This window comes from Cuculus canorus, chromosome 2 (assembly GCF_017976375.1).
Source record: "Cuculus canorus isolate bCucCan1 chromosome 2, bCucCan1.pri, whole genome shotgun sequence".
NCBI classification, from domain to species: Eukaryota; Metazoa; Chordata; class Aves; order Cuculiformes; family Cuculidae; genus Cuculus; species Cuculus canorus.
The window spans coordinates 126882928-126954238 of NC_071402.1; the positions used below are offsets into that span (position 1 = coordinate 126882928).

At 41.6% G+C, this 71311-nt stretch overlaps 2 protein-coding genes across 8 annotated transcripts in view; both read left to right on the top strand.

The window, feature by feature from the left end:
• The first annotated feature begins 674 nt into the window (after positions 1-674).
• TRA2A (transformer 2 alpha homolog) lies at positions 675-25435 on the top strand. 6 transcript variants are annotated; one of them, XM_054057810.1, is made up of 8 exons: positions 675-922; positions 9618-9751; positions 11327-11498; positions 14485-14673; positions 22740-22855; positions 23375-23479; positions 24197-24264; positions 24439-25435. In XM_054057810.1, the coding sequence occupies exons 1-8, from the start codon at positions 887-889 to the stop codon at positions 24447-24449; spliced, it is 831 nt and encodes a 276-aa protein (XP_053913785.1). In that variant the 5' UTR covers positions 675-886; the 3' UTR covers positions 24450-25435. The 6 variants fall into 6 exon arrangements, with proteins under 6 accessions (XP_053913785.1, XP_053913787.1, XP_053913788.1 ...); XM_054057812.1 differs by having other exon boundaries at positions 11399-11498; positions 23372-23479; XM_054057813.1 differs by having other exon boundaries at positions 677-922; positions 9027-9751; positions 11399-11498; positions 23372-23479.
• A 25406-nt stretch (positions 25436-50841) lies between these two features.
• The window catches only part of IGF2BP3 (insulin like growth factor 2 mRNA binding protein 3), a 111242-nt gene continuing 90772 nt past the window's right edge, over positions 50842-71311 (top strand). Inside the window, exons 1-3 of one of the 2 annotated variants that reach the window (XM_009570854.2) lie at positions 50842-50992; positions 51459-51680; positions 52744-52804. In XM_009570854.2, the coding sequence (XP_009569149.1) occupies positions 51506-51680; positions 52744-52804 (236 nt within the window). In that variant the 5' untranslated portion in view covers positions 50842-50992; positions 51459-51505. Of the gene's footprint in view, positions 50993-51386; positions 51681-52743; positions 52805-71311 lie in introns of those variants that run through there. The other variant, XM_009570853.2, reaches the window with a different exon arrangement.

Genomic DNA, 71311 nt, shown 5'->3' on the forward strand with positions numbered 1-71311 from the left:
CTGTAGGCCCCCTTCAGGTACTGGAAGGTCACTATAAGATCTCTGAGCCTTCTCTTCTCCAGGTTGAACAAGCCCAACTCTCTCAGCCTGTCCTCATAGGGAAGGTTCTCCAGCCCTCCAATCATCTTTGTAGCCCTCCTGTGGACCCATTCCAACAGCTCTATATCCTTTTTGCATTGAGGATTCCAGAACTGGAGACAGTACTCCATGTAGGGTTTCACAAGAGAGGAACGGAATCACATCCCTCGCCCTGCTGGCCACGCTTCTACTGATGCGGCCCAGGATACGGTTGGCCTTCTGAGCCATGAGCACACATTGCCGGCTCATGTCGACCTTCTCAAGGATCAACACCCCGAGCCTTTCTCTGCAGGGCCGCTCTCAATCACCTCATCCCCCATCCTGTGGTGAAACCACGAATACGTTCCACTTCGGAGCAGCAGCCGCCCGGCAGCCGCTTTTGTACGGCGGATTGGTTCCCGCGAGCACATGGTGGCGGAGGCACGCATGCGCAGTGCCCGCCCCTCCCGCGAAGCAGGGGCTCAGCCTCGCGCGCGCGGGGAAGGGTGGGGAAGGTGGGGAAGGTGCCGCACATGCGCCGTCCCTATCCCCCCCCACACACTCCCCCTGCACCACCTCCTCCTTGGGGGCGGGGCCGCGTCGCGCACTGCCCCCCGCGCGGTGCCGGGCGCAGCCGGAGCGGAGGCGCCATTTTGCGGTGCAGCGGGAGCCGGGGCCGGGAGGCTGTGGCGGGAGGGAGGCAGGGCAGGCGGCGCCCGTGACGGTAGCGATAACGACAACCAGGCACGGTAGTTGCGGTCGCGGGCGCAGCTGCAGCTCGGGACGAGCGTCCCCGTTCGCCCAGCCCCGTGGCCAGGACCCCGCCGACATGAGCGACGTGGAGGAGAACAACTTCGAGGGGAGGGTGAGTGGCCGGCCCTGCCCGTGCCGAGGGGCCGCCGCGGGGCGCGGCCGGCTCTAAGATGGCTCCCTGAGGCGCCCCGGGCCCGGTCGGGCCCTGGCGAGCCGCCGCCGACCCCCCCGGCGCTGGGAGCGGGGCCCCGGCACAGGCGGGGGCGCCCCGATCCGTGGGGGCGCCTCGGTCACGGAGCTGGAGGCTTTATCTCGGCGAGATGCTGCGGTCTGTAACCTTGCCGGGCCCCTTCTGCTCTCCTGACTCTGGCGGCCGCAGGGTTTTGTGTACGCCTGTGACCGGACCCTTCCTTTTTCAGTGTGGTTTTTTTTCCTTAGGCCAGGTTGGATGGGGCCTTGGGCACCCTGATCCAGTGGGAGGCGTCCCTGCCTGTCGCAGGGGGTTGCAACTGGATGAGCTTTAAGGTCCTTTCCAACCCGAATCGTCCTGTGATCAGAGCAAGCAGGAAGTAGAAGCTCGTTGAGGGAGGAATGAAATGAGTGCTTTGTCCTCACTCCATCACTATTTGCTGTTTTAATTTTGCAGAGATTTTTTGTTGTTGTTTTTAGAGGAACACCTGAGCATCCTTTTGGTGACTTCTCTGATGAACCAGCTTTGCAGTTCTGTAGGATTGCTACCTTGGGAAGCAAGCAGTGAAATTTTGGAAGAGCTTGGAAGAGCGGTTTCGTATTCCAGTGATTAGTTTTACACGAATAGCGTTACCTTTTGTAGTGTTAGTTAAACAAAACAAAACGTTCCCTAGGCTGAGTCCTCTACCTGGCTGTGCAGTGACTGCTGCTGGTTCTTCAGCTGAGGTAAACAAAACTGTTCTTGTGTTGGTTGTTTGTACAGAGATGGCCATATAGCTCAGCTCTTTTCAGCTAAATAAACCGATCTCTGAACTAAATCTGAGACAATGGAGCAACAAGTATGCTTTCTTGTTATTCTTTTTAAATTTTTACTAAAATCTTGCATTTTACAGTAAGGAGTATGTTTTTAAAAAATTATTATATTGGCTGTATTCCCACTGCTTTTTATTGTTAGGAAATACTTATCTCAGATTCATCTACAGAACATTTGTATTAGGTTCCTCAGTGGATCCGTTGTTCCTTTTACAAAGCTGATATAGCTGTGTGGTTTTAGTATTTCTGCAGGCATTCTTCAGCCCGGTGTAGAAGTACAACATTTCGAGAGTATGAGAAGTCCTATGTAGCAACTTCTGTGACTTCTACTTCTTAGTTGGCCTGTTTGGTTGTGGTTTTTTGTGGTGGACAATTTACCTGTTGGAATCAGCTGCTTGGAGATGATGGGGCTTCATTTGGAAAAATACTCTTTTCCTAGCACTGGACTTTCTCAGTCAATCTGGCTTGTGGCAGTGTCTTATCCACTATTTTGGGGTTTTTTTTTGTGACAGAGCATAGTGGCAGGTACTTGATTCATCTATAGTTTTGGGTTTTTTTGTTCTACTAATGAAGAACATTTGTAAGCAGGGTTTTTTTTTCTGCAGTAATACTCTTTTTTGTTCATACTACTAACGTACTTGAAATTAAGAAATTACATTTCAGACTCTAACATTTTATATTTTATGTTCACTGAAAGCACTCACTGGCATGAAATTAAGCATATGTAATTTAAGGACTTTAGTGTTTAGTCTGCTATTCCCAATTGGATTGAATTCCATCGCACACTGAATGCCCTGGTGTTTCAGCTTTCTCTGTGCAGGCATGTGGAACTGAGAGAGTATGGCATAAGTTTTAAATGGGAGTAAGAACTGCAGAAACTGGAAACAAATTTGCGAAGAACCTGCTTTCCTGGAAATAAAAATCCTCAGTAACCTTTCAGTTCTTTCCAGCCCACCTTCAGTTTAAATTCTAGATAGTGTGATATGCTTTTTAAATAACAAATTATGCCAGAGGAGTAAGGGGGTTTAAATTTAGCTTAAGTGCTTTATCTAGTGATGAAGTCTCATACCAAGATGAAGGTGCTTATTGATACATATGAAGTTTTGTCTTAAAGAAACATTAATTAGAAAGTGTTTTCCTGTTGTGCTGTGTACTTTGAGGAAGAAGGTGTTCTTATGTAAATAATGATAATTGAGTTAATTTTTTTTATTTTATCTCATTATGATCAGAGATTTTACTTTTTTTTTTTAAAGAAAAGCTTATCTTTAGCAGCATTGAGATACTATCCATGTGTATGCTTTGCCTGTAACTTATGATTTTAAAATAATCCTAAATTTCCAGTTCAAATTAAAATTACGGTCATGGAAATGATGCATATTATTGCATAATTTGTACTATTTAAAAGCTTTTATTTCTGAAGTGTTGGGTTAAGTCATTGTGGAGATTTTTTGTTGATGTTATTGATCTCACTTCTTTATTGGCTTTTTTTTAATCAGACTGATTTGACATCTGCTCTGTTTTTGTGTTATTTTGTTTCAACTTAAGCAAGTTCTGTATTAAGAATGTGGCTGGTTGAGTGGATGAAATTCCCCCACCCCCCAAGCAAGTGTGGTGATTTAATGGAAATAAACTGGCAGAAGAATTAGAAATATAGTGGATGTGCTAGAGCTAAGTTTATGGACATTAAGAAGAACGAAAGGTTTTTAAGTTCTGCTTCTTATCCAGTGACTTGACTTTTGGGAAAGTAATAGGATTTTATCACCACTGAATGTTCTTTGTGAGCAGGTTAGACAAATGAGGCAGTTTATCTTTTATTGCTGTCAGGTGAGGGGCAACTCATATTTCCTTTTTTATTTATCATTATTTTTAATACCGCATTGTTCATTTGGTGCGCATTCTGTGATGTTTCCCAGAGCAATGAACAAGCGGGAGTCTGAACAAACCTGCACTTCAGAAGCTTTGCTTGAAAATTCCATCAGTTATTTTTTTGAGCTTCTGATAATGTCTGATTTCTGTAATCTTAAAAGTTTATTAGTTTTCTACAAATATTCATGTGCTGTTTGTCTAAACAGATAGAATTTTTTATCAGAACAAAGATAGAACTCCATTGTAGATCGCCATCTTGGTTTTCTTCCTTTATTTGAATGAGACACCTTGTTGTGCTCTGTGCAGAATCAGTGATCTCAGTCTAGTAATGCACTTGAAGAAGTATGTGATCTTGCATGTGAGCCATCTTGTTGAAGAAAGTGTAGCTCATATATATGGAATGGCTTTTGGATTAGTTTGATTGTAACTGTGTCTTGTATTCAATTCATGAGGCTTGTATGTAAAATACTTCATTTCATGTGTATTTTAATGTTCCTTACCTAAATCTGATCACCTTTGAGATAACGTTTTTGCCAAAACAATAATGAGGGAGAAGTCTATTTAGCTATTGGTTGTATTCAGCCTCTCCCATAGTGGCAGTTTGCCACCTCTGGAAAGGAAGGCACGTTGCTTTCTGTACCTTTTGAAATACAGACACGAAAGCCTGCTTATGCTCAGGAGCTCTGCATTCGCTTGGAGAGTGCTGTGATCACCCTGTGGTTTCTAATGACCAGGAAAAGGAGGCGTTTTTTCTGGAAGTCAGTTTTTTGTTGTTGTTTTTAATCAAATGTGATAAATTCTAGATTGTTCTGGACCATGTCAGCTGGGAAGACTGCTCTTTTTGAAAAGAAATTCCATTCCTATTTTCTATATGTGATAAAGCAGTGAGTACAGAACCCTCCCCGAAGGCATATTTTCAGGGCTCAGTGAGAAGATTGACTTGCAGTTTCGAAAAGTTTGTTGCTGGGGCTTCCTCTTCCCTTTTTTTGTTTTACTCAGAACAGCATCATTGAGAAATGCATAAAGTTTGTTGATGTTCATAACAATATAGGTCTTCTAGATAGCACAGCTTGTGAGTTGCTTTTCATACAGAAGGTTATTAGGTATAGTATTGAAATATTTACAGAAGAACAGCTAAGTAAGGGATCAATTTTATTTTTAGTGTTCAGTGACAGAACATGGTCTGAAGCAAAAACTATGTATCTTCTCTTGCAAGTTCCAGGGATGGTTGGTAGATTCCTGTCAAATCAGTGGTTAAAATGTAATCTTGTCCTTTCTCATAAATGAGATGGCACTAAATTGTCAGTTTCATCCGGTGAATGTAGGCTGTTACTACTGAGCTTCCGTTTCTTTTTTGACTGCTTATATTTATCTGTCCCCTTATGAAGTTGGACTTGATTTTTTGAGTTTGGTGGGGGTCACTATTAGATGGATTAAGAAATTATCTTCAGTGCCCTCCAGGAGTCTCCTGGATTGCTTACAGCTGAAATTTGTGTGATTTGATTAATTTTTTTTTCCTGTTTCACTTCCTATGCTTTGCTATAGAAAGCCTAATAAAAGCTTATTCAGTTCTTTTTATTTAACTTCTCTAAATTTTGATAGACTTTCAGTCATACTCTGAAACGATGAGGTGAGAGGTGAGGTAAGGCATGACAGAAGAGTGATGAAAAAGATGGAACAATTTTCTTGGGCCCACCCTGCTTCTTTATCATATTCATAGTAGGTGGAAAATTGGAAGAATACTTCTTAGACTTTTGCAGTTCTGCTTTGCATATGTGTGTTTTGAACACTTTTAAAGTTACAGTTATATTGGAAAGTAGCATTTCTTTTGAAGGATGCAAGAAAGGTGAACGGTAGATGTGACTTGCATCAATTATATCACTTGAAGAGTTGTACCAGTATGGAGGAACTGCATTGACATGACTGACATCTTGCTCAGCCGCGTCATCTGAAGTTGTTGATGGCTGTTTGCTGTCTGGGTTTATGTGATCATGAGGTAATAGGGTGGTGGGGGAGGTACCCTTTCCATACCATTTTGGTTTGTGTTGCTCTTTCTAGAAAGAGAGAAGCTAGAAAGGATGAAAAATACTCTTCAGTTCTCTCTTTTAAGTACTTACAGCTGTGCATCTTCTTATCCAGAGAATCAGTGACTGAAGTTGTAGTCTTTAGATTTTGTGTTAACCTACAATAATTTCTTTGGATCCAAGTTCCACTTCTTGGTGAATCATTAATCCTGTTTGCTGGTTTGTACTTGAGGAAGCCATCACATCTTGTTCTGAGGAAGCACGCTGTTACAATTGAGTGTTTAAAAATTATTATTTTAGGTTGAGGATTTGGTGTAGTTTTTGTTTGGTTTGGCGTTTTTTTGTGGGTTGTTTTTTTTCAGCTTTGCCATGGGAAAAGGGTTATTGCAAGTGTAGCATTTGTTTTGAAATGGAAGGCTGATCTGAAGAATATTAGGAAGTTAGCTGAATGCCCCTTGTACAGGCTGTAGTGATAACTCTAGATAGTTTGACATGGTCACAGTGAGTGTCTGCCTGTAGGTTTGTAAGGGTGAGAGTAGTGACTGAATAGCTGCATAATAAAGCTGAAGACATTAAAGTACATACTGTTTCTTAAGACAGTCAGGGGATTGGAAGCTAAATTTAAGAAATAGTCTTATCTCTGACCCTTAAATGGCTGAGGATCTTTAGGACAGAAACATAAGAAAATGTTGAGGATCCAGAGAGGTTTGTCGTCTCTCTCTTAAGCAGTATTAATATCAGTTTCTTTGATAGTGATGGAGCTAAGATTAGAATGTATAAATTGCATAAACGCCAGTACAGAATTGAGAGATTTTAAGGCCTTGAATAATAGGGATGTCTTATTTTTTTCTCGTTAAACATTACATACTAAGAAATTATGTTACTGTTTGATTTTCTTTTTCGTATTGCAGAGTGGATCTAAATTGTTTACACAGAACAGTTGGGGTGGTCTGTAGTATAGATGAAGATGTAGCTTGCTAATTGTTTCCTTATAGGAGGAAGTAGAGGAGAAATTTTTTTTAAAATCTCCCTTTGTAACTCTTTAAATCTCTGAATCTCTTAATCCCTGCCTGTAGTCCTGCCAATTTAAATCTCATCAGGTACTTTTTTAGCATCATCCTTAAACTCTTGGAGATTATTGTGATTCCCTTGGTCTCTCCTTTTGAAGCACTGTAGGAGATACAGCTAGGGCATCTATGTTGCATCAGAAGATGAGGTGTAATTGCCTGCCAGTGACAGACGTCACGCAGACAGTATGCAACTGCTAACAGGTAATTTCTCTTTAGCTGCAGTTTACATGTACAGTTACTTTGAGGAAGTTTGAAATGTGTCAGAATTTATGCTGTCACCTCTGTCACTCCAATTTCAAAGTTGTGGGTTTGTGAGTGCAGCCCCTGAAGGGCTTAAACAGATAGTTCCAAAAGGACTTGGCCTGTTAACATTTGCTTTTGGCTACTGTTAGGAAGTCTGTGGGTAGTGTGGTGAAATGCTTCAGTTGAATAGATAAGGACACTAAGCTAGCTTTTATATTGTATGTGAGTGATTCGGACCTCGTTATTTTTGCCACCTCACACCACTTTTAGATTGTGCAGTGTCTGTTTTTTTGTGGTTTCTTGCTTTGCTGATGTTGTTCTTGGTTTTCGTTTTGTTCAATTTTCCAAAGTTCTGTTTGAGAATTCATATTTCAAATATATGGAATATACAGCATCCTCATGAAGGAGTGCCTGAGGAGTGTGGATTCTTGGTTTTGGTTTTTTTTCATTGAAAGATGCTTTCTAAATCAGAATGATGTCATGATAAATGTTTTTCTGTATTGCTGATTCCTTTTACTAACATGGGAAATAAAAGTAATTCTCAGAGAAGCTGGTAATTGTTCCGGGGGATGAAATGTGAAGGGAAGAATTAAAGAGACTAGCAAACAACAAGAGTGCAGAAATAGATTAAAAAGGTTGTTAGTGGTTCTAAAAGGAAATGTATCTTTATAGTGAAGAGTGAATTTCAAATGTAAAATAAAAACACCAAAATAAAAGTCAGTAATGTTTAATTGCGCATACATCCTTTTATGTCAGTGAAAGTCATATAGCTTGATCAGCAGATAGCCAGCTTAGGAAGGGTGACTTGTAATGCAGACCTGATTATGCGGTCCACATGTCACAGCCAGGCTTCGAAGTCGGCCTTCATTGATAGCTCGGACAGGCCTATCATCCCAGTAGGTGATATTCTCCATGCATCCTTTGTTCTTTTCATTGAGGTAAAGGGGAAGGGCAGTGTGGCTGTAATAACTGTTAGTAAAGAGTCTCCAGGGTTCTGTTTCGGGGTGGGGGATAATTGTCTTGAAATGTGAGGACAGCATCCTTTGAGATGAACTTCAGGCCAAAGTACTGAAGAATTTAACTGCACAAGAAAATGCAGATCTGGACATATGCAGAGTAAGAAATAATTTGAGAAAAACATTGTGAGGACAGGCAGGAGAAGAAATGATACTACTTTAAAAAAACACTTGTGTGAAGGAACTTGCTATATGTTTTTATCAATAATTTTGCACTTTTTTGTGTGAAGTAGGTAGCATACTATCCTGTAGGGGTTTTTTTATAGCTGAGCTCCCTAGAAATGCTGTACATTACAAACTGTGAGGAAATCCTAACCTGCTCTTTGTTTGCTTGTTTTCCTAGTTTTTCTCTTGTGTGCGTTACCATGCAAGAAAAAAACCCTCCTGTCTTTACTTTTATTGGATGGCTTTGAACTGTACTATTATGCATCTTGTTTTATATGGATTTTGTTGTATGCAAGGAAAACAGGATAACAATGAGGAAGAAAAAGTAGGAAGAAAAACAATTTATGTTGCATATATGTGTGCCTGTATTATGCGAGTAAGTATGTGCATAGATAGGTTTTGACTAGAAATCTGTGGCCATTCTGTTGAACTGAGAGTGTGTTAGTAATGTGTAGGAGTAGGATTTGGGATATTCGATACTGAGAAGTACATAGTTCTTATTTTAGGGGGGAAGTGTCAGTTATGGGTATCAATACTTTAATATATTTGTGCTAATTAGTTCTTAGTGTATTTATGTATCTTAAAATCTGAAAGGGGAGGAGGGTAGCTTTGAAAATGCAGTAAAACACTGAGAACTCAGTAAGATCATTGTTAGAAAGTAGAGACTTATACAGTTATAAAGATATTTTTTTTTAAAAAAAGTTGTTTTGTAAAGTAGTATCTTGCACTTTACCTGCTGGCTTTTCAATTTGGTAGATAACATCTGAACTCCAGCAGAGTTTTATAATCCCCACGTGCTTAAATATACTAAATGTTCTTTTTCCATTAAGGTTAATGTTCGTGAAGAAATTGAAGAGTTTTTTCCAAGAATGTGGAAGATAAATCAAGATAAAAGAAGGCTAATGAAAAGTATTAAAGATCAGAAAATTAAAATTGAATGGGGGAAAAAATTGAACAGAAGATTGGTCAGATAGAAGCACTTGAATATTTTTTTAAGGCTATAATGAATTGTTTGAATTGGGGAAGAATACACGAAGTATGAAAAATGAAAAACTCAATGAAGAATGAAGAAAAGTAGAAAGCAAGAGTGAAGTAGAATTAAAAGAATCTGGAAGAATGAATGGGTCCTAGGTTAAGTAAATGTATGGTTTATGTTCCAGTGTCTGTATGATCAAGTTGTAGATGAATTTGCATGATTACTTAGTTAATAGAGAATTGGTGATCTGGTTCAAGCAGGGTCCTATTTGAGGAAAGCATACAATATTAACAGTGGGTTAGAAAAATGAAATTTGTTTTGGAGGGTGTTGCCTAACCATTTGTTTTTCAGGAGCAATCAATATAATAGAATTACTGTACTTTAAATGTTAGGAGTTAGGCATTTATACAACCAATACCATTTTTAATACTGTCTTTTTTGTTAGGAGTCTCGCTCCCAGTCAAAATCTCCAGCTGGGAGTCCTGCTCGTGTAAAATCGGAGAGCAGGTCAGGATCTCGCAGTCCATCGAGGGCTTCCAAACATTCTGAATCTCACTCTAGATCAAGATCAAAATCAAGGTACGTCCAGGAAATTATTAATGGCAGTTCCATGTTACTGCTTATGCCTATTCTTGTGATTTCTTTTCCCCTTGTAAAAATGATAAACTTTCTGGATTGTATTAACAGGGCTGTATTGATTTGCATGTTAGTGCTTATGTGGGTGGATACAGTTGGTGCAAGATTTCATGAGTAATAAAGCATGGATACAGAAAGTGAAAGTAATATAAATAGAAGAAGTAATGTAGAAATCGCAACTAACAGAAGAGAGAGAAGGAATTGCATCTCAATTCAGACGGGGTTGCACGTGAATTTTTTAAAAGCTCTTGCTTCCTTCTTTCAAAATCTTTTGGATGGGAACTCTTGTGTGGACTTCTCCATTCGGAAATAAAGAAAAGTCAAGTGAGAATTGCAGCAAAGGTAGTCTGAGTTATATGAAAGGAGTAAGCTCTGTAACTCTTGGAAATGTTGGAAAACACTGCTTGGGAAGGTTCTTGACATTCGTTCATTAGAGACTTTAAAAACAAAATCTGAAAACTATAGCTTAAATTGGGTGTGGATAGCTTCTTGATTTATGAGAGCTTTAAGGCTTAAATTCTTTTTTTGGTGCTGCATGTGTCTTCTGTCCTTTTCTACCTGAAGTGTGTGCGTGCAGAGACAAAGTTTTATACTTCTCAGTTCTGAGAGAGCTTGCTTAGAACAGAGGAGAGATATCTGTTGTTTTTTTCTGAGTATGCCATAAATATTACCTGGCATATACTATCTTCTCTCTTCCCTTGTACCATCATACTGATAGAAATAAGAGAGCTACCAAATCATTTCATCAATGGAGAGAAAAGCCAGAAATAAACATTTGTAGCTCTAGAGGGGGAAGAGGAATTGTGTAGTATTATGTTGGTCCTCCTTCCCAGTTCTTGGGAGATATCAGTAATCCATCTTCCCTATTTATACACTGTAAACCAGGACAGCCAAAAAAAGTGTTACTGTGTTCTGAATTGCATGGGTTCAGCCTAATCTTGCAGCGTTTAGCTGGATAACTAACTTCCTCTTATTAGGATATAATGCCTGTATGAATTCATGCAACTTTGATAGAATGATGTCTGTTTAAAATTGAGCTTATCATTGTCTAGAATGCAAAGAAATGCTTGAGGAGTTAAGCAGGTTTGGTTTTTTTTCTTGAATTAAATTCAAGCATAGGTGAATAAAAACTTCATTTGTAGATACTGCAGGACTTGTAGTGCTGCTGTATCTTTCAGTTTTCCAGCCAACACAGTAGTTTGCAGCATGGCATATCTGGTTTCTGTATCATTATGCGAGTGTTAGTTACGTGTGCAGCCAACTTTAAACTTTGAAGGTCCCGAAAACTGTCGTGAATCTAATCCTCATTGTGTGCAGAAGCGTTTTCACAAATGTGAAAAGGATGCTACTGACCAGGTTATTAAGAGATCCATGCAATCTTTAGATCAGTAGAAGAAACGTACCTGTTTTAATAGTAGAGAGCATCTAAAGAAAAGATTTTTCTCCAAGAAATGTAAGGCTTACAATTCAGTAGATTATGTGCATATGACCTAACTAAAAGCTTTCTTTTTGTTGAAGATCCAGGTCCAGAAGACATTCGCACAGACGTTACACTCGTTCCAGATCCCATTCCCATTCTCATTCTCATAGGAGACGTTCTCGAAGCAGATCGTACACACCAGAATACCGTCGTCGAAGGAGCCGTAGTCATTCTCCAATGTCCAACAGGAGAAGGCACACTGGCAGCAGAGTATGTCATGTTCATCAAGGCTGAGTATTAACAAAACAGTTGCTGCTTATATCAGTAGTGCAGGTTACCTGCAGCCTGAATTGGATTTGCTGTCTTGTTGCTGGAGGATACAGAAGATTGAGGGTGGGGAGAGGAACAGCCTCTGTTCTTACAGTCAGGCACTTATTTCTTGGGCCTGCAGCTGGCAGGGCAGTTGTAGAAATCCATTGAAAATTACACCATTGCAAGTCGGTATGTGCAGGTACGCAGTACCTGCTTTTGTCTGCTCTAGAAGTTGAACCCCTCTGATATTTTTTGTTATAGTTCCACATGTATGTACCCTTCACAAAAAAGACTTTTTCTGTGCATGCTTGCAACCTGACAATATCGATAAAATTTACTAGAGAGCCGAAGAAGAAAACTCTCAAGTGTTTATTTGCTTATAACATGCGTCATTGTATGTTGAAGGTTGATTGTGATTTTATACCTCTGAATAATTAATTTGGTTTAACTTGAAGAAATAACTCCTCGTGTTGTTTAGCTAATGTATAAATCTTAATAGACTAGAATAATTTACAGTTATGAAGAGAATCAGTATGCTTCTCAAAAGGTGAATAAGAGGTATCTCAGTATTGACAGGAGGATGTATAGATACTAATCTTGCATTGCTCTGAGAGATTTTTCCCAGTGGCTGCCTTTATAAGCCAGGCTTAGTTTAGCTTCTGGTTCCACATCACTTCTGGCTGATCTAAATGAGTGCTGTTACACACAGGTCTGCCTCTTTCTTGGGGAGGGCTGTTATACTTTTCTAATCCTTTTAGTTTTGATCTCATTTAGTGTTCCTCTCAATTTTTTACTAATCCTGTCAAAAAGAGTATAGTTCTTTTGCGGGCATCTCACCAGAACCAGATGAGACCAATGTGAGAGGGAGACAAGAGTGTGTGGAAAGGGGCAAGACTACAGCACTGCTAATGTACAGTGACTTGAGCTGTTGTGAAGCAACATTCATAGATACACTTTTTGTGGATTGTTGGTAGTGTGTAATCATGATGTAGTAAATTTGTATCTAATGTCTTGAAACAATGGCAGGAGTAACTGACCTTCAACACCATTAGTAGATTTCCTGGTGAAACATGAATGAGTCTGCTTTACTACTTCAGGAATTACTGGAAGTCCTTTTGCCTTGGAAATTACTCTGTGAAACAAAGTTTGTTTTCACAGTGAATTTCACATTATTTGTAAGAAGTAGTTCTAGTAGTGTCAAAATTAAACTCAAATCAAGATTTGAGTCCTCTAAATAGCAGGGTCCTAAAGAAACCAGGAAGATTGGTAGCAATTTTGCCACTTCTGATCTTGAAGAGAGAGCTCGCATACTGTGTTGATGGAAGGCTGTACAAAAACCTAGTATAAAAGCTGTCTTTTAGTTCCTCGGTCAATTTAGTCCTTCCAGTGATGAGATAACTGTCAATTGCTTAGGGTGCATAGACTGATTTTCAGTAGTTTTCTTGCCTCAGAAAAGGTGATGGCATTTAAGTGTTACGGGTGTGTGGAGAAACAAAAAGACAATATTGATACACATATTGATACAATATGTGTGGTGTGTGGAAGGACTTGTCTGAACAATTACTTAAGAGTTCGAGAAATTTCATTAGACTCGGAAGAGTTTCAGTAATAAAAGGAGTATAGCTGTTATTGCCACTGAATTATCAGATGGATAGAAACATGGAATAAAACTGAAACCTAAACCTGGAGAATTACAACTTTCAAATTACAAACTCCCAATTTTTGTTGTGCTTTTTAGCTGTAATAAGGAATTGTAGAAGATTCCTGTCTTTTAGAGTTTAAACTTTGACAAATAAGAAAGAATGAGTAATTTGAGGATCTTAATTTCACCATGAATTCCTGAACAAAAGCTCTGAAAAGAACATGACAGAAGATCTAAACTTGTTCATTCTTCGAATTAGGCTGGAAGGCAAGCTCTGAGGCATGAATTACTGTGAATCGGTGGCTTTGAAAATCTTAAACTGAAACAGAAATTTCAGCTGTGTCAGCTTCCAGTTATTATTTTAAGAGAAACATTAAATCCCTATTCCTGTTGCTGCTGTTTTAAGTTGCTGTGTCTAGTGTAACAGCTGCCAGAAGCTTTGTTGAAAAAATGTTAATTTTGATCAAAATAATTCTTAGAGTGGAATTGGCATTAGATGAACTCTGGCATGTAGAGAAAGTTTAAATCTTTGTACCTTATACAATTTCATATTCGACTTCTTTTAGTTAAAATGCAGTATATTAAGTAGACCTGCGTCTTACATCATGTTAAAGAACCGAGAGACTTACTCTAGAAAAGTGTGCATGCTTTTGGATTAGTTTCATAGAACTGGCATAAGCACTTGTTACTATCTAGATGAAAGAAGCTACCAGTTAGAAATGGAACAGGATAAACTTCCAAATGTAAATATTGACTTTCAGTATAGTTGGATAGGAAGTGGCGGGGGAAGGTTTTGGTAGAAGCTAAATTATAGTTCAACTTTCTGTGCTTAGGAGCTCAAATTCATTTAGTGTGCACAACTGGAGTCAGTGTGCACTCTTCAGTATGGGTGGTGACCGTGCAGGAAAGAATGAAGATGGGAGTTCAGCCTGGCTAAAATGTTCTTAGCACAGATTTGTATGTCACATCTGGAGCTTGTTTGGTGATTCAAGTGTGAAATACTATTAAAATGGGTTTCTGTTATTCTATAGCTTTTCTGTAGTCAGAATACTTAATTTTTGTCAACCAAGTTTTTCACCAACATGAGATCAACTTTGTCTTTTTCCTAAAATAAAAATCACTAAAGTAGTTGCTTTTTGAAAACATCTTAGAATTTGAATTAAAACTGTCACCGTGTTAAGTCTTGTAATAAACTAGTTTTCTTCAGATTAAAAATTTTTAACCATTGAGAAATTTTGATATGCAAATGTATAACTTGTTTTTTATGAAAACTTAATTGGAGTTGAATGTGTGTCTCACCAGGCCAATCCCGATCCTAATACGTGTCTTGGAGTGTTTGGTCTCAGTTTGTATACTACTGAGAGAGACTTGCGTGAAGTCTTTTCCCGTTATGGACCTTTGACTGGTGTCAATGTAGTTTATGATCAACGGACTGGACGATCAAGAGGATTTGCTTTTGTTTATTTTGAGAGAATTGATGATTCTAAAGAGGTGAGTTCATACTTTAACACTTTGAACATGTGTGCTCCTTGTGCATTGTCTTCATGGATATCTCCGTTATTATATCCAAAAACCACAAACCAGAATAGTTTTGTGTGTGTTCACTAGCAAGTTCTCGCAATGAGATTAAATTTTCTTTAGACAGACATGGAAGCCTTCTAGTATTTTTGAAATGTCTTAGAAGTTGACTTTCCAAAATAGCTTTCTGTATCTGTGAAAATCCTGAAGGTTCTCTGTGATTACTGTTTTGTTCTCTAAAAGCATGTCATCACACATTTGAAAAATAGTGGATGTTGCCTTGATTTGTGCCTTGGTTGCTGACTTTGCTACTCATATAGATAGCTTTTTACAGCTGGACTGAGTTGTTAGTATAATTGATCCATGAGGAAATAATCAAAGAGTATGTACAGCAGCCTGTATTACAGTTCACAGGAAGCAGTATTTTTTTTTTCACCTCTGTAAGGATACTGTGGGCTTTACTAGAATTACTGAAATTTGTAGTTGGAACTCGTGTTAAAACTGAAGACGTACTTTTCTCAAAAAATGTTTTCTTTAAGCTTTCATGATGGAGTTAGCTCTTTCTTCTGGGCAAACTGAGTTAGACTTCAAGCATCTTTGTAGATTAGTAGTCTTGGGCAGGTGTTTCAGATTTCCGGTTTGATTGTGTTTACGTTAGGTAAGTATAGGCATAATACTTCACCGTGACTCTTCTCACTTAGCATTGAAGGGAGGGCAACTGTGGAACCTACTGCGAGTAGCTGAAAAAAATGAAAACTCCAGTCGTAGTAGCTATTTTAATGAGGAAAAAAGGTATTTAATGGATGACTTGGTTGGACAAAGTCACTCAGTTCTGATCTTTGATTTCTGGTATGTAGTATAAGAATCAGTTTATCAGAAGAGTAGAATTTGTAGATGTATGTATGTGTGGTTGTTGCAGGTTGTAGGGGGTAAGTACAAGGACACACAACTTCCTTTAGTGTCTCTTCTGTATTTTCCCGCTATCACTTAGGTGGAGAGAGGAGTTAATGGGATGGATAGCTGTATACCCACCTTTAGTGACCTACTCTCTTCTGACTTTTAGCCTTGTATTTCTTTGCGCTCCGAGTTCAGTGGGATTTTGAAAATGTGACTGTTTTCATGGAACGTTTAACATCTAAAATACTTGCACAGTGTTTCTTGTCACATTCATGGGCTAGTCTTGTCTATTTTACAACTTCATCTGTCTTCGAAAGTAGGGTTTTTTTCCTAGTTGCCATGGGCAATGGTCATGCATGACACCATGCATTTCTTAAAATGTTCCGTGTAAGTAGCATGAAGTAATTTGTTTAGTATAAAGCTGTTTTGGCAGTTACTACAAAACTGGAATGCAAACAGAGAGAAAAAAAAAAAAAAAGGGATGTTACTTGCAGTCAGAAATGCAGAAATAAAGATGAGCATCTTGAGCAGGAACTGTGAAGTGATTTGGAATGTAATTAAACCCATTTTTTCTCCCCAACGGGCTGGTGCATGAAGATGGGGAAAGGATGCAAAACCTCCCAACATTTCGAATTTACATAACTGAAGTACTTTGGCAAAGAGGACAGGAGGAAAACCTGTTTATTTGATCTGATTTCATGGGCCTTGAGGAAGATTTGAAGATGACAGTAAGTGGCAGCTTAGTGTAGAAGAATGAGCTAGAGCTATAGGCGTGAAACTCTGTGACAGGCCCTGCAGGAGAACACTGAAGGACATGAAGTAATTCTCTATGTGGAAGATAACTCGACTTTTCAGATTTGATCTATGCGTAGAATAATAGTACTTGATCTACTTTTGTTTTGAGTAAATACCTTTCCTCTTAGAAACCCAAGCCCCAACGTCCTAAGCCTCCAAATAAAGAGAATATAAAACTCTAGATGAGACGCTGAACTAGATGTCAGCTGTATTAAAGCAGTCATAGATGCATGAAATGTGTAGAACTCTACCAAAAAAAAAAAAAAAAAGGATTTCCCATTTTTCCCATTATCTTCACACCATTCTCCTTCCAAGAGGGGTAATGGTGGGAAGCCTCTCGGCTGACATGGTCTCAAACACTGTTAATATTAAAAATTCAATACCAGATGAATCAAGTAGTTGTATCTAAACTTCCCATAGCTTGGTTTAAGATAGGTGGTATCCTATTGTGTGGATTCTGTTGCAGCTGAAATTCTCCAGATCTTTGTAGTTGCTGGTTACCATTGTTACAAATTTGATGGGTTATTGAGCTGGTTAAAATGTTGCTACCTGCCAGGCTTTTGAAACCAAGGCATGCAACTTCTTGCTCCTCATGGTGGTGAAGATATTCAGAATTGTCAGCTGGCTCAGCCTATGGGAATCCATAGGCAGTGTAAGAATTTTTTAAAGGTGATACTTTGTTATTTTTAGGACACTACAAAGAGGCAGCAGTAAAGTTTTTTACTTCATCTGGTTTAGACTTGTAGAACAGACTGATTGTAACACCATAGCATCCTTGTTATTAGCTGTTTATGAGCCTCTTGGTTGTAAAGAGGAGCAGAGTTTTAGCATCTGATAACTACTAATAGAGCAATTGTCAGAACGTCACAGTAGATTCAGCCATTCCACCTTAACAGAACTGGGAAGGACCTTTCGGGCCCACAAGTCCATTCTAGAGGAGATTTCTTATGGAATCTCTTCTGCTCTGTGTTTTCAACCTCTGCTGACATAGAGATGAAACTTTATGATCTGACAGAAGGTACATTTGCTATTGGATGTCTTTTATTGCAATGGTGTAGTGTTTGCAAGATAGCCATATTAAATATACTTGTGGACACTGTCTTTAGTTTAAAACTTGATAGCAGACATGTCCAGAAAACCTGACCATTTCCTGTGCTAATGTTCTTTTTGCTGTTCTTGTTCAAAGCTATTTGAAAAGCTTATGAATTATCTACCCTTTTCTGGAAGGAAGGGTATTTATTCTCTTACAGGTGTTGTTTTCCATTTTTTGTGGTTATATCACTTTTCTTCAAATCAAAAGCTTTCCGAGTAATATTTGGTTTTACTTTCTTACCTCGCACGTTGAAGTTTCTTGTCTTATGTTGGCCACCCTTCTGTTTGGTCTTCAGAACTACATGTGTAACATTATGCAAAGGGCAACATCTGTAAACATCTGTTGAAGACCTGTTTCTCAAAATTGGCTTTCTTTTTTATATACTTCTCGGTCTTTGCAGTGCTGGCACTGAGCCTGTGTTATAATATTGCAGTTTTCAAATATTTTCACTAAATTATAAAGGATATTCACCTGCCCATCACATTGGGATTTTCCTCCTGTGTTTAGAGGGATGCAAACCTTTATGTACTGGGATGAGGAAAAAAAGCTACTTAGAGGGGGGCTGATTTATCTCAGGGCTAACAATAAATTGAAAGGATGATAAGTAAAAAATGCAGGCTATTTTAAGGATCTGGTTTTTACTACGATTGCCAGGGATTTCATGTGCCACTAGCTTTTCAGTAACTTGAAATATGAAGTATTACTTGTCATTTAAACTGAGGCTATTATGAATGTACTGTGTGTTTGTAGCTAGAACTCATCTGAGAAGCATTAGCTACAGCAGCTGTTTGCAATGTGGAGTTTTCTGTTTTCTAATGCTAGTTTTATGCTCTTCATAGTTTTGGCTATCTATCAGAACCATTTTCTGAAGTAATGTTCGTTAGCAGTCAAGACAAACTTTATACAGGCAAACTGGACTATTAGCATAATTCAGTTGGCAAAGACTGGAATAATGACAGGGTATTTCATTTTAATTTGCAAGGCATTTAACCTGTGGTACAAGCAAACCATCTTAGAAGCATCATTATTCACCAAAACTTCTCCCACAGCTTCTTGAAGAAATGCTTTAAGCATTGTTTGTAGTATCAAAAGAGACCCTTGATCTACCAGAAAAGAACACAAGAAGGTCTCAGATGTTTGGAATTACAAGTTTACAGACTTCTGGAGACTCTGAAATACCATGAAATTGCTAATACTTGTGGAAACATATCCAGTTACTCATTCTGTTTCTCTACAACCCTGTATTTTTTTACTCTGAAATTCTTCAAAGTATGCTTTAAAGAGTGCATTTAGCTTAGAAATTTAAATGTAAAAAAATTATCAGTGACATTTCAGTAATATTGTAGAAGAACAAAACCTCAAACTGGAGAATATAAAGTGACTCATTTTCAAAGGTGAAATGGGCACTTGAATTCAGCTTGGGAGACTGCAGTTAAGTGTAGAAAGCTGGGTTTCTTAATTTCTTTTTCATCCCGTGAGGTTTTTATTTTTTTTTTCAGAATGTCTTTTCAGATGTCCTCGTTAAATCCAGACCTGAACTGGTGATACCAGTGTACTGCAGGGTGGAAAGCCTAATCTATTATGTCTGTTCATCCCATGCTGTACCAGTGATACAGTGGAGATTATGGTTTTATTGGAGGCATTAAATACAATATCGGAAGGGCTTCAGGTGAAAAAACAAACCAGATCCCCACAAAAAAAAAAAGACCAAACAGAAAAATTTCAGTGTCTTATAAGTAATGAAAGTACATTTTCAAAATGAAACAAATTGTTCGTATTCAACTACTCAAGCGTGTTCAGTCTGTACTTCACTAACTTTATAGAGATGTCACGATATTGAAGTGCTTCAAAGCAGCCAGGCACAGTTGAAATGAAGGCTTGATGATCTTTTGTACAATGCAAATGGTACCTTGAACTCCATAGTAGAAATGTAAAATGACTGTGACATCATCTCTGCTAAGTTAAGTTCTCTGCTTCCCTTCTCTCCACTTCCCGCCACCCCCCCCTCCCCCCCCCCCCCCGCATGGTTCCCCCAGTGAGCACAGTGCAGGTTGCAGAAATTTCAGTGTTGTTTCGTTATCCAAGCTCTCCTTTGTGGCATTATGCAGACTGAAAAATTATTTGATTTCTTCCAGTGAATTCTTGATTGCTTAACTAATACCAATCACCTGTCCAACTTGTGCATACAATTAAATGTTTAGCGTTTCCAAACTTGTATTAGCATTTAAGTAGAGCACTGCATGCAGAAAATGCCACATACTGTGACAAATATCAAATGAAACTGAAATCTGTTAAATTTAATGCTTTCTTTCTAGCTGTTTTGAACCACTGGAGGCTGTGATCCTATAGTCTAGGAACTAATCATTTTGTCAAACTAACACCCTATAGATAACAATTTGAAGGAGTTTTGTTATTATGGATAGACTGCTGTAGGTTTAAAACTGTCATCTCAGATTGAGTTATTACCTGGGCCATTCCCAATTCTCTTTCTGTTTTCTGACTGCAAAGACATAGATGTGTATGCTGGCCTCAAAGTTAATTTTTCCTTAGAATTTGCAAAAATAACAGTACATATTTATAGGAATCCTGTTCTCCTGCTTGCTTACTGTCATCTTGCAAAAGCCGTGCAAGTCTTTTAACAATATTCAGATATTTGGAAGAAAAAACAGGTTGAAATAAAAATGGATTGTTGACAGTTAAGGGTTCCCAAGAGGGTATTGTGTGTCTTAAACCCCAATGTAATTTGATTTTCCTCTTCAAAAGGTTTCATTTGATTGTGTGGAAAATACAGTTCTATCTTTTAAACACTGTTTGAGGATGTCTTCCGCATTGTTAGAGTGAATGTGCAGGTTTTTTCCCTTTGACACTTAAATATGTTCTTAACACAGCGTTATGCGTATGCAAAACCAACAGGAAAATCAAACTGAAATTTGTTTTGAATATGACACTCTAGTCTAATAAAATTGTAAAATCCAAAATTTGATTATAAACTGTTTTAGGTTTACCCACAAAAATGTCAGTAATCAGAATCACTAATATCTTTTCACAGCCTTTGTACAAAATAAATACTATTTTGTCACTCGTCTGAAAGCAGATTTTCAAGTAGGGCTTTTCATCTTATTGCAGCATTTGTTAGCTAACAATGTAAACTTAAGTACTTTGTTTCAAAGACTTGAGATGTGCACATTAAGAATGATATAGAGAATTTGAAAGCATCTTTGCAAGGAATTCCCCACTTGCTAGCGACTAAATATAAGTGATACTATCAATTATTGTTGGATTTGTAATGGCTTATTGTAGGTTTTGGCTTTTCTGCAGTTGGAGGACGCAATCAGAACTGTAAGAGGCTTTGCTATGTCTGTATATCTATTAAAGATTGTTATTATTGTTTTTTTTAATAGATAGGTATTCCTGACAGCTGTTGAAAGCTAAGAAAAGTAGAGAACTCTTCCTCTTAAGAAGTGTTTATTCTTTTAGCTAAGGCAGACATATGTACCAGGTGTTCTTGATTTGAGGTGGCTTCTTGTCAGCTAAGCTTATTACTTAGCGAGTTTGTGATCGGACAAAAATGCCATGAAGCTGAAAATTTCTTACCTTTCCAGACAAGTTGCATATTTTCATTGCAAAGCTCATTTTTCAGCCAGCTGTTTGCAGCCTTCATTTGTAGGTTTGCGCACATATGCGCTCCTAGTATGTGTGCACAGATTTATTTTAATTTAGATCATCCTTGTGGAATAGGGCTTCAGAAAAAAAGTCTCAAGGCTGGGCAACTAATGCTAATGATCATGTTTTGTTCACAAAACATGCTGTAGTGTGTGTTAAAACTTGAAATGCTGCTCCTCGGTTCTGCCTTGCAGCTAGCTAAATGGAGTTGTATTTTTGCGTGGGAACAGAACTCGCTAGGTGGCGATATAGTACAGCTCTAAACAGCATTCTTAAAACACGAACTAAGTGTAGTGAAATAGGTTAGTGATAATTCGGTCACTTCCAGTTTGGGAACATCACAGTTGAGTCATGTGGGTGTCAGGTTTTTGTCTCCTCCTCTTTAAACCTGTATGTAAAGTTCCTGTTAGAGAACTGCAAAAACTTACATTTCTGAATAATGGTTTGTTTCATTATTTAAAACCAGATTTTTTTTAAAAACGCTCTGCTTAGAGACAGCTTTGTGTTTTGAGGTTGTGTATTGTTCCTCAATGTTTTATAATAGAAAAATGGTGGTGGTTTTAAGTCAATATTGCAGTAGTCTTTTTTCTCCACACGTGAAAAATGAAAATTATATTGGGCTAAGTGTTGTAAGTGGCGTGTGCTGGTATTTCAGAGATCCTGGAGCCACTGATGAGAGGAGCGAAAATATAAATTTGCTTTGCAAATTTCAATAGCTTTTAGGTCCAGCATTAACTGTTTTCTAAATTCTTAAGTTTGTGGGTGTGTGTAGGGTTTGTTGTTTTGGGTTGTTTTTTTTTTTTTGAAGTTACTATTACATTAATATAATTCTTAAAAGTATGCCGTTCTCCTTTGCAAAACTATTTTCATGATTTAGAGTTTGTGAAAGGCCATTGTATTGATTCTCAAAGACTAGAGAAGCGGGGGCTAGAACCCCCAGTGAGCGTGTGCACGGGCTGCAGACGGTTCTGAAGGCACAGCTTCTCCGGCACAGACCCTTCTGCGTATCGCTGTAACGAGCTGCTATTGTGAGAGTGAGTGGGGAGGAAGGTTGTAATTAGGTATCCATGTAGGCTGAACCCGCCATTTTACTAAGCTCTGCTGGAGTAGGTCCTTGTAAGGGAGATGGCAGGAGGCTGGGAGAGCATGAAATGGCAGCCGACTAGCAGTAATCCAGCCATATGCACCCTACAGGAAGCCACTGTTTTGCACAGCTTTTGAATCCGCCCATCCCCACTGAATCGGAGACGGCAGGAGGAAAGATGCAGGTTTCAGAAAAATGTGTTTTGACTTTCAGTTTACCTCTCTGATGGGAAGAAGACAAAGCCTAGGGAAAGTGACTGTTAATGGTTAGCACCGTGCCCTTTTAAGAAGGGATGGCGTGTCAAGTTACTCCCCTGTAACACTGCCGGCGATCAGGCCAGGGGACAGAGATGAGCCACTTGCCACAGTGGGGCACTAGAAACCAGTCAAAAACAAAGCAAGTTCGGGGCTTGTTTTTCTGATGGAAAATAATGTGTTTTGTACGTAGCCCACCATAGTTGCCACTAGGTTGCAGGTTTCATGTCCCTCTTCCTCTTCTCTCCTGCAGGCAATGGAGCATGCGAACGGTATGGAGCTGGATGGCAGGAGGATTCGGGTGGATTACTCAATCACCAAGAGAGCACATACACCCACCCCAGGCATCTACATGGGCAGGCCAACACAGTAAGGAGTTCACTAGTTTCCTGTAATGGGACTGAAATTGATTTAAACTGAATGTTTGGAGTCTGATTGAAGAAATGAATAGAGCTGTCTTTTTTTTTGACATTTTAGAGTTGTGCAGATTTTACTTTATCACAAAGTTATTTGTGTAAAGAATGTGTCACTGTGGTTCATACACTATTAAATCCTACTGTAGTTTATTGTATTGTTATTTTTAAAGAAATGCTGAAGGAATTATTATTTTGAAGATATGTATCCAGCACAGTCAGTTAATGCACACTTAGCTTACTGAAATACTAGGGTGCTTATTTGCCTTCAGTTTTGAATTAGGCTAAAATCCCTGATGGGTTTTCTGGGTTTTTTGAAGGAGTTTTTCTTTAAATGTTTCATCATTAGATTGTTTTGTGGCATAGACCTAAGTGTTTGATGTACGAAAACACTTTAAAAACCCTTTAAAATAGTTTAAATCAAGATGAAGACTAGATGTCTAAAGTAATATTTCTGCTTTTTCTGTAATAGCAGCGGAGGAGGTGGTGGTGGCGGAGCAGGTCGTCGCCGTGACTCATATTATGATAGAGGGTATGACAGAGGATATGACAGATATGAAGAATATGACTACAGATACAGGTACCTAATGCTTATTTTATTTCTGTAGGAGTTGTGGATTTGTTGGAAAAACTGAGAAGTTAGGTTGCAGAAAATGTTATTCACTTTGTAGCAAGATTCTGCATATGTGCTTGCTCAGCGTTAGAGCGTCATTATGTTAGGTTTTGTGGGATTAAAGTAGTTGTAATCTTCAGCGTTTATGTAATTCTATTTTAGAGCAAACAGTTGGGCAAGGGGTTAATTTTGCTACCTGAAGGAGGTAGAGCATGGGCTCTGTGGATATTGTGGACACATAGAAAGGGAACTCATGTTTCCATGCTGTATATAGAACCAGGGACAGCTGACACACGGTGCTGTTTAAAAAGGGGTTATTTGTAGATGAGGTTTTTCATGCTTGACATTTCAGAACCATCTCACTGTTTTGAAAGTTATCTAGTTTCAGAGAATGTTGTTCAACAAGAATTATAGGCATCTGTAAAAGCACTTCATGTGTTTGCCAGGCTAGTGAGACTTTATCAAATTCTGTGTCTGGGAATATCTTACAGTTTTAAACACATCAAATAGAGAAATTAAAGCATTTGGTAAATAACTGTAAGCCCCAGCCAAGTAAAGCTGAAATCATTCATGCAGGCCAAGTCTTTCAGTGCTAAGGAAATGGTTCTGCACTGTAGAAGTGATGTGAATAAGACTTCTTTCATAATGGGTGTTGTCTGGTTTCTTTTTTAATTTCCTTTAAAGGAGACGATCACCATCGCCTTACTATAGTCGATACCGATCACGATCAAGATCGCGTTCCTATAGTCCAAGTAAGTAAATATCAGTGAATAAATAGTCTGGCTGCCTTAAACCTGATTGGTACTAGTATTAATAGATCAATGAAAGTTCTGAATTCGAAATAAAAAAATCTGGGTACATTAAAGCTGAGTTGATGTGTGTGCAGTTAGTTTATGGTAATTGTGTCATTTTTTATTTTCTTCCAGGGCGCTACTGAAGATCAGAAGAGTTATAGTTGCAGACGTGATGACGTAATTTTTAAGTACAAAGTTCGGATCTTAGCTTCCTTACTGCTTTCCCTCCCATCCCTTCCTTCCTTGTCCTCCATCCAGCTCTTCTACGAATCTTTGGTTCATTTAGAATTTACATATTTCAGTTGAAGTATTCCTGTTTTACATCCCTTCTTATTGTAATACTCTTAAATATTGTAATTGTTGTAGTTTTTGTGTAGTAAAACATCTTCAGTAAAAGGAAATAGAGAGCCCAAAGTGCTGATACATTTTGGATGTCATTCCTATTCTGTTTTTAAAACAATTGGACTCCCAACTAGTGACAAGAGAGCATTGATATTTTTAAGGCTTGCATGTCATATGTAATATACACACTCGGATACTTTAATATAAACCTGCATTTCCAAGTAACTCGTTAATCTTTCTGTTAAAATGTTTACCTATTACTTTGATAAACAAGTAACGACTTTGAGCCTTTTCTGTAATGACAAATTTACTTAGATAGTCATGAACCAGAGGATTTTTTTTTTTTAATTTTTTTTTGTCAGGTAGTTGCTTTGAGCGTAGAATATTTGAGCTAGAGCAAAACTTGGTATTTGACTGACTGAGAAAACAGATCCTTGTACATTCAAAATTAAGCTTGTGTTTTATAGATAAATTTTCTGGGTTGCTACACAGTGGATAACATTTGAAGTTCAAAGTGTAAAAGTCCTGGTGCTTTTATTGTACTTGGTTGAATATTTCCCCTTAATCGGTGCAGGAGCAAAAATATTTATTGAACATAGCAATTAGTTCTATAATTTGCTGTTCATTTAAATGACAATAACAAAACCCACCAACTTTTTGGTATTGCAATAATGATTAAGCAAGTTTGGTTTCCAGTCCTTTCTGGAGTTTTGGAAGTATTGGATGGAAAAACCTACAACTATATGTAAACCTTTTTTCCCATCAATAAAAGTTAATTCCACTGAGATGTGATTGCTTTTGTCTTGCTTTTTATATCAACATGTGATATGGGTTAAACAAAGCTTGATATTCTGTATGGATAATAAAGTCAGTATTTATCTGTCTTCTCAGGAGCCTTATCTGCCGTGAGAATCAATGTGCAGTTATATGGGATGGCTCAGCAGAGTGGGTAGTCCAGCTTTCTCTTTTGCCATCTTTGGCAGTTGCTGGAGTCATGGTGAGTTGTTTTGAGGAGAGAAACACTATTGACTTTGTTTGGATTTCTGGCAAGTTTTGCTCTCTGAAATAACTCGCCATGTGGCTGGTTGAATGTTGATGTTGGCAGAGCAAAAGGAATAGGACTACAAAGCCCTCACAGCAAAAATCGTTTCATCCTGATTGTCAGGGAATGCCACCAAAAGAGTTTGTCATAATTTTAAGCGGGTAAGCCTAAGAAACATGATTTTGTTAACTACTTCTGAATGTCAGTGCCAGGAACTATTTACAAGTAATTAAAAGAATCACAAAAACACATCCAACTCTTTTTAGAAGCTTGAATACAGTATGCCAGGAGAAGCTGGTGACAGAACAAGTTCTAACCTAATGGTTATTACTCAGTACTTTTTATCCATTATGTTTTATCCATCAGTTGCAGTTGAAAACTCTTGGCAAGATGAAAGCAAAATGCTTGAAATACTGAAGTTCAACACCACTCGTTTTACTGGTGATCTAGAAAAATTAGGAAATGTTAAGAAGTTGTTCTCTGTAAATAGAAATGCTAAAGTCTAATGGAGAACTGTGGGCATTTCTGTAGTCTGCAGAAATGGTGAGGCAACAGGATGCAAAAGCGCGGGGTATCATCAGAATCATAGAATGAGTTGGAAGAGACCTTAAAGGTCATCCAGTTCCATCCACCCTGCCATTGGCAGGGACACCTCCCACCAGACCAGGCTGCCCAAGGCCCCATCCAACCTGACCTTGAACACCTCCCAGGGGTGGGGCAGCCACAGTTTATCTGGGCAACCTGCGCCAGTGCCTCACCACCCTCAGCATGAAGAATTTCTTCCGAAAGTCTAATAACCCTGGGGCTGGTGGTGGGGAGGCAGTCAGGCTCAGGGAATTGCGCTAATCAAGAGAGAGGTGACCACTTCTTGCCAGGTTATGGTATTTATGACCTGTATTTATCAAGAGTTGCGAAGTTGTGTTAGTCAGCTAGGGAGCAGTAGTTCCACAGATGGGTTGTCTGGGAGCTAAAACCAGAAAGCACCATCTCAATCCTCAGCTTGAGGGTTGTTTTTTCCAGCACTTAGACCTAACAACCCAACAATGCCATTTGTCACTAGTCCATGTAAATCTGTAAGCGGCAGCAGCATTACCAACAGTGTGGTGAGTTCCATACTTCTGTTGACTGATGTGATACCATCTGTTTGAAGAACAGGTGAAAGTGGCAATTCTTCCGGTGTTGGACATGTATGTAATGTATGAATCATTGCTAGAATTAGATGGCCATTTCTAAAACTCTCGATCCTGAAATAATTTGTAACTGTTTCTTCATTATTTTATTCTGTTTGGTTTTTTAACTGAGAGTGGTTGGGCAGAGGTCTCAATGTTGGCAGTTCTTCTGTGGCTTGCGTTCTCCCCAAGGATGGCAGACTTGTCACTGCTTTGATGTGAATGGATTTGAGAACACCATTTCTATAAGCTACCGATACTGGTTGTGAAGTACAATATCCTGGGTGACACTTGTACTGTGTCTCTAAACAACTGGTTAAGCTTATACATACTTTCTCTAGTCACTTTTGTGTTTTCATCAGAGGGCTGGAGCACCTCCCCTATGAGGACAGGCTGAGAGAGTTGGGCTTGTTCAGCCTGGAGAAGAGAAGGCTCTGAGGAGATCTTATAGTGACCTTCCATACCTGAAGGGGCTATGATAAAGCTGGGGAGGGACTGTTTACAAAGGCTTGTAGTGATAGGACGAGGGGCAATGGGTATAAACTGGAGAGGGGCAGATTTAGAGTAGACATAAGAAGGAATTTCTTCACTGTGAGGGTGGTGAGGCACTGGCACAGGTTGCCCAGGGAAGTTGTGGCTGCCCCATCCCTGGAGGCGTTCAAGGCCAGGTTAAATGGGGCCTTGGGCAACCTGGTCTGGTGGGAGGTATCCCTGCCCATGGCAGGGCGGTTGGAACTGGGTGATCTTTAAGGTCTCTTCCCACCTAAACTACCTCATGATTCTAGGCAAGGAATCCTGAGCATGGTCAGATCTCTGTTCATACACTGAAGCTTAGCAACAAGGTTAAAGTAAGTCAACCTAAGTAATAAATGTGGTGTTACCTTATGCTCCTACACATGAGCTTAAGTTCATAATTGAATTACAGGGAATATTTAAATAGTGACTTCAGGCGAAACTGTTAGTTCATTCTGGTTTTCTTATAGCCTTAATTCTAGGCTTTGGAAGATAGAATGCAAGACATAATACTTGCTCGTAAACATATTCTGTTCCCAAATGCTTCAAAGAAGTGGCCACAAGAAGTTCACAACAGCTGCTCTGCGGGCTGAGGCTGTGTGTAATGGAAAATGTGCACCCGCTGACAACAGTCAGAGATGCTCTAGTTTACACATTGGGTCAAAATAACTTCTGAGCATGTGTGTCTGTAGAGATCATGTGCATAAGGTGGAGTTTATTAGGGGTAGTGCTCTGTCGTTTGTCCCATGTAATCATACTTCAGATCTGGAATGACGTTACACCTTCCACTTTGCAGTATTTACCAAAGTGTTTGACTGATGCTTTGGCGATGGGAGAGGAGTCACCCATCCGGCTGCCGAATCAGGATGCTTTTCAGCAAAGCACCTTCTGTTGCATGGCTTCCCAAAGGAAGAGCAGATAGGAGTGCTTACACCACCAGCCGCTCATACCATCGATCTTTGTTTAGCTGCTGCACTCCTCTAGAACTGGTGTGAATTCTCAGGAGCAGAGAAGGAAAACAATCTGGAATAAATCTTTTCTAGTGCTTCCTACAAAAGCAACTTTCTTTGGTTGGGCGGATGATGCAAAAAAACTGTCCTCGTGCACACAGTCAGTGCCTCTGTCTTTTAAACTGGTGTGAAGGACAACATGAAATGCAGTGTCAAGCCCCACCAACTGTAGTACCCGTAGACATCATTCCTTGCCTTGCTTCCACTTTAACCTGTGTAAAGTGTTTCAGGTGGGGCTGCCTCTGCCCATGGACAGCTACGGGCTGTCCGATTCAGCAGAGGAATGTTTTCTGCCATACAGAGGTGTAAACACACCGGTCTGATCAGGTTTAGGTGCAAAGCAGAGCTTCCCTTGCACGGGTCAGTAGTATGTCCAGACAGTGCAAAGAATTCCATCATCGCACTTCCTCAGTTTGAGTTAAACTTGTTATTAAACTGAAGCAAATGAACTTCATTCTTCTCATAGACTCATAGAATAGTTCAGGTTGGAAGGGACCTCAAAGGTCACCCAGTTCCACCGCCCTGCCATGGGCAGGGACACCTCCCACTAGATCAGGCTGCCCAAGACCCCATCCAACCTGGCCTTGAACACCTCCAGGGATTGGGCATCCACAGCTTCCCTGGGCAACCTGTGCCAGTGCCTGGGCACCCTCACAGTGAAGAAATTCTTCCTTATGTCCAACAGCAACCATTTCGTTCTGCTTTAGATACACAAGATTAAACATCCCTTAAAGCTGGCAGATACCCCAGGAAGGGCTATGAGCCACTGACATGGGGCTGTTGTTGAATTTCGTGAGGAAGTGAGAGACCAGCTTGCACAGAGTGGTTACATTTTTGGTGTCTTGTAGCAGATATCTTTCACATTCAAATTAATTACCACATTTATTTGGTAAAACACTAAAGGTCTTTGTTAACCAAGATCCTCAAACCTTTCTTTAAATCAGTTCTCGAAGAACAAGTGGCTACTGTGGAAATAAGTTTCCCACTGTGAAAAAGGCTAATGATGCTTCCTGTATAAGATTGCTTGTTAAACTTTAGAAGTACTTATTTCTCCATTTTCCCTCTTTTTAACATTTTTTTTCTCTTCTTTTTGATGGAGATTTCCAGCTGTGAAGGTGTCTGATATGTTAGGGATCAAGAATGGAGAATTGTGGTCACCAGGAACCAATACTGGTATAGCTGTTCCACCAGCTTGATCTGGTTCAGTTATAGCAATATAGGGTTAACTGTTTTACCGCCCTCGTCCTTCCCCCAGTGCCTCGTTAGGACCAGGATGCATATTCTCAGCATCTCAAATTCAGTAATTTATGACATCCCAAAACTTCCAGACTGGATTTTCTCATACCAACGCAGTCCCAAAATATATGGAATATAATGTCAAAAGTAAGCAGCAGAAGTACCAGATATCCTTACAAATCCTTCAGATTTACCCCAAAATAAAGTACTGACAGAGAAGTCCTCAAATTGCATCAGACATATCACAGGAACTTGCTTAGGTCTTGATATTTGCTTTAAATGAAAAACAACAAAACAACCCCACACAGAGAAACTTATTGAGGTGAAGCAGAGGGTCCGTGTTGTGCAGAGATGGCTTTTGCAGATCTCTAGATGGAGGAACCGTGGGCCGTTTGGACACCTCTTCTTCACTGCTCCATTTTTGCTCCTGTTCTCAGCATGATGATAACTGACCAGTCTTTTACTGGTTTATGGATCCAAAGTTGTGAAAGAGATGCATATTTACGGTACTTCTTCCGTAGCTCTATGTTGGCCCTTTCCGTCTCGTGGTAGAAACCATGTAAATTCATGGAGATAAAAGAGACCTGATGGATGAAGGTAAGCAATGTTTATATACCCTGTATCATGTTAGGCTTTGATAATCTGCAGCAGCTCCACTATCTCTTACAGAGTCTGTGGAAACAGACACCAAAGTCTTGTAGCAGCAGAGGAAAGAGCCGCCATTGAACGCTGATTACTAAATTGCTGTTGATGATATGTCATTCCACTACAACTGGCAAGAGATCTTTACAAATATTGTTTAGTACCTAATCTCACAACAAACACGTGAAATGCCTTCATCAGGGAACATTCAACTGGGTGATGGCTCTCGGGGGGGTTCTGGGATGTCTGGACAGTGCCTGGATGGCACCAGAATGGAGGCTTTGTCAGGAGGTGCTGTCTCCTGCTTGTCAGCTTTCATAGTCTAACGTGTTTCCCTAATGCTCCTGTTTCACTTCTGCTCCTTGCTCTAAATGTCAGTTTTTTCCTTTCTTTAGGCTACAGGATTCAAAGCGGGATCAGGCACAGAGAAGCAACATCTCAGGAACAAAAAAGTGATCTGTTTTACACTGGAAAATCCCAGATGCCAAATCCCATGGTTATTTTATAGCTACATTCCTGCTGGTTCGAGATCCTCTCTCCCATAAAGAGCTGTCAACTTAGATTTCCAGGTCGTGGCTTTCATATCGTACAGTAAATGCTGAGAAACTGGTCTCTTAAAAGAAAAAAAACTAGAAAACAATCCCAACAATGATGACAGAACAAAAACCCCAATCCTCAAGATTTTAATAATGCATCAAATACAACTTCAGTCTGACTGAGTTATTTGTATAGTTCCACAGGGCATGAACACCTCTAACAGTTTTTCTTCCTTCAGAGCAATTAATTCACTTTATAGGAAGGTTAATTACAGGTAGTGGAGCTACCAGGTCAGCAGAACGCTGACTTCCCCAGCTGCTGCCCCGAGCCAGGTACAGGGTTGCTGCTCAGCACCTCCCGTTCTCACTGGCTTTCTTCTTCCCCCAGTGCATGGCAGAACACTCAGGGTAGTGCACTGGGCCCTCTCTTCTTGGCCAGAAAAGAGAGGGAAAAAAAGCAGACATAGAAGGCTCTAACCTGCATTTAATTCTCTGGAGCCTTTCCTCCTCGTGTATTGGTGGACATCTAAACAGCGAAGATGCCAGGCTCACCATGGTGGTCCCGAGGACCATCCAGCAGGTCTGCTGTCCCTTTGACAGCAGGTGAGGAGGAGTTATTTGCCAAGAAGAAGACAAGCTTGTGTCGAGGTGTCCTTGATAAGCTTACACTAAATTTAAGTAACAATTAAAGTGACTGATGCCAAATGTTCTGCTTGAGCAGCGATGGCAGCACGAGTAAATGTGGCTGTCACTGTGCTGCTGGGGTGGCCCTGGTCCTCCCTCTAGTGCAGCTGGGTCTCCCAGGGAGTGTTTGATCCCCCCACATCAGCCACTAGTGCTTGAGGGAAAGGATAGCAAGAGCAAAGCTTCTCTAAAGAAAAAACAAAAATCTGGTGCTGGTCTCACACTCACAGTGAAACATGAAGAGCAGGGATTTCTTCTTGCTTTAACATAAAACATCCTTTCCAAGTCTAGATTTCCATACAGTCTTCTACACCATGTGTTTAATTTGCATCTACTAGAGGTTTGAGAGGAACCCATGCAGCAGCCCACCGGAGGATTTCACAGAAAGGAGACAAGAACAATAGGTCTTCAAAATATAAAAGGATAAAACATTATGGAGGTTAACAACTGGACTAGATGAGAATATTCCCTGGAAAGGGAAGTTAACACTGGGATAAAGTCACCTTTGTGGTGATGTGGTAGGAACGCAGGAGGACTGGATTCAGTTCGCACCTCATCCTGCATGGGTAACCCTAGACAGAGCATTTAATCTTGCTTTTCCATGTATTTTTTCATTTGGTCTGTTCCAGCTTGGGAGGACTGGGTGGTTTGCAAGAGGATCTGTGAAAGATGATTAAACAACTTTATACAAATCTAGAAATAAGTTTATAAAGTCTGTACCAGTACTGGCAGATAGAGAACAAAAGGAGTGCGCGCGCACACACCAGGATATCCATAAGGATTGGTCTATCTGATCCCAACCAGACGTTACAGGAGAGGACATGTTTCCAGAGAGTTCAGTTCTGAAACTAAAACACCAAGAGGTTTCTTCCTTGCGTGGATGCAGACAATGATGGAACAGACAGGTTCCTTCAGGCTGGGGAAGGGACTGAGCCCCACTTCTCAGCCATCTCACCCCACCGCTGCTGTCCCTGCTGCTGGGGAGGACCCCTCCTTGCCGAGCACCTGTGCGGTGCCTGCAAGCTGTGCATTGAAGAGCAGCTGGAAACACGTGCTCAAACACTAACATGTTTTAAGAATGTTACAGAATCCGGGTTTTAATGTTCCTTTAAACCTCAAGGTTTAGTCCATCTTTGATGGTACCACATAGTTCGCTCTCCAGAGCCAGAGAAACCTGGAACCTTTGCTACAGGATTCCGGGTCACTCAAGACAGTGGTTATCCTTGGGTTAATCCAAAAGCAGTTGTACAGCTCGATCCAGAGACTGACCCTACAACCTGTCCCACAAATCTCCCACCCAGAGCACCCACTGGTGGGCTCAGGTTTGCTCTGCTCCCTCCAGCCCAACTCAGTTGCCTGCTGCTGAGCAGGGCTCCCCAGGCTGCAGCTGTCCCCCGTCCCAAACTGGGGCGCTCCTGCTGCTGCTGGGAGCAAAAACTGGGGGCTCCTCTCCTCTGCAGGCCTGGGGAAGACAAAACAGTCTCATATTTTTCTGGTCCTTCAAGCCAAAACCAGAGCTTGAGCATTTCTAAGCACTGAGTGATGCTGGCCTGGAGCACTCCCGGGGACCCCCACCCACCACCCACCACTTGCAGGGGAAGAAGGAGCAAGAGTCCCCACCAGGGACTCAGCAGGTCTTTCCCCAGCTCTAGGGCAGCCACAAAACCCACTGACCTGGTGTGAAACCCACCGAGCATGCCATGCTGCAAGCCCAGCTCTTCCAGTGGCTGCTGGGGCAGGTGGGACTGGGAATAACTGGGATGATGTTTGGGTTGTGAGGAGGGGAAGTGCTTAGCAAGCTTGAACTGTGACCATTGTAATTGATTGTTTGCGTGGGAGGAAGATGCTGCTTGTGCTCCTGGTTTTTATTTCTTTTTAAGTGTGCACTGGAGTCCAGAGAGGAATGATTGAAAAATCGAGTTTGTTCCCTGTGAGAGCCCCCAGTGCCACCTCCGGGAGGGAGCACAGAGGAAAAGCCACCCCAGCATCCACCTCTGCTTCTACCTCCTGCCAGCCAGCTCCCTTCCCTCCATGTTTAACCTCTGCCTTCCCACATGCCACCTATCCATGCCTTCTAGTCTGATACTGCTTCCTTTTCAGTTTGAGAGAGATATTTCTCTATCGTACCGTGAGGAAGAGTCAGGTGAGCCGTTCTCTGAGGCACGGCCGTGCTGCAGCACAGAGCTGGCAGCCCACGGCACAGCGGGCGAGCTCAGGGTGCTCAGACCCCACACCTGGGCGTTCCTCAGGCTTTGCTGCCAGCACCCCTGGGCAGTGTCCCGCTAAAACATCAAGCGGTGGTTTAGCATCTGCTCTACGTTCCTCCAGATGAGCAAGGCATAAACATGGTGTCACTGGCTGATGACGGATGTCCGTGTACATCTCCACTGTCTCCAAAAGCAGAAAAGGGTTTTGTTTTTTTGAGCCTGGAGCAGTGACACAGCCAGGTCAAACTCTGTTCAGCGAGAACACGTGAACCCCCGAGCCCTGGCTGGGGAAGAGACAAGAAGAAGGAAATCAAGAGGCTGATATTCAATTAGGACGTATCAGAGCTTGAAAACCTTTGGATGAAATAATTCCACCGGAGTTCCCAAACTGCAAAAAAAGAAACAACTTCTCCAGGCGCCAGTGGATTTCCAGCTGCTCACAGAGAGGAAATCATCATCTGTTGGAACGGCACAACAAGGCTGGCAACCGCCTGCTTCTTGGTCTTCTTCTTTGGGGATGTTGCAAATTGCCTTTGACTAAGGAATCCTTGATTGATTTAATTAACTAATGGAGGCAGGTAGTGGGGAAATTCCTGGACCTATGAAGGACACGCCTTTTTATTAAATGCACTTCCCATGGCAGGCAGATCCTTGCTTAATTATTTCCTCTTTTCGCTTTTTCAAAATATTTTTCCACTGGGGGCATTGTATGGTTCTTCCTTATTACAGTCGTGGTCACTCCGATCCCACTTTCTGGGGCACTGTAAGATGTGTAGGAAACGGGTAAGTACATGAGGCATCTCGTATGCACAGGAGGATTAAGTATGAACAAATAATGTGAATTAAGTAGATAATAGGGCTGGAGTATCCAGGGTGGGGAAAGTGTAGAAGCAGCAGCTAAATGATGACTTAGATAAAGTTTGCTGCAAAATCACCAGGTCAAAACCGACATAAAAGGAAAAGTTTTGTTTTCTATCCATGCACCTATCCCTCTGTAAGGGATCCTGAGCCCAAACCCCATTGAAGAATGAGCAGAAGAGCTGATGGTTTTGTGCTAACCTGCCTCGGAACATGAAGATTGCCATGCAGAGATGTACCTTTAGGGAGGTGGAGAAGATTGACATCAGCTTAGGAGTTCAGCATGGAAAACCAACAAATGTGAGAGAAAGTTTTTTTAGTGAGATGGGCTCTGCAGAGATCTGGAGGAGAAAGATCTTCAGGTGTCTTTCAGGCATTGTTATGGAGAAGACTCCTGCAGGGAGGAGAAGTAAGTTAATGACAGACAAATAGAAACTGTCATGTCCTGCCCTTAGTGACATATGTCATTTAAACACATTTCTCATTGCTCCACTGTGACATGAGGAGCAAAATTGTGGCTCCTTTCCCCTACCCTGTGGTCAGAAACCCGCTGATGACCACTAGCTATCAGGACTCATCGTTCCAGCAGGAGATAGCAAGAGTGAGTGGGGGAGCATGGCTGTGACGGGAGTTACTGCCCAGCACTCCGTACGTCATCGAGGCAAGACCCCAGCTTTTGCCTATCCAAATAGAACCAAATCTGCTCCAGCCTGGATCCAGTCTCTGACGTTTTAAAAGGTTTGTTGGGCTTTTTCTTGACCCGAGTATCTCTTGATAGCTCTCCTTTAAGGAAACATTAATGCAGATTCTCCTTCTCCTGGAATAGGTGCAGCTTCTGTAGATCCCTGCAACAACCGTTAGTCTGCTGAAACAGGGCTGCTATGAAAAGAGGAGGAGGAGGAGGATGGGAGCAGGACTGTATCCCACCACTCACTTCCTGGAAACAACTGCAGCTTCTTCGGGGTCACTAGCTAGACTGGGAAGCATGGTAAAAGAGCGTAGTATTTATTTGTGTTCTTGTTTTTAAACAAAACCAGTGAGGTTCAGCCATCCTAAGCAGAGGTTATTTATTTATATAAAGTGTAGTAACCTTCTGAATTGCAATGCTCTGTTCCAAGTCTGCATCACCTGGAGTAATCCTTAAAAAGCCTTCTCACATCTGCCTGTCTGCTGACCCCAAGGACTGGATGGTATTTTTAAACCGCAAGCTTCCAAGGTGTTGTAGGAGTTACCCTTTTTACAATAGCAGTCCAAATTATCATATATCCCCTTCGAGACAGTTTCACTCCATCTCTCCACGCAGACAATCTGTGTTACCCCAAGGATGAGCCAGGCTAAGTTAGCAGAGGATGAGCAGAACAGATCTTATGGTTTCCTACCTCTGCACTTTGTCTCCTCAGTTGAGACACTGGTTTGGTCTGTGGCTTCTGCATCAAATTCAGCTGCTGTGTTATGTGATGTTAAGCAAAACTGCTGGCATATCAAGCATTTAAGATATCCCCTTTGACAGGTGTGTATTTTTACATGAATAAAACTCCTTCCCTAATTTTTTTTTTTTTGGCAGAAGGCTGAGGAAGCAGGGAAGATTCTCAGGAGTGCTCCGTGTGTCAGTTGAGTGCTGTGAAGGTGTCATTGCTGCCTTCACAAGTTTGGAAACATGTTTGGTACTTGCAGATGAATTGAGTACAGGAGGTCCCCTTTAGTAACCTCATGGCAAAGTTTGCACAGTCTTTTACAGGAACAGTGTGGTTCCAGTGGTGGAACTGGGATGCCTTGTGAACAAAAAGTTACTCAGGTACCTGATGAACAGGAAAAACTACGCATATACCAAAGACACTATAAAAAAACCTCTCCAGCTTCCGGAAGAGATTGCTCCCTTCTGGGGATTGGTCTGGCTTTTCCTGCAACACCTTCTGTTTTGTAACACTTTCCCCCTTGTTCTCTAAAGCACACAGAGGGAGTGAACTCAGAGAAAGTGGCCCTGGAAGTGCTGCAGATAGCTTGTGCCTCCTGCTCTTCTGGGTTCCCTGTTTGTCTGGGACAGATAAAGTATGGGCACTCCCACGCCTGTTGTGTGTGTCACAGTGATCCTTGTCCCACTCAGGAGGAGCACCTGGCTTTTGCCTCCTGCCCTCCCATCTCATCTGGTTACACAATGCCAAGGGAGGAGTGGTGTTCTCCACCAGCGTGAGTTTGTGAGCCACGTCCTTGTGTCACACTAAGGCTAATATGGGCTACAGGTGACAAAATGATGGCTGTCTCCAACAAACTCTGGGTCCCAGGGATGAAACTCTCTCCCTTTTACAGCTTCTGAAGGAAAAAAGAACTCCTGGCTGCTGCTTCCGTCACAGCACACTGCATGGGAAGGATTAGCAAAACCAGGGGAGAGGGCTGTTACCATCTCTGGTTGAACTGAGAGCAGCTGTTGATGGATCCAGCTCTGGGCTTCACCACAGACCTACCCCACCGGGACTGCTGAAATGGATATGGGGAGGTTACCAGGGTCTAAAAGCAGTGCCTCCACTGATCTCCTGCTGAGTCTGGCGAGTGGCAGAGAGGATTTCCACTCGAATACCTACCCGAATAGCTAAAATCATCCTCTGAGGCATGTGGAAATATAAACCTTCATTTTCCCGCCTGCTAAAGCCACCTGCTGTTGTCTCCTCCTGCTTTCTACTTTTAGCTCATTAGTTCCACTGCAACTACACTGCGCTGTCTCGCTGCCTTTTACTGAAGGCACGCCAGTGGCGACTAAATGCATCCGAGCAGCTGTTTGACTCATTTGCTGCTGAAAAGCTGTGTGGACCAGGGAGCCCTGCTGAATAACAACCCCAGGGACGAAGCAGCCCCAAAACTATGACAGCTCCAAACATTACCGAGGTCATTTTATCACAGTCTCCTCTCTAACTTCTTCTGAGTGAGAAAGACGAGCCTCCATGGCCACAGCGATAATTTTATGAGCTGGCTTCTTAAATATCGTCGTGACAACTGCTCATTGAAGGATGCTGCCAGCTTACTTTTTTAACGGTGATATCCATGGAAAAAATTCCTATAATCTTCTACTAATCACAAGGAATGTGAATGGGACTCTGAAGACCTACCCAAGAATTTCCAAAATCTCACCAGGTGCAATAGATCACCCTTAATCGGGGAAAGATCTGCTTAGATTCCCTTCCTTTGCTGGGAAGGTGGTCATCTTCTCCAACAAGAGAGAGTATCGTCTAAGTCAACATCACCTTTACGTTCCAAACGCAGTTCCTTCTTGACAAAGACGGAAGAGAATAAGTGTCATATGGAAGAGAGAGTTAGACAAGCAGGATTTGCTGGTTGTCTGGGTGTGTGGCAAAAGCTGAACAGCATTCATGAGCTTCAGCAGTAGGAAAATAGCGAATATACCAGAAGTGAAGAGAGAAAGGAGGTGTAAGGAAGGAATTTCTTGCTGCTTTGCTAAACCATACCAGAATATGGGCAAGGAGGGGGGGAAAACAAGCTGCAAAGCTGAAGACGACAGGGTGAACTGGAAAATTCAGAAGTAGCTCAGGAAGTTACTGAAGAAGCAGGAAGGAAAAAGGAAAGGAAAGGTATGCGGCAGACACGGGGAACCGAAGAATCTGGAGAGCAACCATTTGTGGAGAGAGGAAATTCTGGGGCACACCAGGGGACATTCACACTGCGGTGAGAGCAGGTGGCTGCGGAAATCTTGTGACTGCTGGAGGAGAGTAGGACTGAGCAGGATGAAGATACAGAAGACATTATGTTTGTCCAAGAAGCCACCTCCGGCAATGAATGACGCTACCTGGAGCTTTCTGCGCACTTTCTACAACCAGTGCTAAGACATCACCTACCTGCCAAGCCCTCTCTGTGTCCCTTCTTCCCTCTACAGCATTGAAAACTAAGTCACCTCCTCACTTCCAGATACAGCAAAATTTCTTATTACAGAACTTTGTTTTGTGATTAATCTATTTGTACGATATTTTGCTGAGTGCAAAATATTAATATTTGAAAAAAAAAAAACACGGAACTTGTAAAATGTCAAGACAACAGAGAGATTTGCAGGGAGGAGAAGGTGAGTTTACAGCCCTAAAGGGTTAGCACTAATGAAGAAGCAAAACTTCGGTTTCAGAGAGCACTACAGAAATAGTCTCACTTTTCTTCTTGCAACTAATATGTTGTTTTTCTTCTGGAGTCAGACATCTCTTTAGTTACTGAGTGAACGATATAGATTTTCGCTACTGCCCTCCTCCTTTTTTTCCTTTCCTTTACGCTGGCATGAATTTGCGCTTCCTGTCAGACATCAGTTACTGCAAACCCACAAAGATCTCATCTGCTTTTAACTTCCTCCTCTCAGCTCAGGGTCTGCACTGCTTCTTCTCCAGCGTAGTGCCAATGTCTTGCCAGAAAACGGTTCTGGTGTAGCTAGCATCTGCCTGAGCTGGAGAGCATGCTGACCCCAGCTTTTCTGTCCGTGGCCACTCCCTTAGCCCACAGCTGCTTCACCCAAACCTCTGGTGAGTCGTTACCACCACTGGAGTTCAACTCACAAGAGATCAGTCATCAAAACAGAGCTGTAAAACATCTAAGTGCTGTTTTTGAAGAACAATCCCCTAAAGGGACTGTTCAACCATGTTATATTGAGCCGGTCTTTCACCGCCCCTTTGTGCTGCATCTTCTCTGCCCTCCCCAAAACCTGATTTGAACACAGAAGGTTTCCTTAGAGCACCAGTGAGGCTCCAGCAAACCCTGACTTTCACCCAACCTGTTCTCAGAGGCAAGTGAGAGCTCTGCAAACCCACCGAGGCACAAGGAGTGCTTTTCCCTGAATTTCATTGCCTAAAGCACAACATATTTGTGCTGATGGGAACAAGTGTTGTGCCAGCTACCGTGCAGGAAAGTCTAAATGCGGGGCGCAGGTAGAAGGCAGTGCTGTGCACAGGGCTCCCCAGGCACGAATCATCCATAGAAATTCTGATAACAGACTCCACTTTCTGGCTTTAGCTTTGTAGCACGGCTCAGGAGGGCGATAGGATAAAACTCCTGCCACAGGACACGGGAACCCATGCACAACAGGACTGAAATGAACCCCCTTTTGAGAAGGAGTAAAGGGGTGGAGGCGCAAAATACTGTTCAGTAAATGGGAGAGGAGAGGGAGGCAGATAGAAAGAATGGGAGATGGGGATAACAGCTGGAGAAAGAAAATTGGGTGGGAACTTAAGGTCAGTGGTTCAAAAGGGAAACAGAGTGGGTGAACCCAGATGAAACAGGGAGGACACAACTATAAGTTAGGCGAAGGAGAGTAGAGACTGGGTATCAAAATAAGCAGCATCAGAGCTTTGTCACACTTTTTCTGTGTAAATATACATCCAGCTTCACAACTAGCCCCCCATGTTCAACAGCAAGGATACTGTTGCCCTGAAAACTTGAATGTGAAGCCATCAGGGAGGGCAGGACTGTATTTTACAGGAAAAAAAAGAAAAAGAAATAAAATAAAGAAATGCTGAACAGATCTGCAGTGAGTGTGACAGTACCTTGGGTGTGTCGAACCCAGGCTGTTTGTGAGGTAGAGCTCCCACAAAGTGACTTGTATTTGGGTGCTTGCTACCCTTCTCCCTTTGGCTTTTGCTGGAGGAAAAGGAAACAATCTGAAAATCATTGCCTAGGACAGCAGTCTTTCTAAGATCAGATTTACCTGTAGCATTTGGAAAGGATGGTGTGTTTTACCCATGCAGGGATGTAAAATCCACTTGCTCGGGAACCACACGCGTACTATGCACTCTTCCTCTGGCTCTGCTATCTTCTCTTCAAGACCACGGCCAAAGAAAATAAGAGAAGCCAGCACCCCTGCTAGGGGCATATGTCTGAATAGGCACAGGCTTCATAATGTCCCCATTTAAATATGTATGGAGCCGATTGTGAATTGCTAATGTCAAGAGTGAAGAGGCTAAAATATTTTGGGGTGGTTTGGCTTTTCCCTCGGTGCTGAGGTTAAGGCACCTTCCGCGAGGTCACCGCCAAGGAAAATATTGGTGTCTTCCCTCCTCCTAAGGCTTTGAAACCAGCATCTCTGCTGTTTTTATTGCTGGTCTTTTGTGGCTACCGCAAAGAAGGCACCGTGGCTCCTTCTCCAGCGCCCCCCGCCCCCTGCGAGCCCCGGGCAGGCCGGGGGGGCTCGGGGGGGTTCGGGGGCCCGGGAGGGTGGGGGAGCAGCCGGGGGGCTGCGGGGGCTCATCCCGGGGGGCTCCCGGCGTGAGGATGGAGGGATGGAGGGAGGAAGGGAGGGCGCCCCGGGCTTTGTCCGGCCATGTGGGCTCGGAGGCTGCGGGCGAGGCAGAGCCGTCAGGGGGGCTTCCCGGCTCCCTCGGCGATTCCGCCCAGCCATGCCTGCCGGCTGAAGCTCACACGCGATTTCGGTGCGGGAAACCCCACCCCTGCCGCATCGCGGCTCGGCCGCCGTCGGAGGGGCAGCGAGGGGACGCCCGAAGCCCCCCGGGCCCCTCGGCTCTCCATCCCCCGCTCGCCCAGAGCCGCGCCAGCCCTCGGCATCTGCTGGCTCAGCTCTGCCCGAGCAGCAGTGCCCTTCCCCGGGCACTGAGGTGTCCTTCCTCCCCGCGCCCACAGCGCTGAGGCGGCTGCTGCTCACAGAGGGGAGTCACCAGCCTCTATGGATTAGAAACCCTTCCCAACTCGGTTTTTTTTGGGTACCTCGCAGTCGACGCCCCGCTCGCTCAACTGGACGTGGGCGAAGCCAACTCCGTCCCAAGAGTTTTCCGTCCCAACGCCCGGTTGGTGCCTGCACCAAACTGTCCTGCTGCCCTTCCATTGTCTCTTGGACCGACCGTGCGGCCGCGGAATCTGCTTTATGGGCTTGTAAAAGCCATTCCATCTTTGGGGTTGTAGCAGGTAGTGTGCGTTTCTATCCAGGCTCTAATCGAGGACTTCCACAGTAAAATAGGAACATAGAAAGTGTACATTTTGGAGTTCAGATGGTGTAGGTGGAGGCATCCATCACCCACAGCACCAAAGGGCGTTTGACTCCAAGGGTGGCGCATGGCTGCTCTGTCTCAGAAAAATACTGCACCGTGAGTGGAAAAAGGACACTTCCTCCATTTCCAAAGGGCAGTTCTCCATGCCCACAGGCAGGGGCTTGGGGATGCCTCAAAGAAAAGGCAGCGCTTCGTGTGTGATGCTAATGAGCTGCCCTGGCCACTGTTGCTGTTTTTCTGCTGGGAGATGGTGGCTTTCCTCAAAGGCAGCCCCAGCTCATCCATCCAGGGTACTTCTTCCAACATCAGGCTCTTGAGCTTTTTTCCTGAGTAATGAACTTCTTCAAAAAAAAGAAATTTGCTAGAGAGGAACCCGATCTTACTTTTTTTAGGACATCTCCTTACAGTTAAGAGAAGACATTGGCCACAGCTGAAAGGGGTCTAAGATTTTTCTGTTAATATATTATCACTTGGTGCTGTTTTCTGCCTAATTTAATTACATATAGATCTGAGTTTAAATAGCAACAAAGCACAATACAGGTTCTCAACCCAAGGCAAGGAAACGTTTTCATCTGTCACTTTATTGGTCACTGATTGGGATTTCTTATGCAGTCAGGGGTGCAGTGTTTTGCCACATCTAAAACTTATTCCCAATTTATTCCATGGATCATATGAAAAGAGTTATGGAAAAGAAAACTGTGCGCAGTATTTCATCACAAGAAATGCGTCATCTCTCACACAACAAAGCACCTCTTTTGTTTTACTCTATTGTTACTGTATCTTGATTTTTTAGATTATTTCTTAATTTTAGATGTACTTGTTCAGAACTTAAGAATGTTTGTACCCTTAAAGTGTATAAAAAGATGTGACAATAACAATGATATCCTCTGTGAAGTTGGTTTTGAGATTACAAAAATAATAATAAAAATATTAGAAAATGTGTTAGTAAAGAATATTAGGAAGTTAACAACTTAGAAAGAAAAAATGAATACAGGTGAAAAAAAATACACTTAAGGAATGTAATGCAGACCCAAACAAAAATTTCAGCTTTATTAGTTTAGAAATTCAACAGTTTTGAAAATAAGCCCTGGATGGAGTACATGTTTTAAATTTCATGTAGGGGTTCTACATGTATGATGTTTACAACCAGAAACAGACATTTGATAACCAGATCTCAAAGGTGTTCAGAGCTTTCTGCTGCTTGACCTACAACTTCAGAATTGCAAAGCAAGTTCTGGCTTGTTTTGCCTCTTCTCCAGGCTCTGCAGAAGTTTTAAGACAAGACTGTGTGTGCACTAAGACAATGCCTTACGCTGTAGGTTTGCAACAAGATGTCCAACATTAAGAAAAAAACAACAAAAAAAACCCTAGAAACAACCCCCAGCATTTTGTATAAGAATAAAACTAATCAATTGCAACTTTGTTTGAGGTGAATGGAAACTGTTCATGTCTGTACAACAGAGTTCTTGTGGGGATTTCAGGTAGAAAACCTCATATCTTTTTCACTCCTTTTTTCACTCATAATTTATAGAGAAAACAAAATCTTCCCTTAGGCTACAGTTTGTCAAGTTTTTTTTTTTCTCTCTTCCTGCTCAAAACAGTTTCTAAGCTGCCTGGAAGCACATGTGGGGCAAAATGTATTTTTTTTATTGGGAAAGAAAGGATTGGTCTTTTTTTTTCCTAATTATTAAGACAACTGAACTTTGAAACTTGACGTTTTGCTGCTTCTTGTTGGAATACACCCATGAACCACTTCGAAGTTGGTTTTGAACTCCTGCAAGCTACTTACAGGACATGAGGAAAACCATAAATTAGGTTGACAGCACTTGCATCCAGAAAACTTATCTGGTTTGTTCAGTTTCTTCAAAAGCCAGCATTTGAAAATCCCATTTGCAGCTCACAAGCATAACAATTTAGCCAGGCCAGGGAGTGATTTCCTAAGAAACTGAGTGGGCACCTGTTGGCTTTTGAATCAGTGGAGCCAGGAAACACTTTTGTCTTATTTTTTTCCCCACTTCTCAACTCCCTCTGTCCATACTTTCCTCTTTCTCAAAGTAAATAACCACAACTTGTTGAAAACACATGTACATTCGAAACTAGCACTATCTGGGCTAGTTCTGCCTTCCTAAAGCTTAAAGCAGAGTTTAAAACATGCAATTAAAATTTAAAATTCAGGATATTAAAATTAAAAATTCAGGATATTAAAAAAGTTATATTAAATCAAATAATTAGATTGTACTGCTGATATGAAACACCCTCATTTAGTCTTGTCATCTTAGAAATGCAGATTTGATTATTTTGATTTTTTCCTTAACTTTAAGAGAGAAAGGTCTGTATTTTTGCTAACTTGCCAGGGGTGCAGGAAATTTAACTAAAATTTCCTAAATTTTAGGGTTTAATTAAGCAACTTGAATGCTCAATTCAATTAAGTTACTTTATGTCTATGTTTCATTACCATCACAACTGAAGTTTGTATTTTTTTTGTTTAAAAAAAATAAGATAATATTTTTACTAGAACCGTATTTCAGTTCAAAATCAGGATTTCAGCATTGAGTATTAATATTAGAAACCTGCACAAAACTAAGACAAAGGGGTATGAAACACTTTTGATTTTTTTCTGGATCAACCATTTAACATAAGAGAGTGGATTCCAGCATGCAATTAACATTTTTTTTTCACCCAAAGAACAAAAATCAACAAATTTTGGCATTTCTTTGCTAACGAAACTTTGATTACATATTTTCCTTTGTTAATTTATGGCAAATAAGGTAGATATTAGCCTTGCCTCTAGCCCATGAGAATGTTTCACTGGCTGTTTACATATAGGCTGGGGCTTTATCGCAGGTCTGATGCAAGAAAGCTGAATTTTTTCTCTGGCCTCTGTGACCCCATTATGGTACTTTGGTTGTGTGCATTCTGCCAGCTCAGCCTCACTCCTCCAGCGTGACTATACATTTAAACAATGGACTCAAAACAGACTTGCAAAAAAAAAAGAGCTTCAAACTAGACATACAGATTTAGTTTTACCTAAATATATAATTTGTTTCATGCTTTCCTACTTAATTCTTTTAAACTTTGGTTTAAGTAGTGCATTAAAAACATTTAAAAGATCAGATAAACTGTTTACTGTTGCAAAACTTTACAAACCCAAAATATATTTCTTGAAGAAAAACTTGAATTTGAAATTTGTATAAAGTGCTACTTAATCTAAGATATATTTGTGTGTCTTCACTTGTATCAAGGGTTGTTCGATTGAGATGTAAATTGAGCTTTAAAACAGGAATTAATTAGCATGAGTGTAACGCTATATGTATGCACTTTAATTTTGTCAGGCTAAGACTTGTATTTATTTTCACAGGATATGCTTATGGGGATGCAGAGGATTTTTGTTTTACAGATCTCCCTACTCCTACTTAAATACTTACTTTTATAGAAGTTTTAGTTACTTGACTTAGCTACTTTTGGCAATAACTGGGCTGTACATAAAATGTTTTGGAAAAAATAAGGTCAAACTTCGTTGACTAATTAACTGTCAGAGAACCGTAACTTGGGGGAAAAAACATAGGTATTTCCTGATATAAAAAGACTGAGCCAGCCATTTTATACTGACAGTACCTACTCCTAAGATTTTATACCTAAAAATACATACAATACACTAAGTAAACACACTGCAAAGGAAACAGTTATACAGTATGGCTTTCAAGATGAACACAAAAGACTAAGCCTGATTCATTTAAAACCAGATAAAGAATAACTGAAATGACCTAATGAAATTATTCAGATATAAGCACTGATGTCTCCAGGAGGAGCCAACAATCCTACAGCTCAGCCTTCAGCCTCACAGGTATTTAAAGTTGCAATCTATAATTCACAGACTGAACTATTCAGTCTGCTTAAGAAACAGAGGAGAAACAAAAACTCAACTGTATTTAACATCAGGTTGCTTTCTGATCTTGGGAAAAAAATGTAAGCAGCAAATGATAAAAATATATACTGTGTTGGGAAAGCACATTTTAAATGCAAACAGCCATGACCACATTCTTCAAAGAATACATGTGTTAATGGCCAACTTAAACAGCTATTTTCACGAATGTTACATCAAAATTGGAACACCTATTCCTGAAGAAATTGGTAAAAGACAGGTAAAATCTAAACCAAACTGTTGCCTAAACTAAAAGGCAATGAATCCTTATCAACCTCAGGCAACAGAATTAATATATTTTAAGACATTCAACAAAATTAAAACAAAAAAAAAAAAATTGTAAACTATGAAACCTGAGCAACTAGCAGCTCCAATTTTGCTTTAATATAACAAAAAAATTTATACATATATATATGATTTTAAACAAATATTTAAAGCAAAACATTGCAGAGTTTCTTCAAAAGACATCGTTACACCAGAATTTTTATAGAAAAAAGGAGATGGAGGGGTTTTTTTTCTTATTAATAATTAATGGCTACTTGGAAGGACCTCTGGGCATCAAAATCTAACCAGTGCAAGGTTCTGAAAAGCAAATTTAATGCTACTTCTCTATAGCTTTACGAAATGTAATGTTGGGGCTGAATTCACCATGGATCTATGATACTGCTAGCTGAAAACACCACTATCGTACCAGTAAGACAAAACAGATTCTGGAGAGGAGGGTCTCATTGTTCTTACCAAAGGGATTTCATGCTTGGGTTGCTGCCCCATTTTGCTCCCTTACGTGATATTTTTCCCCCCCTTAGCAAAAGACCTCCTTGATCAAAGGAGGAGCAAAAATAAAATAAAAAGAAGAAATATATTCTGATTTATCTAAAATGTAACAAAATAAAACAAAACAAAAACAAAACAAAAGACCATCTGAACCAAGTTGAAATACACTTTAGTTGTGAGAAATGCTTTTACTTCGAAAATAACTCCTTCATTTTCAATTCTCCACCCCCTGAAAAAGCCCCACAAAATATTTTGTGGCCAGAGGAAGCCATATTGGCCATTCTTCCTGTCACTTGATCAAATAAACTTCTGAATTCCTCTAGCTGTATTATATAGGATACATTTATATTTTCTTTACATTCTCTTCCCACCACGACTGCAAAGATCTTGGATATCAAACTGCAACACGTTAAGTTCTATTTTGAAACTCCCATTTTAAATCCAGCTGCGCCAAGCAGAGGGAACACTGATGAAAAGTTTATGTGTATATATATTCAAACAAGACTGGAAGCTGTTTTCACACAATTTAAATGTACGTGATCAGATGTTTGTTCTGCAAGATCTGTTTGCAAATGTTTGCGAGCTGAAAATAAGATAAACGGAGCAATTAGGACTGGAATAGAGAAATCCCTGGACAAAATGGAAAATACTCTCAAATCAGCATGCAGAGGTTCATTCTAAACCACAGACACTGTTATATATACCGGAATATTCACTTAGAAAAAATTATTTGTATTATTTTAGTACAATAATACTGTGATAGCATCGCATTGCTAAGTAAAGAATTCCTGTAACTTTCCCATAAGCAAAAGAGCACACAGAGCTCTCCTCTTTAGAATTCTTGGTTTTTTTGGTTTGGTTTTTTTTTTTTATTGGAGAAAAAAATAACGAAAGCCTCGGACGTTACTGGCTACAATGTTTTACCTCGAGCCCTAAAACTTCCGATGCAACCGTGTGATTTATTTGTTTCCTTTCCCATCCGCACCGCCCGCCGCCGCTCTCCCGGTCACCGGGAGCGCAGGTATTTCTGGGATGAAAACTTCCAAATGGGAGCCGAGTACACCCTGCGGAGCCCGGTCCTCGCCCCGGCGGCCGCGGGAAGCCGAGAGCAGCCCCGGTGTCGGTGCGGGGGAGCGGAGCATCGCCGCCGCCCGGGACGCGGAGCGGGGGGAGCGGAGCGTCGCCGCGCGGGGGGGAGCGGAGCATCACCTCCTCCTGGGATGCGGAGCATCACAGGGGGTGCTGAGCATCGCCTCCTCCCGGGATCCCGTAACCGGAGCCACCGGTGCCCCCCACGCCGCGGCCCCGCGCGGAGCCGGACCCCGCTCTCCGTTCCCCGCCGCTCCTTTGTTCGCCGCCCGGGCCCCCCGGAACGGGCACCTCTGCGTCGTAGCAGCCACTTACCGCCTTACAAAGCCCCGTCCCGCCGGGAGGGAGCGGGGCCGCCTCTCCCGGTCCCCGCCCCGCCGCCCCCGCCGGTTTCGCGCCACGCGCCGCAGGGGCCGGTGCGGCAGCCAATGGGCGGCGGCGGGAGGTGCGCGGCGCAGCCAATGGGAGCGGCCGCCGCGCCACGCCCCGCGCCGCTTTACTACGAGCCCCTATGGCCGCCCGCGGCTCGGGGCGTGCGGCGGCCCCGTCACCCCGGGGGAGGCGGCGGCGGCGGCGGGACCGGCGCTGTCGTCCCGTCCCGTCCCATCGCGGGCTCCGCGCCCGCGGTGCCACTGAGCCGCGCCTTCCCCCCCCCCCCCCCACCGCACACCTCGCCACCGCACCGGGACCGGTGGCCCCCCGCGCCTCCGCCCCACGCGGGAGCCTCCCGGGGGCGGCGGTAACGGAAAAAAAAAGGAAATCCCACCCAAGCCCACCCAATAAAAAAAAAGGGCATAGAACGGCTGGGGCTGCGGGCGGTCCAAGGCGCCTCACCGGAGCTCCTGGAACGCGGGGTGCGGGGGATGCTGCGGGGCTGGGGGCGTCTCAGCCCCGAGGTGGGAAGAAGCACATGGTTGAGTTTTGATTCTAAATGGCAGACTGTCGTAAAAGCCCTCGGCTAATTAAAGGCGGGCTTGGCTCCCTTGTGTAGAGTATTTCTGTAAGTATTTTAACTTCTCGGGTTCTGCGGGAGATAAACACAAACATTTGAAACATAAATAATTAAAAATGTTGATAACGCCTTTTTCTTACAGGGGTGGCTCGAAAAAAAACCACGCGTTGGCTGCGAGAATGCTCCGATGTGTGCTCATGCGTTTGGTTTGTGACTGCCAAAATAAATTACGTCTCAAATTGTAAAACTACGTTCTCAATAACGCTAAGATTTGGGAGTGCCCGATTGATCTGACCCGTGTTCATCTCTACGGGGAAGTGGAGCTTTGTCAGGCAACATGAGCAAGTTTGTTGTTGTTGATTTGCCTTTCTTTTGGCATTCAGGATTTGGATTTACTCTAGAAACCAGTAACTAACCCACACGTCTTGACAAACAAAGCTATACATTATTTAGCTTTACAGAAAATATTCCAGCTTATTAGCAAGATTTTTTTCAGATTATCAAAAAAAAAGGGATTGCTAATAAGCAAGGTTGTGTGTTCCCCCCCCCCCACAATCATCTGATTACAAAGAGGTTTACAATGTTTTTGGAAAACTGATGTGTGTTGTTATCATGAACTCTTATTCTTCATTTCTTAAAAAAAAATAATCTTCCAGCAAAACAGATTACCAAACTAGAATATGAAATGAAATACATGCACCCAGTTCAGCAGTTTTAAGAGGAAATACCAGACAACGCTATAGACCAACCACATAGAAATAAGCACACGCAACTGCCTTATAGATTCAGTACAAATCAAATTTATAAAAAATGCAATTAATCTGCAAGAACAGTGACTAATTCCTTTCATAAGTTTGACTAAGAATTGAGTAGTTTGGAGGGGGCTGTTGTTTAGTTTAGGCAATTGTTTATTTTAGCCAGGCTACACAGGCGGATGGGGTTAGGAAATACAGATTCATTTAGGAAAAATGCCACATTCAGCATCAAAAAGTCATAAACAGGTTAATACTGTAGGGAAAAAAAAAAATATTTCCTCCTATCCCCAAGACGCTTATTTGCTAATTTTCTACAAAATGGAAGTTATGATTAAATTCTGATGAGTGGGACACAAAAAAACCCGCTTTCCTCAATCACAAGCTGACAATTAAAAGTTCATAAAAATGACACTGGGATTAAACAATGGGCTGAAATGACAAATATTAGCTGCTCGCTAAGCCAGGCGCTTGGACGCACACAACAAAAGGGCCGCGTTTCCCACTTACTGCCACATCCCCCCAGCCCCTGCCCGGTCCCCAGCGCTCCGGGGCTCCAGCCCGCATGGCAGGACGTGTCTCCTCGCCCCATGCTCCCACCAGGGAACCCTCCAGCAGCTTTGCTCTCCCTCCCAGCCCCACAGCCCGGCCGCAGCCCCGGGAACAAAAGCCTGTCCCCCCCTCTCCCGGCCGCCGGGGAGGTTTAAATCGCCCCTCGGTGATGCTCTGCGTGGTTCCAGTTAGGCACAAAACTGGGAAGCGTTCCTGTTTACTAGGGATTTCCAAGCGTACTACAGGACATGTGGAAATCCATTCACAGCTCTCTAATAAAAGTATTTTAGCCGTTTTCCATGGATGTACCTATTAAAACGTACCGCAAGGAGCCTACCACGGAATAAATGAAACCTTAGTCTAAAGTGCGTCGAATTATTAAACAAAACCTCCTAGATCGCTATATTAAACACAGTGCTGGCTTTCATTTCCGTATCCTTTCTTCATCTTCAGGCAACATTTTGTTTGCACTGGAAAGGCTCCACACCCCCCGAACCCCTCCCCCACAAGCCCACCATTGTATCCGTACGAATGTGGAGAATTATGAATGGTTCCTTCAAGCGGGCCGGGGAGCGGGGGTGGGGGGAGGGGGGTGGGGGTCGCCGAATCCCTTTGTGTGCCGTTCCCAGTCGAGGGCAACGCTGCCTTCCCCCCGCGCCGTCCACCATTACCCAGCTGGAATGAGAGCGCGGCCCCCAGGACTCTCTTCCTTCTCCATCATCCCCCAACTCTCCTCTACCCCTTTGTCTTTTATTATTATTATTATTTCTTTCCCCCACCACCACCTCCCCTTTTTATCTTCCTTTCCGTAGGGCTCAGCGCAAGGGGCACTGCGAGTGATGCAGAACCATTACCATATGGGGCTCCTCCGAGGCTACAGAGACCCCCGCAGCCCCCCCGCACGCAGCCGCGGGTCCCCGCTCTCCCCCCCTCTCCTTTTTTTCCCCTCCTCCTCCTCCTCCTCCTCCCCCACCGACCCCCGGTGCCGGAGAGCGGGATCGCCCAGGCACGACCCCAGTGCATAATCCGCACAGGCTGGCACGGCGGGGGCGGAGCGGAGCGGGGCGGGCATTGCGGTGCCTTGTCCCCTCCCTCGCTCGGGGGGAGGTGCCCTCCCGGCCGTTTTTGGGCGGTGGGGAGCGCCCAGCGGACTCCCCCGGCGGAAGGGCAGAGGCGGCGCAGACCCGAGCGCAACCGGCGCCCACCCAGCTCCGGTTTCCCCTTCCCCCGCCCTCTCGAAACTTGTCCTGTCCTGCCCAGCCTCCCCCCATCCCTCCTCCCCGTCCTTCACCCCGGCCCTCCTCCTCCTCCTCTGTGAGCGTGTGCGCGCCCCATCCACTCGCTAATTGAAGAGCTGGGATTCCTCACGTGAGAAGTTGATTTGTAGTTTGAACACGTGGCTCATTCAAAAAGCCGGAATATTCAAGTAATTTTTTTTTTTCTCTCTCTCCCTCCTTCCTTCCCTCCCCCTTCCCCTTCTCTGGGTCTTTTTTTTTTTTTTTTTTTTTTTTCATATTGAGAGGCGGCGCCTGCACGCACGTAGTGTGACATTTTCATAGTCCGCCTGCTGCTGCCACAGGGGCTTGGGGGCAAGACAAAAAAAAAAAGTACTTTTCTTTCCCCCCCTCCCCTCCTCCTCTCCCTCTCAGCCCGCCATCCGCGGCGCTGGGTGTTTCCCTGTGCCCGGGCAGCACTTCGGGCTCCCGTTTGGCCACGCTCTTTTTTTTTTTTACCCCTTGAGAGAGAGAGAGAGAGGGAGGGACACAAGCTGCAGATCTGATTTTTTTTTTTTTTTTCTCCCTGTCCTCTCTCTCTCTCTCTCTCTCTCTCTCCTTCCTCCCTCCATCGCATTTTGTTTTATTTCCCCCTTCCTCCCCACCTCCTCTCGCAAGACGAGGGTTGCAGCCCGCCGTGCGCGCCTCCCCGAGCCGCCAGGAAGATGAACAAGCTTTACATCGGCAACCTCGGCGAGAACGTCAGCCCCCTCGACCTGGAAAGTCTCTTTAAGGACTCCAAGATCCCCTTCTCGGGCCAGTTCCTGGTGAAGACGGGGTACGCCTTCGTGGATTGCCCCGACGAGAGCTGGGCCATGAAGGCCATCGAGGCACTTTCAGGTGAGCAGCCCCTTTTCCCACTCCCCGCAGCTCCCGCACGCCGCGCTCCCCTCCGCGCCCGCGGAGCCGCTGCAGCGGGGTTGGGCCGAGCCCCTGGGGGGGGACCTTTGGGAAGGATGGGGAGGGTCCCTACCCCCCCTCTTTCCCCCAGGTGAGATGCAAACTGTTGTTTTTCCAGCGCTGGGCTTGCGCGGCCGAGGCCCCCGGGGTGCGGGGCTGAGGGGGTGTGGGAGCTTGGGCGCCCCGACCCGCTGTTCCCGTGGTTTTTTTTCCGCCCCCCTCGTACCCTGCCGGGGCCCCGATGCGCGGGGGGGGGGGGGGGCGAGGGGGCGGCTCAGCTCCCGCGCTGGGCGCAGCCGCTCCCGCAGGGGCCGCCTCTGCCCGCGAAGGGGATGGGGGCGAGCCGCCCATTGCCCTCAGTTTGGGATGATGGGGAAGGGGGGGGAGCTCTGCCAGCCGCCAGCGTGGGGTGATGGGGGGAAGCCCATTGCTCCTCGATCGGGGTGATGAGGGGGAGCCCTGCCTACCCCCCCCCGCGCTGCCCCGCTATTTATTTCGGTTTCTCTTCGCTGCTCTCACGCACCCATCACCGCCTCCAGCAGCGCGCCGGCTCCTGGCCCTGACATCCTGTTTTTGTGTGCTTTAAAAAAAATAATAAAAAAATTATGCTTTTTTTTTTTTTTTGGTTTTGGTTTTTGTTCTTGTTGGGTTTTGGTTTTTTTTTTTTTTCCCCCTCTTCTCCGCGGGAAGCGGCTTTGCGGAGCTCCGGGAGCGGCTGCCGCGGGAGGGCTGGGCTCGGGCGCTGCGCGGTGCTTCGCTTCGCCTCCTTCCCGCCGGCTTTTGCGCAGGAAAACCTCCCCGAACCGGCGGAGACCCCTTCTGTCCCTGCCCCGAGGCCGGGCCGAGCCCCGCTCCCGCCGTTCGCTCGGGCCCCGCTCCTGTCCCCGCTCCGCCGATGAATGAGGATAACGTGTTGCGCTCCCTTTTCCTGCTTTCCACTCTGGCAAAACCCAATCCGGGAGACGAGGACGACTCGCTCAGATATTTCTCTTTATCCTTGCAGGTAAAGTGGAGCTGCACGGGAAACTCATAGAAGTGGAGCATTCGGTCCCTAAAAGACAAAGGTAATTAATTTTTATTCCCCCCCCCACCCCTCCCGCCTTCAGTTACTCAGTGAGAAGCAATTTGAAAAATGCTTAGGTTTGTGTTTCTTCTCTCCTGTAGATAAATGAACCGCTTTCTTAAACCCATAGTCGTGCACTCTGTGCTGTCCTAGAGGTTTTCTAGCATCACCCCATGTATTTCTAATGTAAGGTCTTGGCCAGGCAACAGTGATAGTATTAATTCCTTAAAAAAGAAAAGCTCCTTTCTGTGGGAGAAGCAAGTTATTTTGGTGTGATGGCGAACGATTGTGAAGATTTCAAAATTTAAAGTTCCACGAGAAGAGTTAAAATCCGGGGTGTTAGCAGGAAATGAGACATGGTGTTGTGAACTGTGTAATGGGCAAACACACCAGCTTTGCTCCAGCAACAAAAAGCATCTTGTAAATATGCTGTTATCTGTATTTTTTTCATCCTGCCATGTTGGAATCTGCAGCATTTTATAGGCACGTAGTAGAAGTCTCATCTGTATTTGAGAGGATTTTTCATCAGAATTTCGAGCTGCTCTGTGGAAGCAGCAGGAGAATGACTCCTCAATAAGGGCAGGATTTATGCATCCTTAATTTCTAAACGTATGTTTAATTTCTGCAAGATTGTAATTTGGGCTCGGTGTAAAGAAGCAATATTTGCAAGAAAGCAGGGTAGTATTTTTATGCTGCCTATAGCAATTCAGCCTGCTCCTTTCACAAATATTTAGACTATAGAAAACCTGGCGTGCACTAGAGAGTAAAAGCAAAATAGATCAAACTTTCCACGTGCTTGTTCCTGTACTCCATTATTCAATCTGGGAAGTATGTCTGTCTGTTTAACTTTGTTAAAAGGGACTTCTACTATTTCAGAGTTATTTTTAAAAGTACAGTTTTTCTGAAAATGTGAATTAGCTCTTCTGGTGGGCATTGTATCTTGGTATTTTGAGAATCAGAAGTTTAATCTCTAGTGTTACAGGGAAGCTTCACTTGAGAAAGTATGGAGGGTTTTTTTCTCTAGTTAAAGGGGGGGAAACCCCTCTTTGGATGAATTTGAAGCATGCTAATCTTTATGGTTGTATTTATGTGATAGTTTTCATTGGAAAATAATGTGTTGCATTTGCTCTTTCTCATTTAATATGCAAGGTATATGGCTGGGATTTATAGTAGCCTATTTCATCTCTTATGTATATAAAAACACTGTTGTAGATGAAATATATTTTTAGATTTAAGGAGAAAATTCCATGGGAAAGATAAGAATTGATAATTTCCTAGTAGTCTCTGTAATAAATAAATAGATTATCACATTTATTAATCTTAAACTTGCACAAGTAGATTTTAGGTATGCTGTTGAAAACAAATTCATTTCACTCATGTAAAAGTAATTGTAAAATCACTGGTGCCTCCCCCCTTTTTTTTAATTGTTATTTAATGTGTTTAAAAGTATTTTCCTGCTCTTTCAGCTGTCAGCTGAAATGGTGTAAAAATCCATTCCTCACATTGGGTAGAGCGTCTTCCTATTTGTCTGTGAATTAGCAACTATCAGAAACATGTATCTGTCTGTAACTTGTTGAAAAGAATTCTGCACTGAACTTAAGCACTTTCCTAGGCATGCGTTGCCTACAGATAGGCATGGTATTGACAAGGATTGCAAATGTAATTGCATCAGCATTACCCCTATTGCTTCTCCCAAAGCCCTTATTTGTTAAAATACTGTTTCATCATGGAGTATCATGTTGGAATGTATCAGATAGAGTTCAAATTTCTACTGCTGTTTTAACAGAAAATCAAATTGCATTTCTTATAACTGCACTTCCTTCCCCTTTGTTTCCGCTCCCCCTCTCCCAAAATCAAATATAGAAAGCCACTTAAAATTAATTCAGTGGCTTCCATATGTAAAAGTGACTCTCTTGTTAGTTTTACAGACAACTAACAATTTTCTCCTTTCTTGGGGGGGGTCAAAAATGGAGATTTTTTTGTCTCTCTAAATATTGCTTACTGGACATGTATTTAGAAGAGTTAGATACGTATAAATACACTGTTTTCAAATGTTGAGTGTTTTGGCGAAACTGGTTATTAAGGTGCTTTTAGAGCAACTTAGTTGAAGTCTTTGTATCTTTTTCCATGAGGGGAAGGTGTCAGATGCAGTTGGTGTGGGGGGGTGTCCCTCTCCAGGCTCACCCACTGTGTTTGGAGGCTGCGAGACTGGGGAGGGTGTTTCAGAGAGCCCTCTGAGCTCCAGTCTGAGGGAGATGGTTAGAGTAGGGATGCCAGTTGGGGGAGGAAAAGAAAAGTGGATGTGTCAAGTCTGTCTTTCAGCGTGAGTGTGCGATTAATAGTTTGGTCAAATGATTACTTCATAAGAGCAAAAGTTGTGTTGGAGTGCACTGAAATTGTTCAATACATTGTATTGACCTCTGCTGCTGTTGAGGCCGCTCCATGGAGAGTCCTAGCGCCCCTCCTTACAAACTCCTTAAATATGATTTTTATTTTTAGCAGAGTGTCTATGCTACCACAAAGGTAGCTTGTGGGTGTCATTTTCTCCAGAGGTGCATGGGAGGAAAGGGTAAGGGTTTGGTAATCCATATCCTCATTGAATAAAGGAAGGTCAAGAGGTGGTGTCAGCCAGGGTTGCCATAAATTGACCTGAATCCAGAAGATGGTGGACTGTTCCTGGCTTGTTATTCAGGGTGAAATTCTTGGGCCCAGTAGTCACTGCGTTCCAACCCTTTCTGGATCTCCAGATTTGAAATGGGCACACCCAGATTTGCAAAATTACCTTCCTACCTGCTGTGGAAGGAAGGCGAGAGCCTGTGTGTGGCTTTTTTCCCTCCCCTCCCCCCCAGAAGCATTTGAAAACAGACAAGGGGATACGCTGTGGTTGAAAGAAGGGGCCTGGTCAAGGTTTCCTTGATGGAAGGGTGGAGAATTATTTTGGGGGAGGTGCAAAGTGTTTAATAAGCTCAGAGTAGATTCCTGACTTACTATTGAAATCTCAAGGGAATGCCAAAGGAATGCAGCATTGCTGCATTCAGACCCCTCAGTGTGGAGGAAGACTATTGCAATATTTAAAGGTTGAGGTCACTTAATGCAAAACTTGGAGAAGGCATTGTAATAATTTTGTCTGCTAGTCACGCTCTGCAAGGGAATGCAGGGCACTGTTAGTCACGATTGTTACTTAGATGGGTTTTCTTCTCACAATGCAGCAATGCGGGAGGAGGATGATGGCAGCCCATAGCCTACGTGCATCCATGCCCATGAAACTTGTGGCGCAAGGCTTTGGGTACTACCTCGCTGCAATCCAAGAGCAGCTGGTATCTCGCAAGGCGATGTACGTTGCAATCTGATTATTCAAATGGCCCTGATGTCACCGTGCGTGATGAGGGGGGAGGGCAGGCGCTAACTCTGGGCACCTGGGATGTGGCTGGTGCAGCCTCCTGGCTCTGGTTTCTAAGACCAGGTGGGCTTCCCACCCTGTCCTGATCTACCATGCCCGCTCTTGGGGCCTCCAGGTGCCTAAAATGCTCACAACACCTCAATTGTCCTAATGATGAGGCATTTTTCCAATTAGGAGATTAATGTTTGTCTTCTCCCACACCTCGAGAGGGCTTTTTGTTGAGAAAATAAACTCGCCGTGTCTCTTCTGATGGGGTTTGTTTCAGGGAGGAGCTGGAGAAGAGTGTAGCGAAGGCACACCTTGTAGGTAATGTTGCCTCCTAACATGCTGTGCTTCACCTCTAATGCTAAAGCATCTGAAGGCTGATTTGAGGAAAACAGGGCCCATATCCCTCATGCAACCACCTCTATCCTGGGGATGAATGTTCCACTGTTGGAATGGTGCGGGATTGTATTGTCAATTTCCAGTATAATGAGAGTTTGTATCTTTGGTGTGGAAAGCTGTTGGAAACAGCTTCAGAAGGCTGAAGTATGTATGTTGGCTACAATGGTCACAGTTATTAACAGAAATAATTAATGGCATTGATTTTTAGTTTTGCTTCTGAAAATATCAAGCAGGGAGTAACATGCCGAATGTAAGAGAACACGGTAGAAAATGTCATTTATTAGCCATATTCATACTCTTTTCTGTGGAAAGAGGTGGATGACCCTGCCTGAGTCCAAACTAGAATGCTTTTGCGAGTCAAGAGCCAAAACTTTGCATAGTGACTTCGGGTTTTTATTCTCTATTTCCACATTTATTTTGCAAATGTGAACACAAGTTTTTTTTTTTTTCCTAAAAAAAATCTTTGAAGTTTTACAGTTAGTGGAAACAAACCTGAAGAGTTGTGGCAATTCCTATGTAGACAATGAGTCATTATGGCAGGAACAGACAATTCTTCACTAATTGTGTTAATTATTACAATGTTCAAGTTTACTATTTCTAACTTTTCATACTGTTTGATTATTTAAAAAAAAAAAAAAACAACCCAAACCCAAGCCCTTCTTGTTGCAGCTTTTAAAAATAAGCTGGTGTATTTGAAACACAGCCATAAATGCACATCCAAAAAGCTTGGTCCTAGTCTGTTTTTGCTACCTTCCTTTACAGGTGCTCTGAGAAAATACTTGTAGTGGACCTTAAATTGTGCATAGATAATAGTGAATTTTGAAGGCATGGAATAAAAAATAACTTTTTGGAAGTGTAATTCAGTAGTAGTAAAATATAATCAGGAAATGTTTTAATTTTTTTTATTTCTCCCTTTTTTCCCCCCTTAAGCATGGGGTAACAGCATTTTCCAATTTTTGAGACCTTGGAGGTGGTATTTTTGTAAAATGGAGCTGTGTTCATTTCCGTTGCTCTTTTAACTGCAGAGCATGGGACTCTGCAGTGCTGGAGTCCTTTTATGGCTTCTGGCTAGCTACTGAGTGGACTTGAAATGCTTAGTTTTGACCTGAAAAATTCTTAACTGGCCTGGGATTTACCTGCCTGGCAGAAAATGTGAGGCTTCCCATAATGGCCATGAGAGGGGGGGGGGGACCCAAGTGGATTTAGAAAATACCTAATACTTAACCACAAACAGGGATAGCACTTCAAGGGACCTTACAGAAAAGATTCTTTGCTCTTTAAATGTGCTTCTCTCCTTAATGTTGTCTTGACTTTTTTAGTGTTTTATCCTCCTGGGGTTTTGGTGGCAAATGCACAGTGCCATGGAGCATGGTTAAAGACACTTTTCTGGTGATTTCATCCTCATACAAGTCCAGTGAGACAAGCACAGAGCAATGTTGATGCGAGTTTTTTTTTTCCTTGTAACTTAAGAGTCAAATTTATTATTGGAATTCAATTATTCAGAATCAGTAAGTAGATGGAGAATATGTGCAAGAATTAAATGCTGTGAAATCTAAGGAGGATAGTTTTTCATGTTTGATAAAGGGATAGAAATAGGTCAAAAAGTTTGAATAGGATTGATGCGTTTAGCAGTATTGAGGTGCTTTATGTTGTTCCAGAGTGCTTCAATATGATTCTCTTTAATGTGTGTTCTCTTATTTTGTTTTCATAAGCAAAATGTTTATCTGAATGTCAGTCCATTCTTAATCTCAAATGATGCAGAATATAGAATTATATGTTATGTGCTAATTACTGTTGAAAGCTAAAATAAAACCATAACTTGTCACATTTCTAGGCGAAATAAGGGAATTGTTACTAAAAATACTTGTGCTTTATCTTATAGTCTGAGGTTTCCATCCTCTTTCCTTTCTTTTTATTTTTCTTTTTTTTGGGTATGTCAAGCATATACACTCGTGTGCCTTCCTGTCCTACATCTTTGCCGTATAAGTCTTACACTTGCTGTCCAAATAAAGAAAATATGTGCCATCCAAAATCTCCCTGTCTCCAGGTTTGGGTTGCGGAGCATTGATCAGGAAGCCTAGTGCTTACTGGTGCTACCCTGCCCCTCTGGGCACGTTCATCCATGTGGGCACCTCAGTGGCAGTTGATCTTTTTCATCACCTGGAAAAAGTAATTGGTAAAAAGCTCCTCTGTGTTTGGGTATATCTCAGGTAGTTAACAAAGAATATATTATTGTATTCTCTCTGGGTTTTGCCTTTTTCCAGATCTGCAGTACTCGTTTAGGAACATGTATGGAAAGATGCATACATTTAATCAAGGAGAAAATCTTGGTGTTTCTAGTTGGATACTTAGCAAATAAAGTAGGTTACTAGGTTCAGTTTAAGGGTAAATGTTATAACACAATAAAAGAAGGGCCAAAAAAGGTGGTGGTTTCAATTTTTTTTTCCTGCAAGTGCATTGAGATTATGAAACGGGAAGCGATATTAAGTTATAATATTAGTTGTTACTTTTGCTGAAGTGTATTATCATGGCAGTTGGCACAAGAGAAACCTGTAGTATAAAAGCTGCCCCTGTGCAATGTAACCTTAGCAGCGATGTGCCTCTCCCTTATTGCCTGCCTCTTCATGGTGCGGTAGAATCAGCATCAACTAAAACTGCCCTTTTGAAAATCTGGGTGGAAAACTGTCTCTAATGGGTAAAATGAGCCATTCTGTATTTGTAATTCGGTTAAAATTTGGCTAAGAGCACAGATAACAATGAATCAAAGAGGGGTGTGACCCTTCCTGCGTATGGGACTAAGCATTGAAATGAAACTGTCTTGAAATGAAAGGCCTTCAGCTGGGAAGGGCCTTACTCCATTTTAATTTTTTTGGTATCTTGGCCATTTTCTGACTGTAATAATAACGCAGAGAAGTATTTCGAAGAGAATGTGTGTGTGTAAGAGCCTGTGTGCGTATATATACACACATGCATTTTGAAAGATTATATTACCATCGAATAATTTGCAGTTTAAGAAGAGGCCAGCTAAAAATATCTGGAAAACTTATAAAAATAGTAAGGTTGTATTTTTTTTGCTAGTACCAGTACACTTGAACACAACTGGAGCTGAATGCTCACTTTTGAAAGATTAACTTTCATGCTCAGCTGAACTTTAGGAACGCTATTTTAAAATAAGTAGTCTACACCATGTGTCTAATACATTTTTCTGCTTTGTGAAAATAGCAGTGTTTTATTGTTTTGGTAAATTGATTTTATTTTTAAATGTTGAATGTACAGGACCTGTAGGTTTTCCCTCAAAAATGGAACTCACTTCACCTTAATGGAGCCTTAAATATTGTCGTGTAGAAATCAAAATTGGGAACGCTGTGTGAACAAAAATTTTCTTTTTTGTTGAAAAAATATGTTGCTACTTGGGTTCACAGTTACTTTTTAAGGAAACTTCGTGTTAAATAGTGGTTAGAGATGAAGTAAAAATCTTATTGCATTTAGATTTGGTATTATCTGTTAAATATCCAGCACGTATGGATCAAGGCAAGTCCCTAATTTTCTAAGAATAAGCAGGACTAGCTATGAGAAGGAGGGGGGAAAAAAGCAACTCAGACCCTCGAGTGAGTTGTACCACGTGGTTGCTTCACACAGTTTTCATCCTGGGGCCTGATCCTGCATGCCCTCTACCCCTTCTTCCCTGCCCTTGGAGAAAGTCCTCAGTGTGCTGCGGGGAGGCTCTTGGGAAACAGTGTTTGCAAAACTGCCCTAGCTTTGACACAGGAAAACACACGTACCGTCTGAAAAAGGCAAAAGATACAAGATTGTTCTTTAATTTTTTAGAAAAAAACCAATAGTTTTCAGACAGTTACAGAACGGATCATCCAGAGATTAAATTTCAGTGATAGAGTGGATTATTTGGTTTATACATGTAGGGGAGATTCTCTGCGTGATGGTGACTTCCTGGTTATAGTGGAAGAATGGTTCAATTTTTCCTCCTACACCTACAGCAAAAATCTCAAAACAGCGTTTCTTTAGGACAGTACTTGAAAAACATAATCCGTAGGATGTTTGAAGAATTTAAGTAATAGTTTAAGACAATAGACTACACATAACGTAAACCATGTCTTGCCTTTTCCTGATGTGAATTAAAGTTCTGGTAAAGGTGCTTTACATGATTTACATGATTTTCCAATCAAAGATTTATGGCAACCTTAAGCAGGTAATGGTTATAAGAAAAAAAAAGTTTATTTGTGTGTATATTGGAATATTGTTACTAATTTTGAAATAATTTTTCTGATGAGTTGGCAGCCTACACAGCTTCTCCTTGCCATCGTGGTGTTGGTCCGTTACAGATGTGTTCTGCTGTGCTTTACAGAGCACACAGGATTTTCTTATCGAGGGAAATGGATCCCTGAATGAAGTACATCTTTCTTTGTGGAAAACCAGCACTCTGGTGTGCAGAGGGAGCTATTCATCAGGGCCAAGTGAGAGGGGTTCAATGCTAAGTGTCTTTTAGGGGTATTGATCACAGCAGGTGCTGGTGCTGATCCACAGCAAGAGTTCATCTATAGCGAGCTTTGCATTAATAGAAGTTTGGTTATTTAAGTATGTTAATAGCTGGTGGTGGGCAGTAGTGTGACTTGGTGACAGAGAGCTAAAACCTGCCATTGCTAATTTCGAGATGCTCGTTTTGACCCTAACAGAAATGCTGAATATATCAATATTTGATTGTTACCTGGTTATGTGAATTTTGCACCTGCACAGAAATTTATAGTGTACATTTTTAAGAAATGTACATTTAAAACTGTCTACAAATTCTGATTCTCTTTCAATTTCAAGTACATACTAGGCGATGGTAAGCACGCAGCTTAACACGTGGTTTTAACACATAGGTTCAGTAACATTTAGTGGAAGAGCTGGAGGATCCTAGGGTACGGCATAGGTATTTATGTTGATTCTATTAATCTGTAAAAAATAGGTGAGAAATGGACAGCTCTTAAATCAGAGCAGATATTTTTTTTTAAATCCTGTGTACTCATCATTGAATTTCTTCTCTGTATTTAATGTTGGCATAATTCTTCTTATACTCCTAATACCAGTTCATTTGAAGGCACATCAGAATGCCTATTCTGTTAACATTTTTCTTAAATATTTGCCCCCTCCAAAAAAAAAAAAACCCTCAGCACCCAAACACCCCATGTTAAGTTACGACAGTCCAAAAGTAGGTGGCCTTTCATTAATTTATGAAATACTAAGTTTGTTTCACAGTGATGGTCTGAGTCCTAATCCAAATGTTCTATTAAATAATTTGTTTTGCGTTGTTGTTTATTTTGTTTGCATTAACAATGTGTTTACTTTTAGAGTGAGCTACATGCCTCTATTTAGAAGTTTTCATTTTTTATGTTATTCAATTGGTAGGGAATTTTTACAAGTGATGTGATTTCAGTCCCATCTATCCTGGCTGCTCTCTTAAACAAGAAGTGACAGTTTACATGTAAAGATCCCCTAAATTCTGCATTTTAAATAGAGAGCTGTAAACTTATTTTACTTCAGGTAGGAGTTGTGGAGTACACACCCTTTGTTCAACTGGGCTTGATGACAGTTGTTCAATTAAATTCAAATAATGAGCGAAATTATCTTTTAAGGTATGTAGCATGTGCTTAATCCACAAAGCTGGAGCTACCCATAGCTCCTTGAAAGTAATCTTGGGAAAAGATTTGGAAGATTTATTATTATAATTTGTCGAGCCCTTCAAGATTTTAGATTGAGTTAAAGATTGCTTTACCTTTGTGTTTGACTGGCTTCAGTAAAATCACAAAATTGCATTTGCTTGCTGTGGTTGGCTTTTGCCTGCCTTTATGGCAAATAAGCTCATGTATTATCCTACATTTATTTCTGGCCTCTTTGCACACGTCACCTGGTCCCTGCAGTTCACTTACTATGACTGTTAACTGGTTTTGCATACGTTGGATTAGGTTCAGCATCTTAACATGAAAATGCTACTTCTGAATGCATAAACAGCAGTACAGACCCAGCACTGCACGTGTGGTTACGTCAGTCTCCTGCTGTATAGCAGTGCTGTGTTTTGTACTGCAGCTCTTCAAAATGGCTTTTCAAATGAAAGTTCACGCTATCTCAACTTCTGAGCTAGAGAGTGTTGGTGGAAATCACTTGTGGTGCTGTGTTTCAGAAAGCCGCATTTTGATGTAGCTCATGTCACTGGATGTGTAATTTTGGGTGGCACCTTTAGAGAAAAAAAAAAAAGAAAAGGGAGAAAAGAAGAGGGGAGGAAATAAAAAGGAAAGGCAAAAAAAAAGTCTCTTCAAAACTTAGTCGTTTTTCACCACGATGGAGCCCTGCAAGATCCCAAGGAAGAAAGGGCATTTTACCAGTGATAGATTTCAGGAGGTGGTTGTGGTGCATGTCTTACCCTACAAGACTTGGGCTACACAAGGAGAACTTTGCCTGGTTCAGCGGGGCTGAGCAGCAGGTGTCCCGACCTGTTTCTTTTCCCTCTAACATTGAGCTCTATGAACTTTCCTTGCACTCTGTGGATAACGTGCATGTGGTTACAAATTATTAAAGCATGTCTTTGAGGTTTGGGGGAGGAGAGGGAGGAGGAGGGAGTGATCGCTTTGTTTTGAGGCTGTTGGTAGCTTCAGTTCTGGTTGTTAATGGTAGTTGCCTCTTACTGTGTAGTCCAGTACTAGGCACAAAGCTGGCACCAGCGTAGTCTGAAATGAGCTGGATTTTGGGGAGGTGATGCTGAGGGAGATATGGGAAGACAGTATTCTTAGCAGAAAATGATCAGCAACTCCTGAAGAAGGATGATTTCTTCCTGTGGTTGAATAGTTAACTTATAACATCATAGTCTTCCTTATGCTGCTGATTCTTTTTGGGAGTGGGAGTGATGATGGTGGTAATTTAATGTTTTTAAGTTTCTCCTGCTCTTTTTCTTTAAAATGTTCTTAAATCCTCAGTTGTTGGGCGTATCTATACGCAGATGGAACGGTTGAATTTCAAAGCTTTGAAAGGCGTATTTAAACCTTGCTAAGCTATACTCTCCAGAAAAGCGACTTGACCTCATAGTGGGGGCAGGTACTGCCTAATTTAGGTATCTCTTGTAACGAATCAGTACTGTAGGATTGTAAAAAAGATGATTGTAATTACTGTCTTGGTGTGATAATAGGTTTGCACATCTATATACAAACTAAATTAGAAGTAATTAACTGCTAAATAATTTATTAATCTTGGTCAAAATTATCATCATCATTCATATGAACTTTGTTCCTAATCTTAATTTAAATATGTAGCAAAATGCTATGCGTTAGAAAACTACAAGTTACTAAATGAAAATAACTGTGATGTTAATGATGATTAACTTGAAAATTATACTTATGGATTAACTAGTTAGCTGTAGCACTACATACGCCTTTTTTCTGCTTTGAAACAAACTGATCCAAATTTACGATTTTGTTCAGGTTAATACAAAGTGAACCAAAACAGTATAAATGTTAACCTATGCCAGGAGTGCAATTTTTGGTGCAGAAATATAAACTATGTTTTGTTCTCTGATCATAACAGTATATTTAAAATCTACAGTGACGGTGGAATAGTCACCACTCACTGTGATCTTCATCCTCAAAAAATGCACTATATTCTGTTTTATGTTAGGAAGGAAATGAAAAATAAGGGCATTATTTAAAAGGTGATGGTGGCTGTGCTATAATTGCTTTATATGCCACTTAAAGTCATGCCAGTTTTTTTATAGTATTATGAAAGCAGGGGGAAATTATTAAATATTAACTGTAAAGGTTACTAGAGAAATTGGACTTACACTTCTAATTTACAAGTGATTTTTTTGACATGCTTTTGAAAGAAATATTATAACTGTAATGTTGGAAAATTCAAAATTTGTGAACAACTGAATTTTAGTTTTTTCCTTTTCCAGTTGAAGAGAACAAAATTATATTTTGTGGCTTTCATCAAGGCCTGGTATGAAAGCTCAGGAACTGCTTTCATATAGTATATTATGTAAACCTGTGTTGGCTAATCAAAGCTGCTCTAACAATCACAGAAGCTTGTTTTGGTAATTCTTAAAACTGAAGTTTAGTGAAAGATATAACAATATTTCTATTAAGGAAATATAAAAAATTGTGAGAGACTTTTTACACACAAGCTGTGATGCTTTAACTGTGCCAGCACAAAATATTTACTGTCAATATAGATTTGCTACTGTAGGTATACTCACCCTGACCAAAATTATTTCCCTGTTAAAAAAAGTAGAAAATAAGCTTTGTAGGAGTTGAAAAACTTTGCATGGCTCTCATTACTTTACAAATCTAACTTCTTAAAACATGTTAATCAAAATTACATTTTTTTCAGCATTCTATCTTTAGATCAAAACTTAATGTAGAAAACACTGTGCATGTGCACAAACTGTGCCTGTTTAGCTCTACATACCAACTGAATCATGGTGCATTCCACACTTTGAGGGTATAACATTTTTTGAGGGGCGGGTACACAGTTATTCTAAATAAGAAGTAACTTTTTGCCCTAATTGCATCTATGAAAACTTTACTTGGTGCTGTTCTGTCCACACATTTTTTGTGATTGAACAGGATTTTATTTTTGAGGGAGAGTTCTTCAGAGAAAATTACTTAAAAGATATGACAATGTCTGAAAATCATAATCCTACCTAATTTGTTTCTCTTTGCAAGTAATTTGTGTAAAAACCAAAAAAAGCAATGGCGCTTTTAAAAAGTTTTGCATGTGGTGACATTCAGCATAAAAACAACAAAGTCAGATGACAGAGTGGTCACTTTTATGATTTTCGGGTTTTGAAAGGATAAGAGAAAGGAAAGAAAAACACTTTGCAATGGTAGCACAAACCCCACATGTTCCAGCACTCCTCAGGTAGAGGTGTTATATCTCATCTGCTTTAGGTTACTTAATCAGTTTAAGGCTATGTGGAATTGCCATTAGTAGGGGCCAGCACTTGAGCAGTATTTCTTCTTGTCGGTATTGGATTAGTTCAACCAAATGTACTAGTGAAATAATTATTAGAGCATCAAAGTGAGAATCAGCATTTTGTGTGGTGTCGTACTTATTCTGTGCATCAGTTTACACTTTAAAGGTTTCTGTTCTTTTAAACTTTTCACTTGTGTGAATAGAATTCATTGTGCTGAATCCTTTGAGATGCAAGAATTTATGTTAAACAAATATAATAGGAAATGTATGGTAAATTTGACATTTTTTTTCTATTGTGAAACTGGTGAAGTATTAATTCTACTTAATCTATTTCTGTTAGTGTGGTTTGGAAAATTTAAAAGAAGCTATCTGTCTTCTTAGGGCTTTTAAAACAGTTCTTGATATGTTTTGAGATTGAGGGGTGGAAAGCAGTAATGAGGAAATAGATTCTTATTTATTTATTTTACCCCTCCTTAGCCATGTGAGCAAGCAAACTGCTGGTCTCTTTTAGGCTTTGCTGGGACATCAGATGGTGAGCATTGTATCTCTAAAATGCTAAGTTATAGCAGTATAAAGCTGTCCTCTTGCAAAGTTGAGTAATGTACATATTTATGAAAAAAAAGTAAAAAAGGAAGTTTCAACCAGAATGGAAGCAGAGGAAAAGCCATGCACATGTACCCCCACACACGCACTGCATTCTTTAAGAGTGGCTTTAAATACTGGAAAGAGCCTGAAACTTGTGGTTGTACATTTGAAAGTGTTTATTTACTCTGTGCTCTTGTTAACTTTGCTTTTAGTTTATTTTTTTTTTAGCACTACGATTTTATTCGTGTTCTTGGAGATTATATCGACAGTTGCCTAAGTGAAGTAGTTTGCCCTTGTTGATTTTCTTTTATACTAAAGAAGAGAATTAAAAATGCTAGCAAGCTCATTAGCTGAAGTTTATATATATACTTCGAATCAGACTAAGCAAGGTTTTTCATTTATTGCAGTTACAGCATGTAAGCTTTCTGCAATTCGGTGAGCTTTCAGCAGCATGACTGTTTCAGTGTATTTCCATCTCCCAGATCCTGCAGGAATCTTCATTTACTGAGAAGATTTTAGGAATTGGACATTAATTTGTATGATTTTTTTGTAAAGTAGCCTGAGAGGCAGCAGGCAGGCTTTTCTTTGAGTCTGTGTGGGGTGAAACAGCCGGGTAGCAGAGGAATGTGGCTGGGATGGGTCCCTGAACTACCCTAACACGTCGCTCAGTTTAAGCTCTAAAGTACTGTGCTCTAAATCAGATATTTAATAGTAAAAAAGTAGCAAATAAGAGGCTCCGTGGTCTCTGAGCCTGTTTGGCAGAGGTCTTGCAATTGCGCACTGTGTGTAGGTGACCATTCTTGCTACTTCAAGATTTATTTTGCTTCTCCTCTATCCCCTAAGCCAGAACTGAATTTGACCAGTTAATGTGGAGCACACAATGAACTTAAACTGAGTATGAAAAACCTTAGTTTCACTTGAGCATGGCCTGAAAGAGATGGAAATGGGTTAGGTTCCCCGTCTATAGCTTTGGCATAAGGAATATGGAAAGCATTTCTGATGTTCTCTGCAAATACTGGGTCGTGGCTGACCAAGTTGGTCCTCGGCAGCATGGTGGCTACTGGGCTTATCTATGAACACCATTAATTTAATTTAGATATTTCAATCTGCAAAGGCTGAATCACTGAACTATTTTTAGGACAAGAGCTAATCTGGTGCCATACCTCCTGTACAAAAAAAGTTGTCGAAACTTTTACATACTATGGGATATCTATGTCACTTATTTCCATTGGGCTTCTAACTGACGCGCAAGCTCTGTGGAGTAAGTGATGATAGAAGGAAAGACACACAAAAGAAGTCCTTTTGCTACCCCTGTCTCCTCAGCCCCTAACTTGGCCGTGCATCACAGGGACATCATACGCAAGTTTCAGTCTAGAGGTGCTTCTTCCAGCTGACGTGAAACTTCACGGTTAGTCTGTAATGGAAATATTGCCTGCTTCAACTAGAAGCCCCTGTGGGCACTAGGAAAACAGGTGAGGGGAGGAAGAAGCCTTTAGCTATTTTGGTGGTTGAAGGAAAGGGAGGGTGGGGAAAAGAAAGGAAAAAGACAAGCCTTGTGTCCTGTCATCAGGGGATTTCTGGTTCATACCGGTTAGGATTTTAAATAGACAATTTTTTTTTCATGGTTAGAAGCACTTTTGCATTAAAAGATGTTATTTTCAGCCCTTCATATACCTCCTCAGTGTTTTTACTGTTATCCACATCCCAATTAATTGCAAGTTAGTGGTGGGATAGGAGAATAAATGGCAAGTGACCATAGCTGTAAAATATTTGGTCAACAAAATCGGCTCAGTAGTACAATTATTTGAGAAATACAGACCCTTCCTCTGAGGAGGAGGAGAGAAAGAGAAACTGTAGCTTAAAAAAACCCCAAACACCCAAAAAAACTACCCAGAAAAAAGCTAACACTGCCTACCTCCCAACGAACGAGAAGGGGGAGGGGAAAAAAAAAAAAGCCAGACAAGAAAACCCCTTTCAGGTTTTCCAAAGGACTTGGGGATGGACTGGAAGGGAAAGGCCTGAAATGTCAGAAACCACAAGGGTAGATGATACTCCATTTCCTTAATGGATACTGGAACTTGGAATTAAATTTCAACCAGTGTTTAATTCTTTAGTTTAAGAAAAATAAAAATCTTAACCTTCTCTCATTGACAATACCTGGAAGTCATAAGGGTATTCTTTTAAAAAGAAATCAGAAATCCAGCATTAATGTGATAATGACAGAATCTTTAGAATTTTCTTCTAAAAACATCTTTATGTCCCACTCATGGGAATTTACAAATAATGAATATAAGCTTTCAGTCTAATTAGTGATGTGAAGAACTGTTGAACTGAAATCCTGAAGGAAATGGTAGTATGTGAAATCCTACAATCCGGCTAATCTACATAAACCTAAGAACTACAGTCAGGCTTACATTGGTTGATTTACCTGTTTTGTATGATATAGCTCGGATGTGCCAATATAAATCTTCTGGTTGTTCTTCTTGAGCTATCAGATCCTGCCCACAAATATCCAGTTTCTTTTGAAGTGTTTGAGTTTATGCTGCAATGAGAGCATAGCGCTGTGCCCGGTCATTTGGCTGGTTGGTGGCTTTAGAAAACGGAGTTGCATGGTGCACTGGCCCCATGGACAGCTTTCTCATCGTTTGTCCTGGTGGGAAGTAGTAAGTAAATCTGATGTTTCGCACGTAGGGAATTTGATCGTCAGCACAGATGGATATGTGAGGTAATCCAAGAGCCAGATTTTCATCTTAAATACTGAAATAATACACCTTTCTGAAGCATCTACTTTGGTAGGTTGTATGAGCAGCATGAAAGGGGAGAAGTGTGGTTAGGACCCCACCATTACATTTTGCATGAGCTTTGAGGAAAAAATTCTTTTTGTCTAAATTTTATGGGAAACCCTTATTTTGAGTGGTAGCACAGAGTGCTTTTAGATCCAGGTCTGGGATTAAACAATAAGGCAACACAAAGAGAAGTATTGCTGCAGTTTGCCTGTGGCTTATCCAAACTTTATCTGCTTCAGTTGCTGAGTTAGGTTTGAAATTGGAGCAATAACATTTTCTCTTCAAGTATCCTGCTGTCCAGATCAGTGTGTGAAAAGTAAAAAGTAGTGATATCTGTTTAAAAGCCAATATTTGAAAACATTCTCCTTCCTTTCTTCTGCAGGTAAGGTATCAAGGTGAACTTTCTGCTTCACAAGCTAATGGCTTGATTTTATAAAATACAGTAACTTTGTCACCACTGTGCCTTGAAATTATACTAGAGTACACTAGAAATTAACTACCTTTGAATGCAAGTGATGTAAAAACCTCTGTCGCTTTACTGAATCTGAGTGAGTTTTGAACAGGAACGCGGTATCCCTTTTTTAGGCAGGCAGAGTGACTCTTTGCCTCTGTGTTTATCAGAACTACTTGTTAGGAATAAACAGATTGAGATATAGAACTGTATGTATAGGCAGATATGATTTTATATATATGAAAAGAGATGACTTAGAATGCACATTCAATATGCATTATTTGGATGGGTTTACTAGTAGTTGTTAGGTACTTGCAGGTATCAACAACTTCAAAAGACTGGAAAGATTGTTTAAACCCATGGAGTTTGTGTGAAGCCAGGAGGCAGGCAGAGACAGCTGCATCTCTTATGGGATGTGCTACTCCAGCTGCTTAATGTGCACGATTGCCTACCTGTGTTATGGAAAGAAAGATAAGGAGAACCCCCCCTCCTTCACCGTATAACTAAAAGCTACTTCCGCCAACCACACTAACGTGAATTGAGAGCTAAGGATTTTTCATTTTGTCCTGTAAACCTGCTTGCTGTTTTCTCCCCCCACTAGAATAGCAATAAAAACACTGATTCACTCTGTTGTGATCAAGCATCAGCTACTTGAAGCAACCTGAGGGGGAGAAACTAATAAAGTCTGTGGGTGGGGGTAACTATTTTGTTTTGAGTTTTTCTTGCCTGTTTTTATTTTGCTAGCTGCAGAGTACACAATAAGACACCTCTTGTTACCCCATAAATTTAGCTGATTATTGAATTCAGCAGTTTTCTGTTTGGCTGTAGGAGTCAGTAACTTTGTTTCTATGGTTGTTCATGTCAGAATTTTTTATATGGAAGTTATTTCTTACTCTAAGGCATTGCCCATAGCCTATAGAGGGTTTTTTGTTGTGAGTCTTAAATATTTATTTCTTCACCAGTTGACTGTTAATTTTATGTTGTCCATGAAGTGAGGTTGAGAAATGATGGTCTTTGTGCCGCTTTTTGGAGCTCAGGGGAAAAAAAGGTGGTTTCGCCGAGTGAGTCTGAGTTTTCAGGGGCATCACATATAGCTGTCAGAGCTGGGGGACCACAAACTTGAAGGCAACACTGGGAAGTAATGGTACTCAGTGCAGATGGGTACTGGCATACCCTCTCTGCATCTCTGCTGTTGGTGTGAGGTGCCAAAACCTTTTCCAGGTAACCTGCCTAGAACAGATGAAATGAATAAGTGTTTGCTCTTTGCACGTTCCTGAGAGTGGAAGATGGAGATCCATTTACTTTCTATCCATAGGTATTGAGTTCAAACAATTGAACCGACTAGCATTGTTGATGTTCACTTGATCTCCTTTCAAAGATGTTTAATTCTTTCCGTAGACTGCTCTTTAAAAAGAGTATATTTGGTCTGTGCAGGCTTAAGACACCAGCGTTGTATGTCGTTCATATGGCTGCTGAAATCAAGTATTACTTGGCATTATTGCAGAGAAATGGGAATTAAGGAGCAGGAGGCAGTAGGTCTCTGGAGCGGAGGAAGGATGGTGAGAAGGATTTGGTAAAAGTGTGAGTATGAGGAGAGTGTAAAAGTACAGTCACTTTGATACTTGTGTGTATGCTTCCCTCTGAAACTGTCAAATTTTCTAACACCTGTATGAGATACACCATGAAATATGAAAAAATAAATCAGAACTGTGAGGAAAAGCATGATGTTTTATTGTTCCTTGCTTTATAATTTTCTATTTTCTGGTTTTGTTTCTTTTTTTTTTAATAATCATTGTCTCTTAAGGGGAGATGTGGATCTTATGTGATTTGCCTTTGCTAAATGTCCCATAAAGCATACAGTGAGATAGTACTGGTGAATGAGAGCATATAGTGATATTTTATTTAACATAGGGATGCAAAAATGGACAATTTTCAGCTCAAGAG

What these genes read in the sequence shown, in the direction of transcription:
- TRA2A (XM_054057809.1), top strand. Translation starts at nt 887, where the DNA reads ATGAGCGACGTGGAGGAGAACAACTTCGAGGGGAGG. An exon ending in AGATCAAGATCAAAATCAAG is followed by an intron (nt 9,752 to 11,326) that starts GTACGTCCAGGA and finishes TTTTTGTTGAAG; the next exon opens with ATCCAGGTCCAGAAGACATT. An exon ending in GAATTGATGATTCTAAAGAG is followed by an intron (nt 14,674 to 22,739) that starts GTGAGTTCATAC and finishes TCTCTCCTGCAG; the next exon opens with GCAATGGAGCATGCGAACGG.